Source organism: Coffea eugenioides, chromosome 5, assembly GCF_003713205.1.
Source record: "Coffea eugenioides isolate CCC68of chromosome 5, Ceug_1.0, whole genome shotgun sequence".
NCBI lineage: Eukaryota > Viridiplantae > Streptophyta > Magnoliopsida > Gentianales > Rubiaceae > Coffea > Coffea eugenioides.
The window spans coordinates 38,406,241-38,467,188 of NC_040039.1; the positions used below are offsets into that span (position 1 = coordinate 38,406,241).

General features: G+C 35.1%; 7 protein-coding genes across 7 annotated transcripts; 3 read left to right on the forward strand and 4 right to left on the reverse strand.

Moving 5' to 3' along the window:
• The first annotated feature begins 7,684 nt into the window (after nucleotides 1-7,684).
• On the forward strand, nucleotides 7,685-12,296 carry LOC113772393 (L-ascorbate oxidase homolog). Its single transcript, XM_027316984.1, has 8 exons — nucleotides 7,685-8,125; nucleotides 8,259-8,368; nucleotides 9,614-9,884; nucleotides 10,006-10,108; nucleotides 10,196-10,541; nucleotides 10,846-11,211; nucleotides 11,420-11,498; nucleotides 11,713-12,296. The coding sequence occupies exons 1-8, from the start codon at nucleotides 7,976-7,978 to the stop codon at nucleotides 11,923-11,925; spliced, it is 1,638 nt and encodes a 545-aa protein (XP_027172785.1). The 5' UTR covers nucleotides 7,685-7,975; the 3' UTR covers nucleotides 11,926-12,296.
• A 48-nt stretch (nucleotides 12,297-12,344) lies between these two features.
• Nucleotides 12,345-14,244, reverse strand: LOC113772394 (polyneuridine-aldehyde esterase-like). Its single transcript, XM_027316986.1, has 3 exons — nucleotides 13,829-14,244; nucleotides 12,805-12,942; nucleotides 12,345-12,643 (listed from the first exon to the last, which is right to left on the reverse strand). The coding sequence occupies exons 1-3, from the start codon at nucleotides 14,207-14,209 to the stop codon at nucleotides 12,356-12,358; spliced, it is 807 nt and encodes a 268-aa protein (XP_027172787.1). The 5' UTR covers nucleotides 14,210-14,244; the 3' UTR covers nucleotides 12,345-12,355.
• Nucleotides 14,245-19,424: 5,180 nt separating this feature from the next.
• Nucleotides 19,425-23,888, reverse strand: LOC113771582 (polyneuridine-aldehyde esterase-like). The gene is made up of 2 exons (XM_027316155.1): nucleotides 23,508-23,888; nucleotides 19,425-19,706 (listed from the first exon to the last, which is right to left on the reverse strand). The coding sequence occupies exons 1-2, from the start codon at nucleotides 23,886-23,888 to the stop codon at nucleotides 19,425-19,427; spliced, it is 663 nt and encodes a 220-aa protein (XP_027171956.1).
• Nucleotides 23,889-29,099: 5,211 nt separating this feature from the next.
• LOC113772419 (polyneuridine-aldehyde esterase-like) lies at nucleotides 29,100-30,657 on the reverse strand. Its single transcript, XM_027317011.1, has 3 exons — nucleotides 30,182-30,657; nucleotides 29,837-29,974; nucleotides 29,100-29,397 (listed from the first exon to the last, which is right to left on the reverse strand). The coding sequence occupies exons 1-3, from the start codon at nucleotides 30,560-30,562 to the stop codon at nucleotides 29,116-29,118; spliced, it is 801 nt and encodes a 266-aa protein (XP_027172812.1). The 5' UTR covers nucleotides 30,563-30,657; the 3' UTR covers nucleotides 29,100-29,115.
• A 5,711-nt stretch (nucleotides 30,658-36,368) lies between these two features.
• On the reverse strand, nucleotides 36,369-44,533 carry LOC113771583 (polyneuridine-aldehyde esterase-like). The gene is made up of 3 exons (XM_027316156.1): nucleotides 44,153-44,533; nucleotides 43,456-43,593; nucleotides 36,369-36,650 (listed from the first exon to the last, which is right to left on the reverse strand). Exons 1-3 carry the CDS (start codon nucleotides 44,531-44,533, stop codon nucleotides 36,369-36,371), a joined length of 801 nt encoding a protein of 266 aa, XP_027171957.1.
• A 4,336-nt stretch (nucleotides 44,534-48,869) lies between these two features.
• LOC113770653 (L-ascorbate oxidase homolog) lies at nucleotides 48,870-52,225 on the forward strand. The gene is made up of 8 exons (XM_027315179.1): nucleotides 48,870-49,317; nucleotides 49,453-49,562; nucleotides 49,725-49,995; nucleotides 50,094-50,196; nucleotides 50,286-50,631; nucleotides 51,202-51,567; nucleotides 51,701-51,779; nucleotides 51,902-52,225. Exons 1-8 carry the CDS (start codon nucleotides 49,171-49,173, stop codon nucleotides 52,103-52,105), a joined length of 1,626 nt encoding a protein of 541 aa, XP_027170980.1. The 5' UTR covers nucleotides 48,870-49,170; the 3' UTR covers nucleotides 52,106-52,225.
• A 6,937-nt stretch (nucleotides 52,226-59,162) lies between these two features.
• Nucleotides 59,163-60,384, forward strand: LOC113771584 (glycine-rich cell wall structural protein 1-like). The gene is made up of 3 exons (XM_027316157.1): nucleotides 59,163-59,439; nucleotides 59,608-59,673; nucleotides 59,780-60,384. The coding sequence occupies exons 1-3, from the start codon at nucleotides 59,163-59,165 to the stop codon at nucleotides 60,382-60,384; spliced, it is 948 nt and encodes a 315-aa protein (XP_027171958.1).
• Nucleotides 60,385-60,948: the final 564 nt, after the last annotated feature.

Below are 60,948 nucleotides of genomic sequence, written 5' to 3' on the forward strand. Positions count from 1 at the left end.
CAAACAAGTTTTTAACAAAGAAGTTTAACAAACAGGTCGTGTGGTCGACTCTCGCCTCATCAACAATCTCTGATTCGTTGTGGGGCGGGGCCAGAGTCCAGTGAAGGACTAGTCGGTTGCCAATACAGTCGGATACTCCATTGAACGAAAAAAAAAAAAACAAAGAAGTTTTTACATCTATAGTGTAGAAGATATAAATTCTTGTATTTTTTGTAAAATATGATAAGTGACGTAGAATCCAAACAATAGAATTGGAACAAGGGCTTTGAATTCCAATTCTGTGGAACCAAACACACCCTAAGGATAATTAAGCAAAGCGAATCAAATGCGTCAAAAGTGGAAACATGAAGGGGCCAAATTGAGACGAACATTTTACGAAAGGGACCAAATATATCAGAGTTAAAATACGAGAAACCAAATTGAAACTAGTACAAAACTTGGAGGATATTTTCCCTCATAAAAAAAGTTTTTAAAGACACCCCTTTTTCCTCTTTCTTTTAGAAATTTTTTTTTTTTTTTTTTTTTTAAATACAATAGACCTATTCCTACTCTATATTATGAGGAGGGGATGACCCAATCAGGCCAAGGAGGAAGCCCTGAATTTTTAGAATACATTCTATATTATGGAGAGGGGATGATCCAATGAAACTAAGGAGAAAGTCCTAAATTTTTAGAATACAGGCCAAGAGATTCGATACCTTAACCTACATTCAAGTAGAGTTTAAGACTCTTTTGATGGTCAAGTAATTGATTTTTTAGAAACTTACTACTATCGGATTTTGTTGAGACTAGAAATAATTGACTCCAGCTGTAATTAAACAGGATATAGATTCTGTTGGACCTTTATGCGCGGAAATATATTATTGGCTGTCAAATCCCAGACAAACGCCCCCCCAGAATAGAATAAATTAGTATGACTTAGATCTGCAGCAAACACTTTTGTGCAGACCCAGGTTCTCTGCAATAACACTTTGGATTGCAGAGAACAGTTAATAGTGGGAGATGGATAAATTTAAAATTAGATAATAGGCATTGAATTTGGGGTACAAATTTCAATAAGTGAAAAATTTTATTGTGTTTTTTGTATATTATTATTTGGGTCTGTCTAATGGGTGCACACTGAACACCGTTTAAGTTATATTTTAGATATTATATTTTTTAAAATATAAGATTAATTAAAAAAATTAAATAAATATAAGGGATAGTAGATAAAATTAAATAAAAATGTATATAAATGCAATAAAAAGTAATAATTGTTAGTATGTATATATATACATGATAGATTAGATAAATTTTAGATGTGTTAATAAGCGCTTGATCAACACCCATTAGAAAAATCCTTACTATTTTAGTATTTACATTAATTGTGTTATCATCCACAACAATTAATAGCGGGAGATAAACAAATTTAAAATTAAATGGTAGGGATTGAATTTGGGGTCCAAATTTTAACAAGTAAAAAAAATTTGTTTTTGTTTTTGCATATTACTATTTTAGTATTTACATTTATTGTGTTATGATCTACTTTTGTTATATCAATATCCACATTCCGTGTAAGTAATTGTCACTGATGATTATAGAAGCTCTGAAACCCTTTTATGCTAATGTCACCCCGCCTCATTTAGTTATTTGGTACTTTGGGTATTTTATCAGATTTCGTGTCTTGATGATATCATGATTTGTTCCAAATTAACGATTACGATGTGTCTGTCACATGTTTAAGTTTGCTTTCCTTGATTATTGGCATCTTAAACGTCCAAAAGAATACTTCTTCCAAGAAAAGCTCCTATAAAAAAGAAAAAAAAAGAAAAAAAAACCCAATAAAGGAAAACTGTTTTGACACTATTATCCCTTCTAAACTGTTTTCAGTAGTTATTTGACGGAAAAAAAAAAGAAACTTTACAATAGCATAGAAATTAATAATCTACAAAATTTTCTTACAAAGGGCAAATTTATGTCCGGTACAGTAGAAGCGTTATATTTGAATTCCACATCCCTATATTTTTAAATTTTTTATTTTATTTAGTTATTCTTTTTCTGACCCTAGCAACGTATGAAAAAAAAAGGGAAAAGTGGAAATATTCTGTTGTCTTGCATAAGGTTCAACATATATTTGCTACAAATCTCTTTTTATTTTTTTTTTCAAAATTCTCGACACAATACCCTTCAAAACCAATCTTTCTCCTTGATTTTCAAAGCCATTTTTGGACTAAACAGTAACTAATCGCGATTACGGCAAATGTCGGCACAAGTTGACATTAACAGTAAAATCGTTTCTATAAGTCAGCTAAAACCTAAAAGATTGGGTGCATAAAAGAATATTGCAGTTTAAGGACCAAAGCTTCAGCTACCTACCTGTCAAACCACTTTCCAATTACTATAATTAACAAAGTAACTATAAAATTTATGACGTATTGCCAAAACTAGTCTAAATGCTTCATTCGTTCCCTTAATCTACGGCCTGTGTCACCTTAATGCTGCTTTTTATGTTGGTTGATGTGGACTCACGCCCTCCGGTGGAGTCTCGTCCGGTTCTATTCAACTGTATAAACCGGTACGATTTACACTTAGGCCTTATTTGATAATTCAATTCAACACTTAAATTTAATGGATTCACATCTTAACATATTCAGAACGTTTGATAACCAAAAATTGAGCATTTGAATTAATTAAGTGGCACTGAATTTTTTAGGCAAAACTTGTTCCCAAAATTAAATGATAAGGTTCCATTTGAATAAAACAGAATCTGAATTCCGAATTCTGAAATTTGAATATTAAAACAATTAATTTGCTGAATTTTAAACTCTGAAAAAAAATATATAAATGTCTGAATTTTAATGCTAAACCTATTTATACTGTTTGTTAAATATTTATAACTGAATGCTCAATAAGTTAAATTTGACAATTTTGCCTTTATATCTTTCCATCCAAAAAAGAAATAGAACCTATGATTTAATTAGTTTAAAATTGTTAGGTATGAAAATGCAAATATTTATTTTAAATCAAATTAATATAAAAAGATGAAATATATTATATGAAGAGTATCGAGAAAATGTGAAAGTCATTAAAAATGGAGAAAAGAGAAATAGAAAACCCTTAGATAGAGAATATTAGTTTGTTTAATTATATAATAATTTTGAACATAATTAACAAACAAAGGTAAATTTGGTAGATAAGATAAGATAGTTGAAGGAATTCTATTGATTCTTATCAGAATTAAACATTCAGTTAGAATTCTTGTGCTAAAAAAAATACACACAAGTTCAACAGATGGATTTTAATTTATCAAACACTCAAAACATTTGAATGTCTGAAAAAGTTCAGTTTCAGCACTTTTTTATGTTATTAAACAAATCCTAAGTTATTCATTTATCACTAAATGTGATATGCATTAAATGTATTAGCTTTAATATTTAACAATTTAATAACTTAATGAATTCAAATTTTAGATTTCAGTTTATCAAACGTACCCTTAAATTAATATGCTTTTAGTATAATTGTGAATTTATATCAATTTAATTATAATTCACGTAAAATTGTATCAGTTTATATTGAAATTATTGATTTACACAACTGAAGAGAACTGGAACCGGAGACATCAATTTATATCGAAATTCTATTGATTTACACAACTAAAGAGAACCGGAGCTGGAGACATCAGTTTATATCGAAATTCTATCACTTTACGCAACTAAAGAGATTGGAACTGGAGACAACCCCATTTACGGTTGATGTGATGTTTCATGGACATGAACGTGACATTGATTAGGATCGGATTTGGTGGTGGACCATGAGGATGCTGACACCACGTGGAAGGTCAAAAAGTTCCATTCTCCTTGCCTTTCTTTTCCTTTCTTTTTCACACATTTTTCTGTATTTCTTTATTATTTTCTTTGATACATTAATAAACAAAAAAGAACTTATTGCAGAGCCATGCATTTTCTTTTCTTTTCTTTTCTTTTCTTTTTGGCCATTTTGCGTATAGGATGCACATTAATAAGTGAATAAAGATTAAGAATTCTTACGGCGAAAAGAAAAAAATAATAAGAACCCACAAAAAAAATTGTGGTATAAGTTTAAATTTGTTTCTTTTGAATAAGGTGTATTTGTTTCTACAGGGATAATAGTAGAGCATTCCTGTCATTAGTCCTACAAATGTATATAAAATAGATCTTTAAGAAAAATAGTTTTAATTTGTAAAACATGAAAAAAAAAATGAAAGCATGTATCTAATAAGTCACTACTCATTTTTCAAGTTCTGGAGGGAAAAGCTTAAACACAAAATAAAAAGGAATTAATATAAAAAAAGTTTCTTGATGTAAGAACTTATTAGCATATAAATTATGCAACACACATTTGAGAGGCTAAGCTAACACTCTCTGTATAAAGTCTCGAGCTTGTAACCGACATCAGAATCCTTTTAAAGTTAATCGATAAGCTCTTTTGCAATTGTTCTTTTATCCTTTTCTGCTTTTTGTCAATGCAATGGCAGTCTTTAGACAGTCTTAGAAGATGTATTCCCATTAAGTGTCCAACATCCTTTAGCCCTTTTCTTCCCTTCATCACTTCTTTATTGTTCTCTCTTTTTTTTTTTTTGTCTATTCAAATACTGCTTTGGGGGAGGGATTTACCTGGTGAGGTGAAATCTAGTTAAAATAATTGCATGGATTAATAGTCCTAATGTGCACAGACTGATTATTTGCGCGTGTGTATGTGTGCGCACATATACACATATATACACACATATACGCGGGGCTCCTGTTGTCAATTTCTGACATATTCAGCCGTGTGGGTCTTACACGTCTGAAAAATGGCTACGTGAGATTATTTTTCTACACGTAATATTAATTTTTTATGAATAATAACTATATAAAATTTAATTTATATATATATCATAAATAAAAAATATACTGTCACTGTATATTAAAAGGTCATATGTAAGCGTAAAATAAAACTGCTTTACATCTGGTAGTGTTGCCCCTTGTTTCCTCGAAAAGGGTAAACAGATGACAAAATCTGCAATTTGAGCGTAGTTTAAATTAATTGCAGCGTAGGAACAGACAGAGACAGGGGGACAGGTGATTGATTATATATAATTGTGTAAATTACTTTTGTTGCTTAAAGCATAAGTCCTATACAAATTTGACTCTTGTTTTTCTGACCCAAAAATCGGTGCACCAAGTCAAAAAAGTGTGACCCAGATAGATCACATTCACACGGGTATGGATAAGAGTTTACTTGAATGATTTATTTGAGATAATTATTATAGTATTTTTTATGATATGATGTATATGAAATAAAAAAGTGATTGAAAAAATAAAAAGGTGATTGGAATTTGTGAAGTAAATTTTTTTATTTCAAATTATCTCAATCCAAACACACGTATTATTGTTATGCTATTAGGGCAAAATTGTGGTGTTGGTCCTTTAAGTATTGACAAAATTTTAACCATGTCAAGTACAAAATGAAGTTTTTTTGGGTCTTTGATGTTTCAAAGTTTTGGATAAATTTAAGAACCTAATTAAGGATCCATGCCAGGATTTGTGTGATAATACAAATTCGAGACTATAAGTGGGATCAAATTGCAGCATTCTATACTTGAGGGATCAAATCCGGAACTATACAAAATTTGTATGTAATGATTCTCATGATACCTATAATCGTCGTTTAAAATTCAACTATAAAAGTGTTAGAAGAAGGATTTTTCTATTTTTTATCCTCAAGATAAAACACCTAAAATTATCATATACCCCTTAAATTGCAATCACTTTCTTGGAAAAATTTATATTTATACCCAAAAAATGACTGTAGAGTAGAAGGGCCCTAAGAAAATATCTAGTACATTTATATCAATAAATAATAAAAACACATAAAAAATTCACAACTGCAGGACCATATATACAACATATGCAACTAAGCCATCCCGTCCCCTCTCCCTCAGTTCTATCCCACATCGATAGAGAGAGGTGTGTGTGTTGGATATAAGCTCCTTGACGCAACCCGGAAGTCAGCATATGCCTTTTGGGTTGGATTGTGGGTTCAGTTTATATCCGGTGTGCGTGTGTTTCTTAACTAAGGTATGAAAGGACCATATATACATTGAACATTGATGTTGCCTATTAATTTTCCATGCAGGAGCATAGGTTTTGGTAAGTAATGTGCATTAATACTCTTGCCAGAAGGTGGTACAGAATATCACTTTCCTACCCAAGGATAGCCCTGTGATATAGGGAAAATTGCACTTTCCCTAATAAAATTATCTGGTGGTTGCCTGCCTTTTACCTTCTTATGATTGAAAGCCAAAGGAAGGTTTTTTTTTTTTTTAAAAAAATGTTATTTTAGTGAATTTTCCTCAAAAAAAAAGGAAAAAAGAAATGTAATCTGTAGTGATTTCTCATAATGCCCTCTACTCTAGCATTGTACAGATCAAATTAAATGATGAAATAGAGATATTAAATACTGTTGATTGCATGAACTAATTATCGCCCAGCTCTGTATCTTTGTTTAAGTCCATTAATAAGGCATGCCTCAATCATTAGCTACTGCAAATCTCAACACAGTAACAAAATATATAATCATATTCACCCAAATAAAAAAGGAAAAATGAAATTCATACCACCACTATTAAAAAGTTGAATATAAAAAAGGGATGCTTATTGGGCACTTGTTAAGATGTATTTCATGTATTAAATTTTTGAAAATGTAACACTAATTAGGAAAAATATATAAATAAAAGGGAAGTCAGTAATTATTAGTATGTATAAACTATATATACATGATGAGTTAGGTCGAATTTAGACATATTAATGAATGTCTATTGAACACCCGTTGAAAAAATCCTAAACAAAAAAAGAAAAAAGAAAAAGGTAAGTGGTCTTTAGTAAATCCAAATCCAACTATGTTTAACTTGGCCTAAATTTTCTTTTTGTTAGAAATTAAAAAGATTTATTTAATGAGTGTCCACTCGTCGAAAGATGCCTCGTATTAGTTTTTCAACTAGTTTTTGACCTAATACTTGAACGGATCTGCACATAATTTGTTGAAAGATTTTAGAAAAGGAAAACTATAAGTTGATTGATAAAAGAATTTAGCAAGGTATAAATTGATACAATATATATATATATATATATAAGGTGCAAATAAATAAATTGATTGAAAGTTACTATAAATAAGGAAGTTAATAAAGGAAGGGAATCAATTGTTACAAAAAAAGAGAAAAATAATTAAAAATAAAAAATAAAAAAATTAAAGAAGTCCACATGACTGAAAAATAGATAATCAACCTACCATCTAAGGAACTAATTAACCAAACATTGTTCTATTATATATATATATATATATATTCAATATGTGTATATATATATGATTGAAATTAAATAAAATAAAAAAGCTTAAATGTATGGAGATATAAATGCAAGTGTTTGAAATCACCTAACAAATTTAATGTAAATAAAGTGTACCAAATTAAGTTTAAAAAAGAAGTGTACTAAATTAGACATCCATTAAAAATATTCAAATTAAAAATTAAAAGCAACCGTTCAGATCGAGTTTCTCTGTTTGCGATCCAATCTGAACCGCTATTGTAAACCTGCTGGAAATTCAGAACCTAAAAAGGACAAATAATAAAGTAACCGCGTTTGCACACTGTACAAAAAAGACCGCGGTCACTGAACTCAAGAGAAGTCTGAGAAGAAGAGAACTGCTCTACCTCCAAAAACAGGAGACACTTCGCATATCTTCTACTTGTTCTGCTAAAAACTACCTCCCCACATTTTCTCCATAATCTCTACGCCTGATCCAAAAAAAAAAAACCCAATACTACCACAGTAATAAGGTTCAAGAAAGCAAGAAGAACTAAAGAACTTGCTGGGCTTTTCTTTAAATAGATAAAAATCTCTTCCCATTCATTTATCCCATCAAAGACCCCTCTTTTTCTCCATTTTTGTGGGATTTTTTCGTTTGTTGATTAGTGAAAATGCCAGAAGATATGGGGCTGGGGAGATTGTCAGCAATGGTGGTGGCAGTAGTTTTACTAATGAAATGCATCAATGGAGAAGATCCATATCAGTTCTTTACATGGAACGTGACTTATGGAGATATCTATCCTCTTGGTGTCAAGCAACAGGTAATTTCTTCCTTCTTTCTTCTTCAAGATTCAAGATTTTCATGTTTTCTTGGTTTTTGTGATATATTTTTACTGGGTATATATATATTTTTCTTGTGAGGTTACGTTTATGAATGTATCGGAAATGTTGCAGGGGATATTGATAAATGGGCAGTTTCCAGGACCACAAATTACTTCAGTGACTAATGAGAACTTGATTGTTAGTGTTTTCAACAGCTTGAATGAGCCTTTCCTCTTATCTTGGTCAGTTCTGCTAATGAATATATTACTTATGTTACTGTTTCTTTATTCTCTGATGAAGTTTCCAGTTGAGAAAGTAGGACAATGTTTTTCCATTTTTTTCTTGAATATTATTGCTGTGCCGGATTGGATGTAAAGAATGTCAAAGTTTTCCTTTTTCCTTTTCAATATCTAGAAATTGCTTGAAGATTTTTTTTTTACACCAAGCTGTGATTTGGTTGTTTGCGTTTTTAAATCAGTTTTTACTGGCTTTTGAATTACGCAGCATTGAGACTTAAACATGTGTAAAATGGTAAAGAATGTAACTTTATTTTGATTATGTTTTTCCATTTCAGATCCTTGTAGATTTCTATATATATAGGAACATAAGAAATAATTAACAAGTTCTTTTCCTTATGTTAAACCTTACAATTTTACGTTTGTCCAAAATCTAGTATGGTGGCTAGTTTGGTTTGTATCTTGTGGTTCCAAAGTATTGAATAATAGAAGCTTGCATCTGGATCTGCGTTTCAGATTTTTTGGGAAGTTGGACTAGAAGTTAGCCTTGAAATGATGTGTCTGGCTTGTACAGGCTTTAGAATTTGTTATATTAATGATCTTTTTGTCAATTTTCTTTTAGTCAATTTTCTACTATTTTTGCTGAAATAGTAGATGCTTGTCTAATGAAGAAAGGTACATTAAGTTTTGCTTCAGTGCAACTTGCATCTTAACTACTCCTTACCAAATGCACTCAGAGTTTTGAATGACAATAATAATTGCCCCAACCATGGGTGGGATCTAAGTCCAAGAAACCTGTTTTACTTGGCATTAAATGGTGCTGGCTGCTGACAACAACATTTGCATTATCTTAGTGATTCTCAGAGCAGGCTTTTGTTTTTAATATCCAACTGAAGTGAAGGACCAAAAAAGCCTTTAAAACAATTCCACTACTGTGAATACTTTTCAATTTTCTTCCTCTGGAATGTTATGGGCACGGAGTGATGCTGTTTCTGCATTAGTCTTCTTAAAAGTTGACAAGTGGGGGAAATGTTTTCTTAGGGGAGATGTTCAGTTAGAGTTTGATGGGCTCTTCATGAATCTGCTCCTTTAATTAGCCTCAAATGGTTGTAGTCTAACTTGGCTTTTTAGTCCGTTAATTTTTTTTTGGAGCAGTATCATCCAGAATTTTACTTCAAAATCATTGAGATATTAAGCAGTTCAAGATAAGTAATAAAATCTTTTCTTTCTGTTGGTTTGGAAACTTGGCAGGAATGGCGTGCAGCAGAGAAGGAATTCGTGGCAAGATGGAGTTTATGGAACCAACTGTCCTATCCCTCCAGGAAAGAACTTCACTTATGTCCTTCAAGTGAAGGATCAGATTGGTAGTTTCTTCTACTTTCCCTCCCTCGCCTTCCACAAAGCTGCTGGAGGCTATGGTAGCATCAGAATTTACAGCCGTTCTGTCATTCCTGTTCCTTTCCCACCTCCTGCTGCAGACTATACCATCTTGGCTGGTGATTGGTTCAAGCAAAATCACACAGTAAGATCTTGGGTTTTAAATTGAAGGAATTGTTGATCAGTATTTGTGACTTATGGTTACAAAATTTTGATGAATCATATGCAGAGTGATAACTGATGTGTCCACATTTTAAACCTGTTAGGATCTGAGAGCAATTTTAGATGGTGGACATGACCTTCCCTTTCCTGATGGCATTCTAATAAATGGCCGTGGATCAAATGGTTATACATTCACTGTTGATCAAGGTAATGAAAGAGCAATCCTCCTACTTAGGTCCCGTGTATCTTATCATTCTGTTAATATTCTAAATGAACCAAAACTTTGTTGTCCAGGAAAGACTTATAGGTTCAGGATATCGAATGTGGGGCTTGTGACATCCCTAAATTTCAGAATCCAGGGGCACAAGATGTTGTTAGTTGAGGTTGAAGGGACCCATACATTGCAAAACACCTACGACTCCTTTGATCTCCATCTGGGACAGTCTTGCTCTGTGTTGGTCACTGCTGACCAACCTGCACGAGACTATTATATAGTATTCTCAACACGTTTTACCTCCCAAGTGCTTACAGCAACATCCCTTCTTCATTACAGTAACTCAGCAGTAAGTGTTGCTGGGCCTCCCCCTGGTGGTCCAACAACTCAGATTGATTGGTCTCTCAACCAGGCTCGATCCATCAGGTATGGTTTGAGAATATACTCTTTTGCATTAATAATGTCCTAATGGAACTATAAACGTATCACCTCTACAGCTTTTATGTAACTAGATTTCCTGACATCACCATGAAAAGTTACATTGATTGCTTTCTTTGTCAGTAGGAAGATTTAATATATTGGCTTTAGTTGATAATCACTGGATTTTCATGAAGCTAGTGTTTAATTCATTTAAAAAGTAGCTTGCCTTCAAATGTCAATTAGTATTGTCTACTTCCATTATCAGCCTTTAGAAGATCTCCTGATTAGTCCAATTCTTGCATCAAACCAGGCAAAACTTAACGGCTAGTGGACCAAGACCAAACCCTCAAGGCTCTTATCATTATGGAATGGTGAATACTACACGTACCATTAGACTGGCGAACTCTGCTCCTGTCATCAATGGTAAGAAGAGGTATGCCGTGAACAGTGTGTCATTTGTCCCAGCTGACACGCCACTTAAACTTGCGGACTACTACAACATTCAGGGGGTATTCTCTCTTGGTAGTATGCCTGACAATCCCACTGGTTCGGGTGGTTACCTCCAAACTTCAGTTATGGCCGCTGATTTTAGAGCTTTCTTTGAGGTGGTGTTTGAGAATTCGGAAGACACTGTCCAGTCATGGCACATTGATGGCCATATCTTCTTTGTTGTTGGGTAAGTTGTCTGCCTTGACATCAAGATCTTGTTCATAGATTATGTGGCTTCTGCCCTAATAGCATGACATGTTATCACAAATACAAGGCTTTAGGATGAGTTTTTCCAGTTTGCTATGGAAATAAATTATAGAAGTATTATCTCTGGGAAACTTTGCTGAAGTGTTTAGATTCGCTTATGAAGTTACTTGAGCATGTTTTGTATGCAGGATGGATGGTGGACAGTGGTCACCTGCCAGCAGATCAAACTACAACTTGCGTGATGGAATCTCTCGTTGCACCGTTCAGGTACTTGGTGGTTTTGAATCTTTCTTAAAGTGCATATCTTTTAACTATTATGTACAAGTAAGAAATTCATGCACGACAATTTATAGCAGACCTGATACTTTGCGATCTAAATTGTTTGATGCCTCATTTATTCATGCTCCCTTTAGAATGTGCAGTCCTGCATATTGTGCAATTGAGGTCAAACGTAATTTTCATATCTCTAACTTCTATACAGGTTTATCCAAGGTCATGGACTGCCCTTTACATGCCTCTGGACAATGTTGGGATGTGGAATGTCAGATCAGAGAACTGGGCTTGTCAATACTTGGGACAGCAATTCTATCTTCGCGTATATTCTCCTGCAAATTCATTGAGAGACGAGTATCCTATTCCAAAGAATGCTCTCCTATGTGGTCGAGCATCAGGTCGCAAGACAAGGCCATTTTAGAACTGAAAAAGCAGAAGAACCGTCACGAAGGGGTGACTGGTTTTACTATTTGAGCTATGAAAACAGAGTTCTTACTAGAAGATGCCAGAACTCTACTTGAGGCTTTTATCTTTTATCCTGTCTTCCTGAGAATCTCATTTTCCTTTTATCTGCATTTGTCAACAATTGACATGCAGGAAATGTTTTGTAATTTGCATCCTATTCTGATTGATATTTGTCAGGATTACATGTTAGCACAATTACTTGGCAAGAAAGGACTATTCCTGTGTCAGAAAATAGAATACTGAGCAATTAAGTACTTTCTTATGCAGAAATCAGAATTTTTTGTCTCAAAACATAAAAGGGAAAAAGTTGCAGCATTTTAGTTGTGATTTTACTCTCTTGACTATTTTATTTCTACAATATAAAATACACAAATAATCCTTCTAATTCAGCTTAGATGTACTTTGTTGGCTATATCCAGCAGATATTTACAAAGTTCTTGGGGCTTTGAAAGCATTGCCATGTGGTCTGCTTCTTTTATTTCTCGAACTTCTGTTGCCCCTATATTCTCTACTAGCCAGTGCTGGAAACTTGTTAGAAATGTTCTATCTTGACTGCATATGATATAAGCTCGCTGAACTGAGCCATACTTGTCTGCTGAAAACTTGTTTGCCTTTGGAAAATGTTGATTAAGTGTGTGGGTTGGCCTCACTAACAATTTTGACAATTCAAGGTCCTGGAAAAGGAAATGAATATGATTATTCAATTGCAAGCTCAAATTTTCATGTCAGAACAGAAAAATGAGAAATTTATACGGCATCAAGTCCAGTTGGCATGTAAAATTCTATGCAGAAAGTGTGTAAATCCTCGAGTTCTTGAACAACTGAGTCATCATACCTCCATGGAGCACAGTTGGTATGCATTTATCTCCAAAAACTTTGGCCCAACAGACATTACAGTTCTTGGCTCCTCCGAGCTACCATAGACAAAATATTCGGAATCTAACATATCTTCTGCTGGGAACCGCTCAGCAAACTTTTCAAGAATAGCATCAGGAAAATATCAATGCACAAAGGAAATTAAGTATCTGACTATAAGAGAAAATTACAGAAGTACAGAGTGGAGTAGTGTATTCTGTTTCGTTTATAAATGATAACCAGAAATGCAAGTATAGTTTACATTACATCCAGCATTGGTGGAGATAATCTTGCTGGAGAAAACCATTTAAAACACTTCCAAGAAAATTGTGTTTTCGATATTGTGAGTTTATGCCTGGCTATATGAAAAGCGAAAAAAAGACCTACTACTGCTAATATTAGTTTAGAACATAAGCTAAAAGGAATAATACACATGTTCTTGTATAAACTAACAATTGATGCAGGTTCATAGACACTGAGACCACCAAAATGTATAGGTCACAAAATTGATATAGATTGCAATAGTAATCACCAAAATGTATAGGTTACAAAGTTGACATAAGACGATATCCATGAAAATCAAATTTGTTCATATCATATGTGAATTACATGCTCCAGAAGTAGACCCGTAGATTGTGATACACGTATGAATTTGACATTTCCTGTGTATACCTGAGAATACCTATATATGGCAAATTTGAACCATTTGTGGAGATATGGTAGATGAGATCCCTTGGAGAAAAATATTACACACATGTCAAGAAAACATAGAATTCAATTGAATCAAGCAATGGTTCCATTTTACTGCTTCATCCTGCAACCCTTGATAAAAAGTAGGATGCCAGTCTACCTCACATCTATTCAAATCTTTTTTAGGACTTTTCAGTCTTCAGTTGTCTCCACTCTCCAACAATTCTCATCAGAAATGGTTGAAGCCCAAAATCCCTCATTCTTTTGTTAACAAACAAGGACAAGAAGAATAATGTGAGAGTAGAAAGAGTTACCTGATTTCCAACATATGAAGCATCATGAATAGTATCAGGCATAAAAGCTGCTACAAAAACTGCTATTGAGATCTTCTCTGGGAAGTGTTCCATAGCAAGAGCCAAGCAGTAGCCACCAAAACTATGGCCAACGAGTATGACCTTCTGGTCTGGGGGAACTGCTGCCATAAACTCCATCAGTGGCTCTGCATAGTCATGAAGTGTGTGAATTTCATCCAGGCTTTTTGTGTTGATCCCAGAGGCTGATAGGTCTATTGCTGTGACCCTTTGGCCTGTAGACTCCAGCAGTGGCTTCAGCTTGTACCAACACCATGCTCCATGGCCTGCACCATGTACCAGAACAAAGTGCTTTTGTTTGCTGGAATTGGCAAAAAAATCCATCTTGTCTTGTGTTTTGTTTCTTTACGATGATAACAAGTGATCAAAAAGTATTGAGACGATTCAATTAATCTTATTAGACTTTACACATACACACACACACACGGATAAAAATGAAAATCACTGAGACCAAAATGTTTTTTCCTAAAAAAAAAAAAAATTGTTTTTTCCCTGCACACGAAGAGAGCAACACAGGAAAAAAGCTCAAGGGTACAGTATTCTACGCCTGCATGAAAACTGATAGTAGATCTAAAAGACAATAATTGCCTACTTTGTTGGGAAGATAAACATTTGTCTAGTAGTCCAGAAATGAGTTAATCAAAATTAATATGACCAAAATGTCTATGCCCAAGAAAAAAATGACCATAGCAGACTTTTTAGAAAAGTGGGATTTGAAAAAGATGAGCACGTTACATCTCCTTTCTGGCTTTTCATCTACTGGAGAAAATAAAATGCTCATTTGCTTCCTCCAGACAAACAACTTAATTTCTTTTAGTTAACCTAAGTTCTCTTTCTAATTTTTTCTGGTCGTCTGAAATAAGTCTTTAGTCTTCCTATGTATTAATGCTCATGAGATTTAATAGTTAATTATTATTTGTAGACAGACCAGAAAAATGTGATCGCACCATTTTACTTAAATTCGACGAGATACAGAGAATGTCATATGGCACACATATTTATTTTCTATTGGTTGTACTTAAAGGAAGAGTAAATCTTATATACACTGATAGTGTATACATTATCACCGTTGGATTCATTACACATGTGCAAACGTTAGATTTCAAATTCAAATTTTATATAGTTATCATTCATCCAAAACTAACAGTGTATATACTGTCAGTTTAGGAAAGATTAATCCTTTAAAAAATTATGAATCTTAAAACATACTCCCTCCCTTTTTTTATAACTGATGTTTAAGAAATTTGCTCTAGTGTACTTTTATCTGTAGTTTTATTATCCCCATACAATATTAATTATTTTTTCACAATTTTACCCTTTTATCTCTCTTTTCCAATACATGGTTCTTAATTACTACTCCTAGTAATTATTGCATTGCTTTTGGCCTAGTAAAACAGCACCATTTAGTACTCTAGTGAGAGAAAATATGGGTGAATTGGACAATTAATGAGGGTACAAAAGGAAAGTAGTGTACAGATTTAAGCAATGAAAAACTTTTTTTAATTGGTGTGCAAAACCTTAAACGTCAGTTATAAAAAAAGGGAGGGAGTATCTATATTAAAGCAATGAAAAGCAGACGATTCCCTTATTGGAGTAAAAGAAATGAAAGTTTTTTTTGTTTTGCTTGACGGGATCATCCTAGTCATATTATCCTAAATAATTAATTTCTTCAAGGTATATCGTATATCATTTATTAATTAAGTAAAACTAGATAATGAATATTGTAATAATGTAATAATGTTGGAGCTGCATCCTGCATAAGGCTTCTATACCACCATAGGTGCGCGTTGATTTTTTTGGTAGATGAAAATTTGAATGAATTCGATTTTGATCACCACCACAAGTTAAAAGCATTTCTCCAAAATCATAGGTCGCTGCTGCGATGCAATTCGAACACTTGATTTTCTGTAAGGAAGTAACTAATTTTTACCAATTGAGATAACTTGTGTGCATTGAACATTAAATCAATTATATTGGAGAAAGAGACATAATGCATGAACTAACCAGCCATTTTATACAAAAACTGAAATGGTCTACTTGATTTCTTGGGTCAATTTGAGTTAAAATTTGTATTCCATCTAGTTAACGACTAATTTCATTTTGCATCCCAAACTTATACCTTATTCTCACTTTGTCTAATGAACTTTAATTTCGAAAGTTTGCACCCTAATATCTCAGATTTATCCCAGTTATGTCCGATCAGTAATAGCATTTGCAAAAGCAATGGAATAGAGGACCATGTACATAACATATACCGCAATCACTCTACTAGGTAGTAGTGTATTACCATCATCTCATAACCCCCATATGTCATGTAAAAAAATGGATTTGTTGCGCAATCCTCTATACTGCTAACCGTATTATAGATTGGACTGCCACAGATTGTGGCAAATTTTTGGTGAGAGGCAAGGATTGAACCCTTGACCTCCCACCTTCCCGAGACTTAAAGATGTCTTTGGATTACCTGGCTAGATACAAAGTGTAGTTAGTCCCCTAAGAATGGTACTGTGTTCTAGAAAATCAAATGAAAACCAACTGGTGGAGGTTTCTAAGTAAAGTTGTGCATTGTTTTTTGGTAGGTTATACTCGAATTTTCACTTTGGTACCTGAACTTTAGAATATGACACTTTAGTCCCTAAAGTATAAAATCTGTCTCACTTTTGTCGATGATATTATTGAAATGGGGCAAATTTTGTATTTTAGAGACCAAAGTGATCCAATTTGAAGTTCAACGGCCAAAATACAAATTCTAATAAGTTGAAGAGAACACGTTGGAATTAACTCTTTTTTTTTTTCTTTTGGAAGATGGATGAAACGTTTTGTTTGACCGTAATGAAGTTTTTAACATGTAAAAGAGGTAGCAAGTTAAACAGATCTCTTGAATTAATAACTACGATCATAATTTTTTTTTCAACTATGGTCATATTTGCCAATGCATGTCTACATGGATTCACCATAGTTAATACATTAAAAAAATTTCAAAAAATTTACACCTTTTTTTTTGGCTAAGTTACATTAATCTAGCTCCCTTGGAAATTGTCTAAGTTACAAAATTCTTAAAAGACATGCCATGTACTATTAAGGCATAACATACTTATTCTCTTGACCGTAACAGAATTTCATAACATACTTATATAATTTGGGTTATTGAAAATGCAAATTAGGAAAAGGAATAAAAGGATTTTTGACCGATGAATAAAAAATTAAAAGATAAACACTCGAGGTCATACCTAAGTGGAGCAAAAGTGGATGTTAAGAACTCCGGGCAGAAGACCATAGGTGGAAAATTGTGTGTCCAACATTACGTTATCTGGGGATTGCTCAGAAAACTTTTCCGGAAGATCATCAGTAAATAAAAAATTGGAATAAATGTACAAGCAAAAGTAAAAAGAAAAAAAATAAAAATAAAACAGATACAAACGATTAAGGATGAAAATTCGATGAATTTTCGTAGAAAAATTGGATATATGTAATAATGTTGACAAGTTCAATTTGGCCTGGCCAATGGCGAATATTGTACGAATATGCAACATTGTTCATGACTTTAAAATTCTTTTATTTACCTGAAAATTTTGGAATTTCCACTAAAAGCCTTATGAAATTGACACTTTCGCCCCGTAAAGATTGTAAAAAAAAATATACATTAGCCCCACAAGCATACATCCGTCAATCCGTCATCCATGTAAATCTTCCCTAAGCCACAATTTCTGAGTCTATTCCTGAACTTGGCAATTGCCAAAAAATTGCATTGGTTTGAAAGCAAAATTGAGTTTTGAAATTTGGCTGATTCAAAGCTTTTATAATTTGTCAAATAATAGATTATAATACAATTCAAAATTACTCACCACCGTGACATACAAATCTTGATTTTTTTTTTTACTTTGAAAAGTTGCTAGCTTTTGAATAAGGTGAAAGTAGCACAAGGTGCTACTTTTCTTGGCAAAAACATATCAACTCAAAGCCAATTTCAATATTCTTTTGGTTTTTTTTTCTCTCTCCCTTTTTTTTTTTGGGTTTATTTACGGCTCTCTAGGATACACCCCTACTTTCCTGATTTTGGATTCAGGGCTTCTACAACAGCAAATTCCATAACATAATAGGCCAACTACTGATCAAAATTATACCACAATCTAGGTCACTAATATTATGTTTTACATTTTTGCGAGAAAAATTTATGCAAAAAAAAAAAAGAAGCCTTTCTTATGTACAGATGAGGTGATTACATTTTTGGACTATTGATCACTTCAGTTTATGCGCCAAGTCAGGCTCCGTTTGATAAAACTGAATCTAAATACTGAAACAATTAATTTGCTGAATATTAAGCACTGAAAAGAGATATATGAATATCTGAATCTTAATGCTGAACATATTTATACTGTTTGATAAACATTTATAGCTTAATGCTTAATAAGCTAAATTGTACAATTTTGCCCTTCTATCTGTTAATCCAAAAAGGAAATAGAACCTATGATTTAATTAGCTTAAAATTGTTAGGTATGAAAATGACAATATTTATTTTTAAATCAAAGTACTATAAAAGAAGAAATATATTATGGAAAAGTCCAAATATCGGTGCAAATATATTTTTAAATCAGAGTTTGATAAGAAAAATCCAAATATAAGCAAAAGGAAGCTGCAATAAACAAGTTTTAAATTCACACCAAATTATATAGAAATTTAATTACTTCAATGGAAAAATGTTGACGCAAAACAACAAATAATCAATTGAAAATAATGAATTTGAGATCGGTGAGTATGGTAGCAATAAAAAAAATTGGGAGAAAAAAAATGACAAAATTATGAAAGAGTAGAAAGATGGAAAAAGATAAGGAGTAGACAGATGTGAGGAGCATGGAGAAATTGTAAAAAAGTCATTAAATAGGGAGAAAATAGAAGTAGAAAGCCATTAGACAGAGAATGTCAGGTTATTTAATTAGATAAGGATTTTGGATAGAGAATATTAGGTTGTTTAATTAGATAAGGATTTTGAATGTAATTAACAAATAAGGATAGATTTGGTAGATGAGATAAAGTAGTTGAAGCAAATCTTTTGATTCTTATCAAATTAAGCATTCAATTATGATTCTTGTGCTGAAAAAAATACATATAAATTCAGCACCACTTAATAAGTTCAGCAGAAAAATTTTTATTTATCAAACATTCAAAACATTTGAATGTCTAAATGAATTCAGTTTCAGCATTTTTTTATGTTATCAAACATACACTCAAACAAAAACATAGGACAAAGTTGTTGAACTTGATAAATGGCAACTAATTCGGAAAGGGCCAACCGTCGTAATCAAATACGAAAAATTGAAAGAACTAAGTCGGAGGGCTACAATTAAGTGCACTTTTCAGCTATGTCTAAGAGATTTTGATAAAGTTGAATTTTAAATTCAAATTTTGCATATTTGTCTTTCATTCAACGCTGATAGTGTAAGAAAGATTAATTCAAACAAAAATGGTACAACATTACATGGTTTCCTTGCGTAAAAACTCCCACAATTTATGGTCCTAGAATTAAGGAGGGGGGCTACAATTAAGTGCACTTCTCAGCTATGTCTAAGAGATTTTGACAGAGTTCTTGGGGCTTCGACAACATTACCATGTGGTCTGCATCTTTGATCTCTTTCACTTCTGTCACCTCAATATTTTCAATCAGCGAATGCTGAAAGTCCGATGTAAGTACTTTATCTTCCTTGCATACAATATAAGCTCGTTTGACTGAACCATATTTCTCAGCTGAAAATGGTTTTTCCTTTGCCAAATCTTCTAATAAATGCAAGGTTGGCCTAACCAACAATTTTGCCAGTTCAAGATCCTGACAAGAAAAAATATATATACACTAAACTATACATATTCCAATAGATCCACCAAAGAAATTTCATACATAACCCTGGCAAAAGAGAACTCAAATGTTTGTTTATTTATTTTTCGGTTAGAACATTCAGATGTAGAATAGCTGTGTCACTGTCTGAAAATCAAACTTCAAATCTTTTATCCTACGCTTATTGTTAGCAAATCTCAATGTAACACACACATTTTGTTCATGGATCAAGTGATTAATAAATATTAAAGTTGTTGATATAAATTTTTTTTTAAATAATTAACTTTTAGTAGGTAAAACTTGTGTGTGTGTCAGCATAAAAGAAACATGTCTTTGCTATAAACTTCTATTTATGAAACCATTAGTATTTACATACAAACTCATTTTACTTGTAGCAAATAAATGAAAATTTTAAACATGTATTTGGGACTAGCTAGAATTACCCTTTCACTTAATCCCATTATTGAATGCTAACTAAAATGCGTTCAAGACCTCCCACTTATAAAAATAAAATAAAATGAAGCTCATTTAATTGCATTATTGGTGTTCTCATAGATGCAAAAAACCAACACGGAGGAAAAAGGGTCATTTAGAACTAGTTTCACTACACCTGAGTTGTATACTCTAACTATATGTTACCATTATTTTCACCTTTTATGGATTAACTTGCAATGTTGTTGAGTTGTAAGTCGGTTTTATTGATCTTACAGTTTAGTCGGTTAGTTGTAATCTTATATTGAAAAAGAAAATAGAAGAACCAAAATAAATTAACGTCCAAAAAAACATAAGGGCATATATACCTCAACGGAACAAAGCTGGTAAAGTCTGGTTGACAAATATATAGGGGGCCAAATAACAACGATTTTCTCGCTTTTTCTTGGGTACCATAGGTGGAAACCTCCCTGTCCAGCGAATCCATTTCTGGGGATTGACCAGCCAAATGCTTTGACAAAGGAACATCAGTTAAATCATTAGTTGGAAAAGAGTACCAAAATTATATAAATAATTATGACAATAATTTATTTCAAATTAAAAAAGGCTAGCCGATTGCAAGAAGATAATTTAAAAATTTTTTCATAAAGTCTTACGAGTTGATTCTATCAAAACAAAGAAAATCTTACAAGTTGATTAAGGTTCAACCCTATATTTGCAAACCAGGCCAGATTGGCCGTGTCATTGGTCTGATTCATTATTATACCCAAAAAGTTAATTAAATCTTCTGAAGAACTAGTTGAACCGGTTATACCAGACTTTTGAACCCATTCCCCTTAAAATTTTCTTTTCATTGTTATGTTAAAATATTATCTGAGGTATATAGTAATATAATATATAAAAATTAAAATCTTTGAACCGGGATTGAATCGAAACTCGTCCATTTATTTACCTGTCTGAGTTTAAAAACATTGGTTCAACACTTCAACCTTCTTTCTTTTGTCAGATGGAGTACTTGTTATGACAAATAACTAGAAATTACTCATCCATCAGTGTGAAAACAAACTATTTGAAACCATAAATCTGGAATATTCTGCACATACAAAAGCTACTGGTTAGTTTTCCAACATTCAACGTTAAATAGGGGCCATTTGCTCTAACGACTATCTCATTACTTGTTGGAAAACGTTTAGCAGCTTCAACTACCTTTCTTTCCAATTTTATACCTCAAGCCTCATCCTTTGTTCCTCCTTTACTATAGGCCATTGAGAAATATTAAATAGACTTGCAATTTCTCTCTTTTTTTTCCATGACAGTAAGATAATTGTAAATCTAACCATAAAATGGGCTCAGAGGCACTTGAGAACTAGCTAGATGGTTTCACAAATGCTACACATACATCAGAAAAAGGAATGCAATTCCTGCATTTCATAGTCCTAAGTAGAGGTGTCAAAATGGGTGACTTGGGCGGGTTTGGGTTGGGTAAAATGGGTAATGGGTATAAGTGAGTCAACCCATTTATACCCATTTAATTAGATGGGTATAAATGGGTAAGTCAAAAAATGAATTGGGTAACCCAATTACCCATTTATAACCCATTTATTTTAATTTTTTGTAAATTCATTTAAATTCATTTTTGCAAACTAAGTTATCAATTTATACCGCTCTTTGTACCCATCATTAGTTTTAAATATTTACTTATAATGTTCAATAAGCCTAATTACCAAATTTTTTTCATTTATACTCTATTTCACAAAATTACATATTATTTAATAATTGAATAATAAGAATATAAAAATTTGAACTAAGTACTATAAAAGTTAATATAAAAATTTAATCCAAAAATTTTTAGCCCCTAACATTTTTTCCATATATAAATTTAAAATTTCATTTTAGAAAGATAAGAAAAGAGGCTCAAATTTATCATAAATTGGTAATGCCGAAAAATGAGCAAGTTAACAAACTAAGAGAAAACAAAATAATAAAATAAAACCAACAAATAATAATAATAATGAAACAAAATTAGTTAACATCATGACAAAATGAAAAATTTGAAAAAAAAAATGGGTGGGGGAAAAGAAGAGATTTAGGGGAAGAGAATTTTAAATGGGTTAATTGGGTTTGATGGGTTACCCAATAATACCCATTTAATAAATGGGTATTATTGGGTAACCCATTTATACCCATATACAAAAATTTAAGATACCTATACCCATCTATTCATGGACGGGTATGGGTAAATTTAGTTAAGTGGGTTGATTTGCCACCTCTCCTAAGCAATGTTTTAAAGAGCGAAAGTGTAAGGTGAAATATTTTATCCTCGTTCAGACCGAGCAAAAGCCCAAGACACTGCACAAACTTTGGTTTTTTAATATTTAAAAGTATAAAAAAAAAACCAAAAAGACTATTATAAAAAATATGAAAAATATTATTAAAGATATGCAAACATTAAGAAAATTTTATTAAAGATATATTGTTATGGGATATGGAACTAACAAAATAGAAAAATATGGTAAAAAATTGCTAAATTACATAGACATACTGAAATGGTTACGGTGAACTTTGATTTTTATATTCTTAATGGTCAAATTATAAAGAAACTATGTTTTGGATTAAATAAGACATAAACATAACATGTGAGCTTAATTTTACGAGGTTAGTCAAAACACAAGGACTTAATAGGTAATATTAGATGCTTTTGTAAATGGAGCCCTGCATCACTAAACCCAGGTGCCGCCAATATTTGCAAATCGTCCAGCATCACTAAATCTCTTATTTCATTGCCCTTTTTCTGTTTTCATCCATTGCTCCATATCTTCTCCCCTCCATCACTAATGCTAGGTACCGATCAGGAATAAAGAATAAGGTTTTATTCCCTATTCTCCTTCACTTTGTTCCATGAATTTTGCTGTCTGTTGGGGCATATGGAGCGTCGGGACGTTCGCCTGGGCACGCCTCCATCTTGGAGGCGACCTCCACGCATTTGCCCCATAACACTTACACCACATCACCTTGCCCCCTGGACTTTTCAGGTTTCCCTCGCCCTGGGGGTCACTCCGAAGCTCTCCCCAACTTTGCCTTTAAAACCATGGTCCTAAGTCATTTATTTTTTTAAATTTTTTTAGAAGAAGAGGAGTGAAATTTAAGAAACGAAACGGAAGCAAGGACATTATAATCCAGAACTTCTAATTCTTGGGGCATTAACCTTAATCACTAGATCAAGGCTACCTCCGCAGTTTCGTTTACTTCAATTAAAATGAATATCGGATTTTTATTGCCCACGTTCCTCCATCCTTTTTATAAAACACACAAAAAAGAAAGCTATAAGGAAAAAAAAAAGCATTACAACCGTTATCTAATTACCTGTTCCAGAGGATAGGATCGTGGATGAAGAATATCAGGCATATAGGCTGTGACAAAAATAGCAATTGAGATCTTTTCAGGGTAATTTTCCATGGCAAGGGCCAAGTTAAAGCCACCATAACTATGGCCAACTAGAACAACCTTCTCAGCAGGAGGAATTGAAGCCATGAGCTCCAACAGTGGCAAGCTGTAATCCTCAAGTGTGTAAACCTCATCTAACCTTTTTGGATTGATCCCTGCAGCGGACAGATCTATGGCTGTGACCCTTTGTCCAGCAGACTCCAGCAGAGGCTTGAGCTTGTACCAGCACCAAGCCCCATGGCATGCACCATGTACAAGTACAAAATGCTTTTGTTGCTTAACATTAATGGCAACATCCATTTGTGTCTTGTCTTGAATTCTTTTGGAAAAATCCACTCCTTGGTTTCCTTGATAGCAGATATATGTTTTAAGGAGCAAAGAGCACAGTCAAGTATCAATTCGTGTCATTTCCATATTTTTTCTTGCTAAAAATAATTTTTTAAATTTTGTAGGGCCCTCTACCCACTATGTCTGGCCCCGAGTTTTGGCTTATTTGACATTGATTCCTGTGATATTTTAAAACACAAACATTTTCAGTTTGTAAGGTTACATCTAATTAGAGCTTAATACAAGTTGAACCGCCGGCGAGTTACTCGTGAGTAATTTAAGTCAAAACTCGAGTTCGGTGTTGATCAATCTTGAGTCGAATTCGAACTAATCAAGTCGAGATCGAATTCAAATTTGAATTAAAAAAATACTCAACTCGTTAGTTTACGAGTTCGCTTGATTATATATATATATATATTATTTTTTATTTTAATAGTATTTTATTATTTATTAAGAAAGATTACTATTTTATTCATTTTAAAAAAATAAAATAATTATTTTTAATCTTTCTAAACTCGAGTTCAAATTTGAACTTTACATTGAGAACTCATCGAACTCAAGTTCGAGGTTGAGCTTGCTAAAATTAAATCGATACTCGATTCGACTAGGTCAAAACTTAACTTGATTAGAGTCGACTCCTTTGCAACCTATACGTAACTCATAATAAATGACTAATAACTTAACAATATGACACGCCAACTCAGAATGTCTAGAACGACTACTAACATATAGTTGGACTAACTACTCAATATTACGAGACACAAATTCAAAACTTCTAAGTTCTGAGTCGCCAACCTTGATTATTAGATCAAGATGTTATTGGCTAAACCAGATTAATAATTAGGTGCCACTTGTAGTGCTGAAATTGGAGACAGCGACCCATGAACTGGAATGGAAGCAACACCTTGCGGATCCCATGTGATACTACACTATTATTCGAATAATTCATTTCCATAAAACAATGGCTAATTACTTAGATTATTGGTGAAAAAATAATAAATCGGAAGAATGTTGTTCTGATAGGAAGTAAGTACGAAACAAAAAAATATATTTTTCTATTTAAAAAAAAATGACTAGCAGCCGGGCTGACATAGCCCAGCAGCATATGCAAAAAGTTAAAAAAAAAAAACTCGTGTTTTGAGTAACTCGTTTTGAACGGCTTGAATAATTCGCTTGAGTAATTCGCCCAAGAGATGGCGTCTGACGGTGCCGTTTCTCTCTCTTTATTCTTGTCGCTCTTTTATACATACTAGTTTTTTGCCCTGACGCTGTGCGTCAGGTAGCTGGGATTTCTTAATTTACTATAATGGGTATTAGTCTGGAAAATTGGAGTGTGAGAGGAGTAATTAATTTACTACAATAGGATTTGTTAGATATAGTGTTTTTGTATGTGCATGGGGAATGGACATATCGATGAATAGATTTAATGAGAATTTTAATTATGATTTAAAGGTTTTAATACAAACAAAAAGAATGTTAAAATGATGGAGTCACTTGAGAAGTGGCATCGCGAGAATTTTAATACGAGTGTTAATTATTTTCCAGTTTTACAATTTTTGTCGTAAGGCGTAGGAGCACAGGATAAAAAGATATATTTATAAAGGAAATAGATAAATTATCACCTGATAAAATGATAGATGTAGTAGAACATTTCTAAACAAGAACGGCCAAAATGAGAGGAAATTGTTTTGCATGACAATATGGACAACTTGGAACATCAGGCAATAGAGCAGGTTCTGTAGCTATTGTAGTTAATGGATCAGTCACAGCTCGTTTTCTAGACCGACGTTGCCTACGCAATGATGGTTCACCAGCATCTAAATTTGTTGATGGAACCTCGTTAGCACCATCAGCAATAGACGCAGATACATTTTGTTCATTTTCCTGCAAACCAGCCAAAGCATACTTAAGGACCATGAATTCAGTGTGGCAGAATCAGTCAATCTGAATTGTAATAGACAAAAACTAATATCTCACCCACTGGTTAGTCTAGCCATAGTACATGCCTAGATAAAACCACCGGTAATATAAGTAGTCTAACATTTATTGCAAGGGGTCTAAACAACAATCTTATTGCATGAAATATGCTCAAAATAAGCACAAACATGCGGTTGGAAATTGCTCTGCATCACTAAGCAATACTGCAGGCTCTGTAATTATTGTGGTCAATGGATTAGTCACAGAGCGTCTTGTACGCCGACGTCGCCTATGCAAAGATGATTCACCAGCATCTGAATTAGTCGTTGGAACCTCGCTAGCACCATTACCAGCAGACCTAGATACATCTCCTTGATTTTCCTTTAAAACAACCAAAGCATAGTTAAAGATTGTGAGTTTAGTATGCTTAACTAAGTCAAACTCGTTTGTCTTACCAAAGTACATGCTTAGGCTTAACCACTGTTAACATAAATAATTTAACATTTATTCCAAAAGATTTAAACAACAATTTATATTGCATGAGACATGCTCAAAATAAGCACAGACATACAGCTCGAAAGTGCTCTGCATTGTTCTCTGCAAATGACAATACTGAGCCCGAACCTAATGAAGATTCAACGACACCCATATTTGGCTGATTCACAGCATTTCGGTCATGTATATTAAAAGCTGTGACAGCTAATGTACACACTCCTAATGGCGCATCATTCTTTGTCCCACGCCGAGCAGCAGCACGTTGCTCGCGGCTCCTTCGATTTTTCTCAGCACGAGCCTCTTCCAAACTTCCATATACTCTATTTCGACCCATTCTCAAAGCATATTATACACAGCTGAAGCGGAAACCAAACAACGCCTAAAATGAACTATACAAAGAACCACAGCAACAAAAAAAAATTTCCAGCGAAGCCAATCAAACAGTGAAGTACTTCAAAACCAAAAGAAACTTTCTCAAGTTATTTCCGAAGCTACCAAAAAAAACCAAAAAGAAGAGTGAAAGCTAAAAAAAAAGATCCTGCTGACCGCATAAATTGTTCAAGTTATTTCCGAAGCTGCGAAAGAAAACTAAGAAAAAAAATCAGAGCCAAAAAGAGATTGAGCTCACGGCCTAAGTTTGCTGAACAGTAAAGCACTTCAAAACCAAAAGAAACTTTCTCAAGTTATATTTGCTGAACAGCTGAGAACACAAGCAAGAAAACAATGAGAGCAAATTGGTGACCGAGAACGAGCAAAAGAGAATAAGAGCCATGCGGACCCACAAACCGCTTCGGACAGCAACGACCAACCACGCGTGTAAATTAAAAGAGAGCCACCTGGACATAAGTGGGAATGTACAACGAAACCACTGCCACCCATCATCAAAGGACCAAAAGGCCCCTCAAAGCCAGACAAATCACGGCATAACCGGCTCATCTGCACTGTTCACAAGGCGTTGGACGCTTTATATATGTAAGATATAAGTATTACATGTCCTTTTTGTTAGAAATTTTGCTTAACATAGTTTCGAATAGACTTGCTTTGCTCGGTACTTGACTGTATTTAGCTTCGTATGTAGTAATATTTCTTTAGATGTTTAAAGTATTTTGGAATAATTTGATTGGAAAAATTTATTTGGTTAGATACAAATATTGTATTGGCTTTGAAATTATTGTGTTAATTGCAGTGTTGGGTAACGGAAATCAGACGGAAGAGAACAGCTACTTTTTTTTTTTGTGGTTTCGAAACTTATTTGTAGTTTAAAATTGTAATTATTATTATTGTAATTATTTTAAGTGTCTCTCTTATGCTACAAAGTTATTCATTCCAAGCTAGTTTAGTTTCTCTGTTTGAATGTGTTCGAGCTGCGAACTTTTTTTTTTTTGGTGCAATAGAGCTGCGAACTTGATGCAGAATTGTTTTTGGTAGTATAATTTTTTAACTAGATATATAATGTGCCAAACTGGAGATTATTCATTTAAAATTGAGTTACGATTTAAATAAAGAACATACTTATTCAGATTGAAAAGCTTCAGGGTCGGAGCATTTTTTTTTTAACATTTTGTAGATGCTGCCGGGCTGACACACTGGGCTGCCAGTCATTTTTTTAAAAAAATATTTTTTTGCTACCGGGCTTAATCAGTCTGGCAGCAATAGTTTCGTACCTACCCTCCTGTCAGAACAACATTCTTCCGATTTATTATTTTTTCATCAATAATCTAAGTAATTAGCCTAAAACAATGAGGTAAAAATTCTCAAGAGTATAGGGCCTAGCTTCAATGGCTCTTTGGTTGTTCATGGGATACTTTCAACTAATAAGATATGAGGGATCTTTTTTTTTTGGCTGACGAGGGAACTCGCAGTCGCTATCAGAGAGTATGCATTAGAAAAAAAAAAAAAATAGCGGTTGCGGATTCCCTTGTCAATAAAAAAAAGAAAAAAAAAAGAAAATTCCTCATATTTCTTTGAATATTGACACATGCAGTTGGATGCTAAATTAGTGGAACCAAATTTGCTTTTTTTTTTTTTGAGTATTTTATTGATTGCCTAATTTGTTTTCTGAGTGTCCACAGTCTCTCTTTATGGGATTCAATTTATATACTGGAGATATACAAAAGCAATGTGGTCAATGGTTATGTTGATTGAAACTATATATACGTCTTCTAATGAGGGTAATCTCTAACACACATAATATCATGTTCAGACAAAATTGACTTCATAAAATCTTTCAATGATATTTTCTTTGATTCAAAAAAGATATACACTTTCAGGGTTCATTGCACGTTGGGCGTCATTGCTGATGTTTCAGCAAACCACATTCTTGAGTTTTCAACTTTTGCAATCTATGGTCAACCTGAGAAAACCCAACCGCCCAAGTTAACAAGACTTTTAGGTATTCATGTCTATTTTGAGTACTAATCCCATATGGACATCAAGTGAACGGCAACCAAATTCATATTGAGTACCTAAAAGTTTTGTATGTGCGTGCGATCTAGCCACTACTGCTAGAAGAACTGCTTGATTGAACTATATTGAATTAATGCAATTTAAAGTTAGTTTTGCTTTTCAAAAAGAAAAAAAATATATAGTGAACAGCACAGACAATGCATTTCTAGCCAAGGGTATAATATCATTGAATCATTTTCAAATTATAATTATAGTGAGGAAGAGGGAAGAAACATTTAACACATAGGAAAAACAAAATTCAAAATGGTACAACACAACATGGTTTCCTCACGTAGAAAAGTCCCACAATTTATGGTCCAAGAATCAAGTAGGAGGGGTACAATTAAGTGTACTTCTGAGTTATCTCAAGGAGATTTTGACAAAGTTCTTGGGGCTTCGACAACATTACCATGTGGCCTGCATCTTTGATCTCTTTCACTTCTGTCATCCCAATATTTTCAATTTGCGAACGCTGAATGTCTAAAGAAATTGTTTTATCTTCCTTGCATAAGATATAAGCTCGTTTGACTGAACCATATTTCTCAGCTGAAAATGGTTTTTCCTTTCCCAAATCATCTACCAAAAGCAAGGTTGGCCTAGCCAACGACTTTGCCAATTCAAGATCCTGGCAAGAAAAAATATATACACTAAACTATAGACAGATATTCCAATAGATCCATATAAGAAATTTCATACATAATCCTGGCAAAAGAAAATTCAAATGTTTGTTTATGTATTTATTGGTAAGAGCATTCAAATGTAGAATAGCTGTGTTGCTGTTTGCAAAAAGATAGATTTCAAACAATTGGGCTGACATTCTACACTAATTGATCAATAATAAGTCAATGAAAATCAAACTTCAAATCTTTTATCCCACGTTTAATGTTAGGAAAAAAAAAAGAACCAAAATAAAGTCAATAATAAGTTACTTTATTTATCGATCTTACGGTTTTGCCGGTTAGTAGTAGTCTTATTAAACCAAAAAAAAAAAAAAGAACCAAAATAAAGCAACTTCCAAAAAACATAAGGGAATTAACATCCAAAAAATGTAAGGGCATATATACCTCGACGGAACAAAGCTCGTAAAGTCTGGTTGACAAATATATGGGGCCAAAATGCAACGATTTTCCCCCCTTTTCTGGGGCACCATAGGGGGAAACCTCCCTGTCCAGTTCCATTTCTGGAGTTTCACCAGCAAAAAACTTTGCCAAAGGAACATCAGTTAAATCGTTAGTTGGATAATAGTTGCCAAATTATATAAATAATAATAACAATAATTTCTTTCAAATTTATAAAAATGCTAACCGATTGCAAGAAGATTATTTTTAGAAAAAGTTTTGCCTTATCTATGAAAGGATTAATTAAGTCTTACGAGTTGATTCTATCAAAACAAGGAAAGTCTTAAGTACCTGTTCCAGAGGATAGGATAGTGGACGAACAATATCAGGCACAAGGGCCGTGACAAAAATAGCAACTGAGATCTTTTCAGGGTAATTTTCCATGGCAAGAGCCAAGTTCATACCACCATAACTATGGCCAACTAGAACAACCTTCTCATTAGGAGGAATTGAAGCCATGAGCTCCAACAGTGGCGAGCTGTAATCCTCAAGAGTGTAAACCTCTTCTAACCTTTTTGGATTGATCCCGGCCGCTGACAGATCTATGGCTGTGACCCTTTGTCCAGCAGACTCCAGCAGTGGCTTGAGCTTGTACCAGCACCAAGCTCCATGGCATGCACCATGTACAAGAACAAAATGCTTCTGTTGCTTAACATTAATGGCGACATCCATTTGTGTCTTGTCTTGAATTCTTTTGGAAAACTCCACTCCTTTGTATCCTCAATAGCAGATATATATTTAAGGAGCAAAGGGTATAGTCAACTATCAATTCAAGTCAGTTCCAATTCTTTTTTTCTTGCTGATAAACATAATGCTTTTAAATTTTGTAAGGCCAGCTACCCACTACGCCAGGCCATGAATTTTGGTTTACATGACTTTGATTCCTGTGATATTTTAAACCACATAAATATTTTCTTTTGATAAGGTTTCCCCGAACTCACAATAAATGAGTAATAACTTAACAATATTACATGCCAACAATATTATTGGAATGGAAGGAATACCTTGCGGATCACTATTATTCGAATAATTTATTTTCATAAAACAATGAGGTAAATTTTCTCGGAGTATTGCTTGTCTTAAAATGAAATTTCTTTAATATTGACACATGCAGTTGGAAGTAGAATTAGTGGAACCAAATTTTGTTGTATATATATATTTTTAGTATTTTATTGATTGTCGGCAGTCAGTTTTTGTTGGATTTAATTTATATACTGGAGATTTACAAAAGCAATCTGGTCAATGGTTATGTTCATTGAAACTATACATACGTCTTCTAATGAGGGTAGATGTTATATATATATATATATATATATATCAATGTTTTAAAAATCGGACCGTTAATTGAACTGGTGAAGTGAAAGGGTCGAGATTCAACCGGTCGGACCGGTTCAACTCTGGTTCAATGAATTATTTAAAAATAATTTATATAAATATATATATGCACAAAATACGACATGTAATGGACTAATTTAATACTTTATATGATGAAAAGTTTACAATTTTTTAATAAGTTGGATTTTTAAAAATAAATTTTTTAAATTATAAGTTAAAACAAATAAATTTCATCTCAATTTCAATTATATCTAAATCCAACCCAAAAATATCACAATATTTTGAAGTTATACAAAATTCACGTCTTTGAGAATTTAGATATTGTGAACTTAAATTTTAATTTACGTTTTGAGATTTAGAGATTGCAATTTAAAAAAGGAAGTTTGGAGTTCGAAGGAAGTCAAGAGAATCGAAAATAGAAATGTAAACTTGATAAGAAACAAAAATGAGACAAAAGTGAGTGGTTGTGGCATTAAATAATTTGGGTTAAAGAAAAATAATTCTTTTTTAACTTTTTTCAATTTAATGGACAAAAACAAAATTAAAAGATGGAAGAAAACATCAATAAATTAAAAATAAAGAGGTTTGATTAAAAAGGAAGTGACAAAAGAAAAGAGGATAGAGAGAGAGAGAGTTGAAAATTAAAAACAAAGAGCCATGAGAGGATAAGATTTTATAAGAAAAATGGAAAAAAGAAATATGAGTGTTTGTTTTATACAAATAAGTTATCAAAATAAACTAATAAGATGTGATGGTGTAACGGTTAATACATTGGTTTTCTATTATAAAGGTCTTGAGTTTGAATCTTGATAGCTGTATTTTGCAAAACTTTAAAAAGGTCTTGAGTTTGAATCTTGATAACTGCATTTTGCAAAACTTTAAAAAGGGGGGGGGAAGAAAGTTGAAAACCGGAAACCACCGGTTCAATCCAGTTCGGCGGTTTTCACAGTTTCGACTGATTTCCTGACAAAATCAACTATGACATAGAATCAGACCGGTGCCATGGCCGGTTCACAGTTCAACTGGTCAAACTGGCCGGTCCGGTCCGGTTTTCAAAATAGTGATATATATATCTTAAATGAAAAGGGACGTTTGTGTCCTTTATGGCAACAACGGAGACAAAATGACTAAAGGAAAATAAACTAATCATTTCTTTTAGCAGCCGGCTTCTTCTATCCCTTCAGCAGAAACAAAATAGAAGTCCTTTCTAACAATCGACATTAGTAAAGTAATTATTAGATTTCTAATTCGAATATCAAGTTCTTTTCTTTTTCAATTTTTTTTAGAGTCTTCCTTTGAAAAATAAAAAAACTTTTTAACCACCATGGCCTTTTCATTGTCAGTTTGGTCGGTTCAAAGCCTAAGAAAAGCAAATGAATAATATACATGGCATGATGTTTTTTTTTTGTGGGGGGGGGGGGGGGGCGTGGGGGATGGATTTTGGAGAGTACAACAAAGGTAACTGGGGAGCATATTGGTAAAGATTTCAGAACAACTTTTTCAAGAAGTACATAACAAACAATAGTACCAATTTCTTTGGAAGGATAAAATCTTCTCAAGGGAAGCTCGTGCTATTGTAACAATGACACACAAAATGGCATTAGTTAGGTGCTTCATGACTTCACGTATTAAATTGTTAGAACATTTAAGTACATTTTTTTTATATTAATTACTATTAAATCATAGATGTGCACCAATATGGTGTTTCTTATCTCATGCACACCTACCCAAATTCAAGGAGTTCACCATTGAACAAGCAAAGTTCGCATGCCAGTCAAAGTAGCCAGCCAATGACAGAATGGACAACCAAAAAATATACATTAATTAGCTCACAAATATACATTCATTCAAGTCTTCCCTAAGTTTGGACAGGAGATTATTTGTCCAAATATATTTGCTTACATCACCATTACAATTTTCAATACACTTTTTTATCTTTTTAATTACCTTTTTATCTCACGTACATCACATCACAAAAAATGCTACAGTAAAAATATCTCAAATAATTTACAATCCAAACACACTTTTGTCAGTGCACTCCTGAATTTCGCAATTGCAAAAGAATGCATTCTGACAGGTTGTCGAGCCTGTGCAATAATAAAAATTAGAACCTAACTACCACTAAAAACAGTCAATAATTAATCTTAGGTACTGGAGCAGGGACTTTAGGTGTGCAATGGATTACTTGATTCACCCTGTTCCCGAAGAGTTTGCTTAATCCGATATACCATAATTAATTAGTTAACAAAAATTACTAAATAGTAGATAGTGGCAAGCAGGGTCATCTCCTTAGGGATTGGGGATATTTGTCTCTTTGAAATTTCAATTGGTAAAGGGGGATTTTATCGGAATGAAACTAAAAATAATTAAGCAATTCAACTAAAAATAAATAATTAACTAGCACGAATATAACAGGAATTAAATCAACTATAAATAAATTCTAGCCAAGGATACAACTACTCAGACACAGTCCACTTACCCGATCATTGATGCAAGGGAGGTTCACTTAATTTATTAATAGGCTAGTTATAGTCGCCGACACGCTCTGACGACCAAATTTTTCTTAATTTATTGATAACCAAGGTACAACCATTGATTACCCCTAACCAGGAAATACTCCTAGGTACAACCGTAGGAATTAATTTTTCAATTGCATTAAGATCTAGAAAAACCTAACCCCAACCAATAACATGCTACGAGGGTTATTTAAATTAGATTGCACATTTCCCTAGTGTGTAAACACGCCAGTTACCACTAAAATTAATCAATCAAACAATTACGGGTTTAATTGACTAATTTGGCAGGAGATTAATAAGTCACATTGAACATCGGGCCCTTGACCTCCAATTAACAAAATAATCCCATAGAAATTCAAATAGGCAACGTGCAAATATTAACAAATTAAGAAACGCGTGAAAACTAATTAGATTTCATAGATATTTGGGACTGTGCCGTCGAATTGATCCTTGACTAGATGAAAGGCTTAGCCACGCCGCATAAATAAATCTCCACGCAAATTAATTGAACTCATGAGCGTCAAACCGTTTTTCACTAATTAATCAAGGAATAAAAGGTGTTTCTCCGTTGGAATTTTGTCAAACAGTCGGCGCGCACGAAAGGAAAAGGGAAGAAAACTAAACTATCGCTAAAAGCTACCTATCACTAGCCTCTGTACGTTTGTCCCTTAAAAGCCAAAAGAAAAATGACTCCGTGCTATCCAGTGGTCCTGCCGAAATTCAAAATCAAAGTACCAAAAGGCAAGGCCCCTTGATGTTTCCTCTTTTCTCGTTTTTCATTGCTCCTAGGATTCCTAGGATTCCTAGTACTCAAGACACTCCTAATCAGCAAAAGAAATGCAATCCGTCTGTATCACCATGTGAGCTAGGTCGGTGGCTTGTTTGAAGTCTCAATTATTTCCAGAAAGTCCCTCTTTTTTCTATAATTTTCTGCTCCACTCCCTGAAATTGAGTCCAAATACTAAATATAAGTAAATATTAATAATTAAAACAATATTTGACAAAGACAAATGGAAAAATTAACAATAAAATTACTAACAATTAACACCCTATCACATTCCTTACAGCTTATAAAGGAAACTGAGTTTTGAAATTTGACCGATTCAAAATTTTTAAGTTTTTTTTTTAAATAATGACTTATAATACAATTCGAAATTACTCACCATCCTAACATACAAGTCTCGCCTTTTTTTCACTTCAAAAAGTTGGTAACTCCTGAATAAATTGAACATCGCACTTTGTACTACTCTTCTTGTGAAAATACATCCACTCAAAACCAAAATCAATATTCTTTTGGTCCGTCCCCCACCCCCTCTTCTGTAGGACTTTTTAGGATATACCCCTACTTCCCTGATTTTGGCGGTGACCCTATGTCCGGGAGAATCCAGCAGTGGCTTGAGCTTGTACCAACACCAAGCTCCATGGCCTGCGGCATGGACTAAGATCAAATGCTTTTGTTGCTTAACATTGGCAACATTTACATGTGCCATGATTTGTGTGATGATGGAAGAGGAATAGAGGGTTTTCTATGAGAGACTAGGGAGTGGAAGTCAAGCAAGAAACCACTCTTGATTTATGTGAATTTTAGATTTGATTATGAATTCAGGGTCATAATAATATTTTGTTTTGTTATGTTTTAATATTTGTGCTTTGGAAACTAGAATAATTTTTCTGGTATAAAATGACAACCCGTTTGGAGCATTGCTCACTTCTATGCGCCAAGTCAGACAAACACAAAGGACGAAGGTGTTGAACTTGATAGATGGGAACAAATTCGGAAAAGGGCCAATAGTCATAATCAAATACGAAAATCTTAAAGAGCATTAATCTGTACTTAAGGTAGGCAAGACCATGCATATCGGATTTATTAGACCATTATGGCCAATGATTTTTTTGTCAAGTTGATTACAAAACAAAGACAGAAAATAAGGGACACTGAGGCTTTGCTCATCAGACAGCAGTGTTTTGAGTGTGGGAGTAGTGATTTACTTCTTCACGTTACCGACTTTAGCACTATAGAAGGATTCCATAACTATGTAAGACAAACAGTGTATTTGATAAAATTAAAATCTAAAATTTGAATTTGTTAAATTGCTGAATTGTTAAATGTTGAAATATTAACATTTGAACATATTTTGCATTACGTGATTAGTGAAAAATTATCACTCATTTTTTGGATAAAGATTTGCCTAACCAATTCAGAGTCACTTGATTAAGTAAAATGTTCTATTTTTTGTTATCAAACACGTTTGAACATATTAAAATCTAAATCTATTAAATTGAATTACTAAACAAGGTTCGAAATGAGTAATTTACAAGCTGTGACTTATTAATGCTAGCCATTATAATACTTATCCATGTATAGTTGCACGGCTGATCGCCCATTGGGCCTCATTGTTAGGCAATGCACTAATTTTCAAAGCACTTTTGTTTTTCAACATTCCAATATGCACCTAAGAAACCCAATGCAAAATCAAGTGAACGATACAGATAATCCAATTCTAGCCTAAATTCTACTATCATTCTCCACGTAAAGTAGCAATAAAAAAGAGGATGTAGATTCCCTCTCAGGGAAATGAAGAATCCCACACATTATTACCCTCTATGAATTAAGCAAGACGCCATAACTAAATGTAGTTACTAGCTATCTCTAAGAGATTTTGACAGAGTTCTTGGGGCTTCGACAACATTACCATGTGGTCTGCATCTTTGATCTCTTTCACTTCTGTCACCTCAATATTTTGAATTAACCAACGTTGAAAGTCTAATGGACGTATTTTATCTTCCTTGCATACAATATAAGCTCGCTTAACCGAACCATATCTTTCGGGTGAAAACGGTTTGGCCTTCGCCAAATCTTCTAGGAAATTCGGGGCTGGCCTAGCCAACATTTTTGCCAATTCAAGATCCTGACAAAAGAAATATTGGATTATGCAGATACCCACCTAAAAAGCCTTCATATATTAATTATACTGGAAAAAGAAAGAAATATTTAAATGTAGAATGCCCTGTCCCGGTTAGAAGAATAACACGGTTTTGAAGGTAGACAACCTACATTAAATTATCAACAATAAGCCACTAAAAGCCAATTTTCAAATCCATCATTTTTCACTTAGCAAAAATCAAAGTTGTTGATAATTTTTTTTTTAAATGATTAATACGGAGTAGGGAAATGTTAGCCATGAGCCATCACAAAAGAAATTAGAAACTGCAAATGGTTTTTATATATGATTAGTAGGCTATTACGTATTAGATTTAGCAAATAAATACATGATTAAACACGTAACTGGAACTAGCTAGAAATCCTTTCACATAAATATACGTATGACATGAATCTTATTACAGACAATTAGTACAAATAGAAGCTCATTTAATTGCATTGTTAGTGTTCCCATGCATATAGCAACCAACGAGGAAGTAAAAGGGCCATTTAGAAACTGCAAGAACCACAATACATTAATTCGTATGGATTAGATTTTTTTTGGATTTTTTTAAAGATTTCACTGTAGCATTACATGTAAAAAAATTTTTTTTTACTATAGCATTATATTGAGGTGGTTTTAAAATTTAAAAATTTTTCAGAATATTTTAAAGAATTTTAAAAATTATCCCCTCTCTTCTTCCCTTACCTCCCTCTTCCTCCCTCCACCACCTTTCCATGCAACCCCCTCCTTTTCCTTCCCCAACACCATCTTGTAATGACCCTAGATATTTTCACTAGATATTTCTGAGCAGAAATGTATCTGCCATGCTTTCCTTTTCAGGAAGTTAGTTAGCATTTCAGATAGTTAGTTAGTCAGCTAGCTGTTAAAAGGCATGCATGCATGCATGCTCATTCTGTTAAGAGATTGGTTAGTCGCAGAAGGATCTAGAGGGAACATTTTGTATAAATAAAGCCTAAGGGGGACGTAAAGGGCATGCTATCAGATACAACAAATTCAGTTTCCTTCCTTGTTGCACTATCTTATCTCTCTTCCCTCTCACACTTCTCTTCTTTCCCTACTTTCTCTCTGCTACACTCCTCTACCTTCTTAGCTTATTCAGATCATAACTAGTAGTACCATTACAAGTGGTATCAGAGCTTCCGGTCCTTGGACTAGGAAGCTTAGATCGACATATCACCATGGCGGATGGAACAAGGATGAAGACGATGGAGGAACAGCTTCGCAGGCAAGAAAGCAAGATTCAAGGAATTCTGGAATCCTTGACAGCAGACAAGCAAAGCATGGGGGATAGGTTGGATGCAGTGAGTGTTGAGCTGAGCAATAAGCTAGATGCGTTCATGTCAGCCATCTCTCAGCAGCTCTCCATTTTGAACCGTGGAAATCAAGAGAAAGGAATATTAGGCTCTCCAGAGGGAAGTCACTCCAGAAGCTCAGACCTGGGGAGTAGAGAACAAGGAGAAAGGAATGCTAGGAGTGCCTTCTTCACTAGCGCGCCTAAATTGGAAATTCCAGCATTTAGGGGGGACAATCTGAGGGAATGGTCAGGAAACTTCAGAAATATTGCCAACTTCTACACATTCCCAAGGAGCAGTGGATGGAGTTGGCAGAATTCCACTTGGAGGAGAAAGCGGCAGTGTGGTATCAAGGATTCAGATCTACTAGGGGTAACAAGGTGGATTGGATGGAGTTTTCTGGAGAACTGTGTAAGAGGTTTGGAACCTTGGGACAAATGGATCCAGTGGAAGAATTCAACAAGTTGCAACTCTCTTCCACAGTCCTAGCATATCAAAAAAAATTTGAGGAGCTGTTATCAGAGGTAATGGTTCGAGCCCCACACCTTCCAGAAAATTATTATATTTCCTGTTTTTTGAGTGGACTGCTAGATGAATTGAGGTTAATGGTGAAAACTCACGATCCTAAGACATTGTCCAAAGCCTTTGAGTTGGCCAGACTACAGGAAAATGCCTTTGAAGCCTATCACAGGAAGCACAAACCATATCAGAGGGCCATGGCTTGGGGAAACACCACACAGACTGATGCTCAACACACTGTGGCACCTACCAAACCTGTCATTGCCAATGTTGTCAAAAAAACACCTCAACACTTCAAGAAAATCACACCAGAAGAACTACAGTACAGAAGGGAACACCATCTTTGCTACAAGTGTGGGGAAAAGTTTGGTCCAGGTCACCAGTGCAGGCAGAAGGAGATCCATCTGATTGTAGCAGTAGAAGATAGGCCTGAGGATTTGGAGGAAGGAGAGGTAATTGAGTACCAAGGGGCACAGTCGGCCAAAGGAGTGGAGATGGCAATACATGCACTGACGGGAAAGATGACTTACAATACCATCAAACTGCAGGGGCTGTTCAAAGGAACCCCCCTATCAATCCTGGTGGATGGGGGAAGTACTCACAGCTTTGTCAAAAATACTGTGGCTCTACTCTTTCCAGGGATGGTTCAGTCTATCAAACCCTTCAAGGTCAAGGTGGCTAATGGGGAGTACTTGACCTGTAGTAAGATGATTTCAAACATGAATTGGGAAATGCAAGGTAAACAATTCACTCATGACATGTTTATCATTAACCTAGTGCCTTATGATATGATCATAGGAGTGGATTGGATGGCTGCACACAGCCCCATCACCTTTGACTTCAGGCAGTTGAACATGACGTTTGATAAGGAAGGGGAAAGGATCTTGCTACAAGGGGAGTCTAAGGAGGCTGTCCTCAAATTTCCTAGAGATAATGCTGAGAAAGAGGGACTAAGCACCAGAATTTGGAAGCATGCCTGCGGGCTGAGGATGAGTGGAACTTAGGTACACACTGCAACTCAGTTGGATATTCATGTTCAACAGTCCCTAGATGCTCTAATTGCAGGCTACAAGGATGTATTTGGAGAGCCAAAATCCCTTCCCCCTTCCAGAGACTGTGACCACCAAATTCCTTTAGTACCAATGCCAAGCCATTCAAGTTAGCACCTTATAGGTACCCTCACAACCAGAAAAATGAAATAGAAAAACAGGTAAAAGACATGCTTAGTAGTGGCATTATTCAGCTCAGCCATAGTCTGTTTCCATCTCCGGTTCTAGTAGTTAAAAAGAAAGATGGAACTTGGAGATTTTGTGTTGATTACAGACAACTAAATGACCTGACTATCAAGGATAAATTTCCAATACCAATCATTGATGATTTACTCGATGAGCTATATGGTGCTAAGCTCTTCACTAAGATTGATCTAAGAGCTGGGTACCATCAGATCAGAATGTACCTTGCTGACATTCCAAAAACAGCCTTTAAAACTCACCTTGGACTGTATGAATTCACAGTCATGCCATTTGGCCTTACCAATGCACCAGCAACCTTTCAGAGCCTGATGAACCATGTATTCGAACCTTACTTGAGAAAATTTGTGCTAGTATTTTTTGATGACATCCTTGTGTACAGTCCGGACCCAAACACTCACCTTTTACACCTCAAGACTGTCCTAGAAACACTCAGATCTCACTCCCTACTTGCCAAGCTCTCCAAATGCATCTTTGGACAGTCTCAAGTGGAGTATTTGGGACACATTATCAGTGGTGATGGAGTACAGACAGACCCCTCAAAAGTCAAAAGCATGATGGACTGGCCTACACCTACATCAGTGAAGGCTTTGAGAGGATTTTTGGGACTTACAGGCTACTACAGAAGGTTCGTGAGAGGTTATGGACTCATTGCCAAGCCACTTACGGAGTTGCTGAAGAAAGAAAATTTCCACTGGAGTGAACATACTGAGCTAGCCTTCCAAAAGCTTAAACAACTGATGAGTAGCACACCGGTCCTCACACTTCCTAATTTTTCCTTACCATTTGTTCTAGAAACAGATGCTAGTCATAAGGCTATAGGGGCTGTACTCATGCAGCAAGGAAGGCCTATTGCCTATCTCAGTCAAGCCTTGGGGCCTAAGAATTTGGGGTTATCAATATATGAGAAGGAGCTGTTATCCCTTATCACAGCTGTATCTAAGTGGAGGCATTACTTGCTGGGAAATCATTTCATTATCAAAATAGATCACCAGAGTTTAAAATACCTACTGGAGCAGAAGATAACTACCCCCCTTCAGCAAAAGTGGCTTACTAAATTGTTAGGATTGGATTATGAAATACAGTACAAGAAAGGGAAAGAAAATCTTGTGGCTGATGCACTGTCCAGAAGAGACTATGAAGAAGACAGTTCTACACACAGTCTCTCAGTCATGAAACCTGCATGGCTGTCTGAAGTCCTGGAAAGCTACCAAGGGGATGGTGCAGTGACTAAGCTAATTGAAGTCTTGACTATTACACCAGATTCTCTCCCAAATTACTCTTTTGTTGGGGTATTACTCAGGTATAAGGGCAGGGTGTACATTGGAGCGTCAGGGAACTTGAGACAGAAACTGATAGCCTGCTTCCATGACTCTCACCTTAGGGGTCATTCAAGAAATCTGGGAACCTATCAGAGGTTGAAGGGACCATTCTTCTGGCCGGGGATGAAGAGGAAGATAGAAGAGTGGGTGCAGCAATGTGATGTCTGTAAAAGGAGCAAGGTAGAAAACTGCAAGGCACCAGGCCTACTACAACCCCTTCCTGTCCCTGAGCAAGCATGGCAACATATTTCAATGGACTTCATAGAAGGGTTACCCAAATCTCAAGGATATGAAGGGATACTGGTGGTCATCGACAGGTTCACCAAGTATTGTCATCTCGTAGCACTACCCTCTAAGTATACAGCACAGTCAATAGCTAACACATATTTTGATAACATCTACAAATTGCACGGATTACCTCTGAGCATTGTATCAGACAGGGACAGGCTATTTACTAGCATCTTCTGGCAGGAGTTGTTTGGGAAGCTAAGTACTGAGCTGCACTATTCCACTGCCTACCACCCTCAGACAGACGGGCAGACAGAAAGGCTGAATAAATGTATAGAGACATATTTGAGGTGTTTGTGTTTCCAACAACCTCACAAATGGAAGTTCTTACTAGCAGCTGCTGAATGGTGGTACAACACCAACCATCACACAGCCTTGAAGATGACTCATTTTGAAGCTCTGTATGGTTATCCACCCTCTCAATTAGGCCTCAATGGCTTAGAGACTCCTGTAGCTGCTGTGGAACAATGGCTAGGGGATAGAAGGAAATGGAATGAACTGTTGAAGGGTAATCTAATCAAGACTCAGAACCGAATGAAGCAGTTTGCTGACAAGGACAGAATTGAAAGGAGTTTTCAGGTAGGAGACTGGGTCTATTTGAAATTGCAGCCTTACAGACAAACTTCAGTAGCAGTCCGGAGAAATCTGAAGTTATCTTCCAAGTATTATGGCCCTTACAAGGTCCTACAGAAGGTGGGGAATGCGGCCTACAGACTAGAATTACCTGCTGGTTCTTTGATACATCCTACCTTCCATGTTTCCCTGCTTAAACCATCTGCAAAGAATCATGTTGTGACTCAGGAGTTACCCTTGACGACTACGGATGGACAGATTAAAATTGCCCCTGAAAGGGTGATTGCTACTCGTGAAATCATAAGGAAAAGGCAAAAGGTGACTCAAGTGTTGATCAAATGGGTGAACCTAAGCACTGAAGATTCAACTTGGGAGAATGTCACGGTGATACAATCACAGTTTCCAAATTTCCAGCTCAATCCTAGTGACTAGGATTTTTAAGGGGGAGGTGTTGTAATGACCCTAGATATTTTCACTAGATATTTTTGAGCAGAAATGTATCTGCCATGCTTTCCTTTTCAGGAAGTTAGTTAGCATTTCAGATAGTTAGTTAGTCAGCTAGCTGTTAAAAGGCATGCATGCATGCATGCTCATTCTGTTAAGAGATTGGTTAGTCGCAGAAGGATCTAGAGGGAACATTTTGTATAAATAAAGCCTAAGGGGGACGTAAAGGGCATGCTATCAGATACAACAAATTCAGTTTCCTTCCCTATTGCACTATCTTATCTCTCTTCCCTCTCACACTTCTCTTCTTTCCCTACTTTCTCTCTGCTACACTCCTCTACCTTCTTAGCTTATTCAGATCATAACTAGTAGTACCATTACACATCTCCCCTCCCTCTCTAGCCTCCCCTATACTCCCTTTGTCATCTCTCCCTCTAAGTTTTCACTCGCTACCCTCATTTTCTCTCTAGTTCCCCTGCACCCTCGTCCTCTCTGCTCTCAAATTTGGTCACATGACCAGATTGTATGCGACTAGGTCTGTGGGAAGGAAGGGCGAGGGGTACGAGGGAACCAAAGAGATGGCCGGAGGAGGGTGGCAAGGGAAGAATTGGAGAAGAGAGAGGAAGGGCAGAGGGGGTGGGTGAAAGGTGGTGAGAGAGATGGTAGGGGGAAATTGGAGTTGGTTGGAGAAGGAAGAAGTGGGGGTGGTAGTGGCGAGAGGTGAGAGGTGAGGTATGGTGATGATATTTTTTTTGAATTAATTTTTTACATACTGACACTATTTCCATTAAATGTACGACAATCAGTCTGAATTTGATTTTAAAATTCAAATTATATATATGTATCATGCATCTAATTATGATAATAAATACATTATCAGTATATATAAATTAACTATATGAATAAGAGTTATATATATATATAAGAGTTATTTTTCTAGTGTTTTTGATAGGCGTATTTGGAGTTATTTTTTGGAGTGTTTTTTGCAATGTGTTGCTATAGCATTATGTATGAAAAATTAGTATATTAAAAAACAACCAATTCAAACAGGTTCAAGAATATTAAAGACATAAGGGCACACCTCAGCGGAGCAAAGCTGGTAAAGTTTGGTGGACAAAAATATGGGGCCAAAATGCATGGATTTCCGTGGTTTTTCTGGGGTACCATAGGATGAAATCTCCGTGTCCAGCAACAAATCTTCTGGGTATTGAGCAGAAAACTTTTCCAAAAGAACATCAGTAAAATCATGATCAGTTAAAAAAGAGTTGCAATATTGCATCTTACACGACAAAGTTTGGATACAAAAATACATCAAGATGAACTATCAATTAATTTAGTATGCTGTGAAAAAGTACCAGTGATAATGTCAATAATTCCTTTGCAAAATTAAATATCTAAGTGATCGGACGCCAGAAAAAAAGAAGAAGAAAAACTTACACTTTGTTAGCTATGAAAACATTTGTCTTAAAAATTGAGTGAGGTGCAATTTTCTTTAGTTTGTCAAATACTACGTATGCCATATGATTCGAACTTACTCATCAATCTTAACAATAGGTAAAATGTAATAGTTATAATTGAAATTTCTGGACTTACAACTTACAAGGGGCAATTAGCCAGTTTACCATGAGGAGGAACTTGAGAAATTAATGTTCTATAATTTTTGCAATTTCTTGTTTCTTGACAGGAAGATATGCACTACAATTTTCAAGGTTATTGCCTATGAGAGATAGAAGGAGCCCACTGATCTCCTTACGGTATATACAAGTTCTGCAGGATACCTGTTCTGCAGGATAAGATGGTGGATGAATAGCATCAGGCATGGAGGCTGTGACAAAAATAGCAATTGAGATCTTTTCAGGGTAATTTTCCATGGCAAGAGCCAAGTTAAAGCCACCATAACTATGCCCAACTAGAACAACCTTCTCAGTAGGAGGAATTGAAGCCATGAGCTCCAACAACGGCAAGCTGTAATCCTCAAGTGTGTAAAGCTCGTCTAACCTTTTTGGATTGATCCCCGCCGCTGATAGATCTATGGCTGTGACCCTTTGTCCAGCAGACTCCAGCAGCGGCTTGAGCTTGTACCAGCACCAAGCTCCATGGCCGGCACCATGTACAAGTATAAAATGCATTTGTTGCTTGACATTGACGGCAATATCCATCTGAGTCTTTACTTAATTTGTGTTAACAATTTGGTCCTTTTAGGGGACGAACATATTTAAAGTAAAATTATATAGCGTGTAGTACTGATTTAGACCATATTATATCGAAATTAAAGGAGGGTCCCTCCCACTCCCATTATGTATGGCCTGAATTTTGACGTGTTTAATACCCGCTAAGCATATAGGGACCACTGATGTTGAAACTTGAAAATGGAGGAAAGAGAACGATTATTCGTAATGGAAACAAAATATAGTGACAACATGGTTGGACCAATTTAATTTTGTTTGATTGGTTCGGTTGGCAAAATTTTGCAAGATTTAGTGTAACGTTAAGAGAGAATTGCAATTTTGATCTCTGTTTTATGACCTATGCACGTGTGTAGTTCCAAAAGCTTTGGCTTCGCAAATTTGGTCAGTAATATCTTGATTTTTGCTGGAATTTAGGACAAATGATGAGAATTTTGAGCACCTAATGATCAAAATTAAATGGTGTTAGTCAAAACTTTTGACTTTGTACTTTTGTGCCTAATATTTGAAATTTTGAGCATGTGGTCCCGCAATATTCAAATAGTGATATTAAAGATTTTAAGATGAAACGAGTTGTCATATAGATCAAATTTGCATTAGGTATATACAAAGGTATTCTATTTATATTAGATTTAGAAAACGCAAATTAAATTTATTTTTCTTCTTTTTTGTTTAAAGAAGCAAAAAGAATAAGAAATTAGGAAATTTTATTCATACAAGAAAAATAAAAAAAGCTTCTTTTTGAGCAAAATAAAAAGATATAAAAGAAGAAAAATAAATTTAAGAAAAGGAAATAAAGAAATTTATTTGCATTTATTTTATTTTATTTTTTCGGTTGGAGGTTTTGGAGAAGGAGAAAGTGGAGGATTTACGAATCGAATCAGTAACTTTTCTTTAATCATTTGACCATTGTTTTTAGGGTAAATATTATATACACTGACAGTATATACACTATCACCATTAGATTTATGATATATGTGCAAAACTTAAATTTTAAATTTAAATTTTATATATTTATCATTTATCATTGTCACTATAAGAAAAATTAATCCTTGTTTTTATGTGGCATGGGTTGACGTGTTGGGCGTTTTAGGACTTGCAATGTGTGCTTAGTTATGCTTTGCTGTAAATGAGCCTCTTCTATTGAGCCCTTATTATCTGACCCAATATTGATCTTGGATCGGGCCTAAATATTAGAGCAGCATGGATCGGGCCTAAATGTGGCCTAAATATTTGACCCATCATAAGCTCTTTGTATACATAAATACGCCATTAGTTGCAAAAGCAAAAGCTGAATAATTTATGAAGAACAAATTATATCATTCCCCTCCTAATAAACTTTTGACTGACTAAAAAAGGTTAAAAATCAACCCAAAAAAAAAAAAAAACAGAAGAGGAACAAAATCGTCGGTGGGTAGATTTTGGGCTTTAATTCAGCATTGAAAATTTGATTATAAATTTCGGAAACCCATTATCAATGTACAATGGACGCTCGCTCCTTTTTTGGATACTAAAAGCAAATATTATTACGGCAACAAGAGAGAGCCCATGAAGCAGAGCCCATGAAAAGGAAAAGAGAAGAGAAAATGTAGGTCAGTTCTTCTCACTATTCATAATAGATGCAACAGTTGCTTTAAGAAAAGCAAAAGAGAATCTCATTTTTCTTTTGCTTTTAAATTAAATTAAAAAAATTGTATACAATTGGTCCTTAAAGTTTGGATCTCTTCTCAAGCCACTTAAAAAGTTATCATGTGAACATGTGTAGCCCTTCCTTTTGTACAATTGTCCCATCAAAGAAGAATTGTTCATTGAATAAATTAAAGAAACATAAAATGTGTAATTAGGCTTTTGTTGTTTAGCTTGTCATGAATATTCTGATCAAGGTAAGTCTAAATGTTGTTTTCTCTTATGATGGAAAACAAAATTATACTTTACCCAGTTTACCTTTATTTTTTTCTTTTTCTTAAAGTTGTCTTTTTTTTTTTGTGTGTTGAGGAGACCTTAATCTAATGTCTGAAATTGAGATTTCAGAAATTTAAAAGTTGTATGTTTTGATCCCTCCTATTTCTTAAATTCCAATCCTCTCCTACTAGAATTTTTTTAAAAAAAAAAATCTCTAATTGTTTTTCATTCTTAGAAATCTTTTCTTTGGTTTTATCTTTTTGGGAATAGCAACTCTTTTTTTTTTCTTTTCCTTTTTGTCTTTTTTATTTGAACGAATGTCAAATCTTCTAATATTTGTCAAAATGTCACTTGTCCTTTGTATTGATACCATAATCAGCTTTGCATAACATTTACAAAAAGAAAAAAAAGGGTATCTATCCCATCATTCTTCTGCTCCTTTCTTCGCTAATCAATTTGATGGCAAATCTTGCCAAACTGGCACTATCGCCATCACTATTATCACATAGCCTTTGCATGCAGAAAGAAACTGGCATCTCCCTGTAGTTGCCAAATGTCCATAATTATTATTATAGACAAAAACGATTCATCCTGATATTTATTCTATCTACTAGTCTCCGACAGTCTGAACAAATCACTACCGACACGGAAATGGGGCAGGACGGTCTGAGCAGTTAATGGCCATGATTTGATCAAAAAATTTTATGCGATTCAGATAATAAATTATGCAACATTATGGGTGGAATTCGTAAAATTTTATACTAAAATTACACGTTGTGTAAACAAAATTACGTTGTATGTAATTAAAGTTACGCACTATTAAAAATGACCAAAACCGTTGGAGACGATTGTACCTGCAACTGTCTGTGCCCCTTGTCCCTACCGACACCACCTTTGCCCTATTTCTAATACAATCTTTTTTATTTTAAACCATCGGCATTTATTTACTCTAGACTACTTTTACCATAGCCTATTCTAATACAATCTTTTCTTTATTTTAATACAATCGTCACTATAGCCTAGTCTCTACAGTCTGAACAAATCACTACCGAGGCCACTTTTTCTCTATTCCTAACACAATCAATTTTTTTTTTACAATCGATATTTATCTATTTTATACTTATTTTTACTCTAATTTATTTTTGAGGAAAAAAATCGATGAAAACTGAATCACAATCAAATTAGATAAATGCACTATATATCTGCATAAATTTAAATAATTTAAAATGATAAATCACATATATTAATAATTAATGAAAAATAAAATTTAAATCCTGATCTGCAATCCCACCAAAATTACCGTGGTGGCCTTTAACACAATCTTCTTGGATTGCCCATTTTTTTATCTCTTTGATGAGTTCCATGCAGTCAAGAATGGTTAGCGGTGCCATCAGCCGGAATTAAGACTGCCAATCCCGATGTACCCGTCATCATCATAACCAGTATCCTATGAATAGCAAGTCCAGAAGGACACTAAATGACTCGCAACTGACTGAAGATGCAGAACAGCTCGTACACGGACTCGGGGCAGGGACGGTTGCAGGTGCAACCGTCCCTGCCAATTTTAGCTCATTTCAACTGTGCGTAACATTGGTTCAACTGCGCGTAACTTTTTTTTCACAGGATGTATTTTCACAACAGATAGTGGTGGGCCCCACACTTGCACGCGGATTTCGAGTTACATGGTGTTATTTCAGCCGCACAAAATTTTGAGGGCCAATTTTCAGCCGCACAAATTTTTAACCGTGCAGGGACGGTCATACTGATGACCGTCCCTGCCCCAAATCCGCTCGTACACACCATAATGTCCATCACATCATCATGGTTAACTGGCTACTCTTAAAGCCCTATTTTTTTACACATATGGATTGACAAAAACAAGTCAAAAAATGGTCTCAAGTCATGCTGCAGTTTTTTTTTTTTTTGAAATAGTGTTTTGCAAATGTTACATCTGGTATACAACAAGGAAAATATCAAGATTGTAGATGATGTGACTTTGAGAGTTACAGAAGTTTATACAAATCATTGGTAGTGTTCTAATATAAATTAATGTCTCAGTTTAATCCTGACTTTATTTCTAAATTTTAGATATACCCACTCCTGAAAAGTGAATATTCTTGCAGCTTCTTAAAATTCGAGCTGTTTACCTCATGTTTGGGATTTTGTAAACTACACAGCGTCTCATACAGCTATTTCCCATGCAATAAAACCCATGTTCGACAAGAAAATGCAATCAAACCCTTGAGCCTTTAATGTTGGTTCCACTTGTCAAGAGAGTTTTGTACTGAAAACTTTCTAAGAACAGAGATACAGCAAACGTGTATCATTACAGATATCAATAATGAGTTAAGAAGGAGACAACGTCTGAACAATGGACACATGGCTTTGTGAACACAACTATCAAATTCAAGTGTCGCATTTGGAAAACAACTCTACCAAAATAGCTCTTTGTATGCATTTACTACGCTTGATTCATCTTCAATGAGATACCTTGGCATCTTTGCTAAGCTTCAATCTTTGATCACCGACACTCTTTAAGTTAAAGAAACCATTATTATAAGCCCGCAGCAAAGCAAAAGGAAGGAAATGTAACAAAGGAAAGAAGGAAGAGAGGAAGGGGAAGAAAAAGGGTAACTGTGCTTTTCTGTCAGCAGTGCAGAGAAACAAAAAAGAGTGTGGCAACTGGGGAAGGGAATTGGAGACTGGAAATGAAGACCGGGAGGTGGTTCGCGGTGGCTTTGGTGATGCTGCTAGTTTTGTTACTAGGGGACTGCATTATTGCAGAAGATCCATACAGATTCTTTACATGGAATGTAACATATGGTGATATTTATCCTCTAGGTGTCAAGCAACAGGTACCCTGTTTTTACTTCTTTCTGGTTTCTCTGTCTTCTTATCATGAAAGTTTTACAATTTGAATAAAGCTCAAGAAATTTGTATTCTTGATTGATTAGTTGATGTACATATGATTAATGGGTAGTATATGGCAGGGTATACTGATAAATGGGCAGTTTCCAGGGCCAGCAATTGAGTCAGTGACCAATGACAACTTGATAATCAATGTCTTCAACAATCTGGATGAACCCTTTCTCATTTCTTGGTTAGTGAACTCTATTTATCTTTTAGTTTCACCTTTAATCCTAGAATATCTTATCCCTGATCAGTAAATCTTTTGTACTTTCCAAATATTTAGAGAGTGATGAAATTTTTGCCCAATATAGAGAGGATTTCAATGGTTAACTGGATAGTGCTTGTTATTTAGGAATGGTTTAGAGCAGAGGAGGAATTCATGGCAAGATGGAGTCTGGGGCACAAATTGTCCCATTCCACCAGGCAAGAATTACACTTATGCTCTGCAAGTCAAGGATCAGATTGGTAGCTACTTCTACTTTCCCTCCCTTGCTTTCCACAAGGCTGCAGGAGGATTTGGTGGCATCAAAATCGCCAGCCGTTCTGTAATCCCCCTTCCTTTTGCTCCCCCTGCTGGAGACTACACTATACTTGCAGGAGATTGGTTCAACCAAAGCCACAATGTGAGTATTAATGGTATCAGATGATACTGATTTTCTGTTCATTGTATGCATTGAACATTTTGACTAATTTAATGGCTTTCTGATCTTTTTACATAAAGGATTTGAAAGCCATTCTGGATAGTGGCCATAATCTTCCCTTTCCTAATGGGCTTCTCATCAATGGACGTGGTACTAATGGTTATGTGTTCACAGTGGAACATGGTAACTAGCTGAATCACGATGATTAGTCTTCGTTACGATTATTGAATGGTGATTTTGCAATACCGTAATTTGATAAACTTTTGATTCAGGGAAGACCTACAGGTTTAGGATATCCAATGTTGGACTTACTACTTCCATAAACTTCAGAATCCAGGGGCACAAAATGGTTCTAGTTGAGGTAGAAGGCACTCATACATTGCAAAATACTTATGATTCCCTTGATATTCATCTTGGCCAGTCTTACTCTGTGCTGGTCACAGCTGATCAGCCTATACAAGATTACTACATTGCTGCCTCAACGCGTTTCACACCCCAAGTGCTCACAGCTACATCTGTCCTTCGGTACAGCAACTCGCAGAGAAGTGTTTCTGGTCCTCCTCCTGGTGGACCAACAATTGAGGTGAACTGGTCTTTAAATCAGGCCAGATCACTGAGGTACATCTGTTAAAATTCAATTTCTCTAGATACAATAGTAGGATATATAAATATATAACTATCTTGGTATCATAATGATGAAATGCTTACAGTAAAATATACAGATATCTGCCATATATAGAATATTCCTAGCTGTTCTCTGATCTTTCGATTATCCAACACAAATTTGTAAGATTGACATAATACAGAAGACAGCATAAAGAAAGAGGGATTAGTGGCAAGACGTAGGGAGGAATTCGAAAAGAGTGATGGCTATATTAGTACCAAATGTTGATGAATTCATTAGCAACGTGGTTAAAAGCTTGTAATTTATTAGGAGCAAAGAGCAAGGTAATGTATACAGTTTCTTGACACCAAGGTGGAAATAAAAGTCTTATGATCGCTTCTTGGATAGAATAGATGGTTGACAGCATTAGTCCATGGTAATGAAATAAGGTTATCTCCTCAGAGAACCTACATTTCTTCATAGGAGATCTTCACTTTACAGCTTTGGGTGTCTAAGATCTTCTGATTAAGGTCAGAATATCTTCTTCCTAATCATATCAAGATTCATGTCATATTTCTCATCAGGCGGAACTTAACAGCTAGCGGACCAAGACCAAATCCCCAGGGCTCTTACCACTATGGATTGATCAACACAACGCGTACAATCAGACTTGCAAACTCTGCCCCAATCATCAATGGGAAACAGAGATATGCCGTTAATAGTGTCTCCTTCATTCCAGCAGACACACCGGTTAAACTAGCTGACTATTTCAACATTCCAGGGGTCTTCGGCCAGAGCAATATCCCTCAGAACCCCACTGGAGGTGGTGCTTATCTCCAGACATCCGTGATGGCTGCTGAATACCGCGGTTATGCTGAGATTGTATTTGAGAATTCTGAAGACACTCTTCAGTCTTGGCATATTGATGGCCATCACTTCTTTGTTGTGGGGTAAAACCTTCACTATAGCTTTTATCTCTAAAATGCTAAAAAATTGACATGAATCTTCTTGTCATCTGTGGATAATAACACTCTTCTTGGAATTGAGTTTGACATAATCTAACATACTGATGGAATTCAATAGGATGGACGGAGGGGAGTGGACGCCTGCAAGCAGATTTGTTTACAACCTTAGAGACACGGTATCTCGGTCCACTGTTCAGGTAAACAGGCAAACATATTTATTAGAGCTTCCTTATCAATCAATCTACAACATGACTTCTAAACTACACCAATGTTAGATCAAATCATACATTGGAATATCAGCTAATGACACATATTGCAGGTATATCCCAAATCTTGGACTGCAGTTTACATGCCTCTGGACAATGCAGGAATGTGGAATGTAAGATCTCAAGACTGGGCTCGTCAGTACTTGGGACAACAATTCTACCTTCGAATATTTTCTCCTGCAAATTCTTGGAGAGACGAAAATCCAATCCCAACTAATGCTCTCCTTTGTGGTCGGGCAGTAGGCCATAAAGCTTAGCAATTAGCACGCACAAAGGGATTATTTTGGTTAATTTTTCTAAAGGATTAGTTTCATGGTTTGCCTTTATCACACCTCTTTCTGCAGAACATATTTGTGAAGCTCCACTTGAGCTTCCCTCTAAGTTTTTTTTTTTTTTTTTTTTTTAGCTTTTTCGTTGTTTGCTTATCGTTTTTCTTTGGGAGAATTATTAAAAATTTCTCTTCTATCATTAATAGTTTTTCCTCTTCAAATATGTAAATTACCAATTCTAGAGTATGTTCCCATGTATGAGTTTGCTTGATGGCATTATTTTCAGTGACAGATCATAGAATGGAAAGTTTTTGGTATAATGAGTGTTGAGATTTGAGCGTCGTCGTTTGGCTCATTTGATATTAAAGGGTAAAGAAACTCTCATGTCTTTTGGATTGATCTAGCTCTTGAAATTTGGGAAATGGTATGATATTTGACCTCCAAATATCCCTAATATGCATGGAAAATGCAATATTTCGGTTGCCAAATGCAAAAAATCACCATTGAGCAATTGAGGGACAAATATTGGAAATTGACAACTATAAAGTTGATCATGCTGTTTGAGTTTCGTGTATTTGCGTTTCTAACCAAAATATTTAACAGCATTCAAGAATGGACCGGAGTACCTTGGAAGATTCACGTTTAATTATAATTATAAGCCAATTGGGACCTGCAAAATGGTTTGCTTAGATTGTGATTGGTACCTACAATCACTTATATTTACAAATATAATAAATTTAGATAATGAACGGAGTTTCAAACGCTGAATCTCTTATTTATACTCTTCCTTCGTACCTCTCTCGATATAAATGGATAATATGAATCTATGTAAAGTAGAATCGAGTTTGGACAGCAAAGCAAGAAAGCATCTTAGTTGGAAGTCTTTGGATTGGATTGCATTGGTTAGTGAAAATTGAAGACACACAAAAAAAAAAAAAAAAAAAAAGGAAGAAGCTGGTAAACCCCAGGTAACGTTCGCCATTTTTTGTGTTGCTTGTTTCTTTTTCTTCTGTGCGCTTTATGGAGTAATGCCTTTTGTCTTTTTCCATTTTGTTCGCCTCTAATTTTTGTGCGAGACACCCATTTCTAAGGATATATGCTTTGTCTATAAAAGCAAACATAAATGTGTCTCCGTTAGTTATATGTGTCAATTACAGTTCAATTATGTTAATTTGCCTAATAATAAATAAATTTGGATATGTAATGAACTTTGATTGAGTTTATATGAATGATTCAATTAAACTTATTTAATTGGTGAGTAATGGATTAACTCGCATTACCCGTTCATATCTATTTAAAAAATAATTACACATTTAAACTAAATTTTTGGTGAATATTAAGTGGATAAATCTGAATTTTGTACCAACACAATAACAATAAGATATCATTATTTCTTATTAAACAAAATCCAAAAAAAAAAGCAAATAGAATTTCAAACGAGTAAAAAATAAGTAATTGAGCTTACTCATATCTATTTATTAAATGCATATAAATGAGTTGACTCATTTATTAAATAGATATAAATAAGTTAATTCAATTATACTTTTTACTTATTTATGACCCGATTAAACCCGTCTAGATCACCAACAACACTTCTGTCAGCATCTATCATTTTATATACCGTAATTTTTAGATAATATATACCTCAATAATATTTTGTTTGATTATGTAAAAATATCTCAAGATTTCACTTGTTCAATTGCACAAATTGACATGGAACAGGTGCAATTTTTGGGCTTCAAATATAGGGTTGGAATCGTCTCAGAGAGCCCTAGAGCACCAGAATGGACAAAAGTTCATTGAGCCTACTTCCACGGCCAATTTTGACCACTTTCGACTACATACCGCCCTATTCCCCCCCGGGCCCCGCCCCACCCCCCTCCCTAGCAACAGAAAATAAGGTGTTACTTGTTCCTTGTTGAGGCAACATTAGAAGAGTTTTTTTTTTCCTTTTTTTTTTAAAGGTGAAACTGTGTATTTTTATTGATATCAAGAATGAAAATCTTTACAAGAGAAAGACTCAAACACATAATACAATGGATTAACTTTTTACGCACCAATATTGTACTGAATTTTTTTACACTGGTAAATTTGAATGTATGTCATATGTGTATGATTTGAATTTCAAATTTAAATTCATATTATGAAACGTGATCTAAATCTGCTTATGTAAAAAAAATTATTATACTGACCATGTACAAAAAGGTTAACCCAATATAATTTCTATCTATGTACAGTGTTCAAGCTACCGAAAGCAACGGAAAGACAAACCCCATTTCAATGCAAAATTTTAAGTTTCATAATATTTTGTAATTTTTTCCCAAGCTAGCACAACACATGCATGCCGGACCTCATCAACAATAGCACCCATTATACTGACAGATCACAAGATTTATGTGTGTGTGCTTGAAAGTTTGTTTTAATTTTTGAGTTGACAGAGTTCTAGTGTTCTTCTGTACCAACTATCTGAGATATGATAATTTCTAAATTTTGAAATCCTTCGATTTTCAACAGATTTTAAAATCAATTTCCTATTCTCTGATATTCCATAAGAGCATATCTTTACGTTTTTTACCCTATTGCAATGTATTATTATTTTGGTAACTTCCACGTTTGGCCTTTGATTGACTAGAACAATGAATTTACAGTCCTTAACCTCTTTATTTATTTTATTTTTTTTTTTGAAGTTTCAATTCCTCCCGATTTGAAATTTTCAGAATCGTGTTTTGCCATCAATGCGTCACATAATGGCTACCGGCTACTGGTACCGTTCTCAAAAGTCGACATGGGCCATTAGTTGACTTTCCTAACCAATGGTCGGAAGATTTTGTCATTTCCAGTAGTTAATGACAAGAGATTGACTTGGTCTAATGACCATACCCCTGTCCGTGTACTGAATGCTGTCTTGAGCCGTTCTGCTGTAGGTTTGACCTGTTCAAGTCGGAAAGCTCGCGCATAGATGTAAGAGATACTGCTTCGGGGTGTTCACGGGCGGTATTCGAGAATTCGGTAAAAGAAATTTTGGGAATTCAGGAATCGATTTTTTAAGATCAATATTTCATAACTGTCCAAATTTTAATTTGATAAATTGAATATTGATAATTGGATTTTGGTTGAAAGATCAGTAGTTCGGTTATATCCAAAATCCGAAATGTCAATAACAAACCAAAATATTTTAATTTTCTCTAAAAAAAATTATTTCATCAAAATATTATCCCATATATATTTTCCAATAAAATTCAATCAATTTAGGTAGTAATATTTTACTTGACTACTAGTTAGTAGTTAGTAGTTAACTAATTAGTCATCACTAATTAGAATTTAGTAATATGTATACATATATACATAACTAATATATATATACCATTATATTATAAAAGTTTCAAAAATTTGGTAGGTAATCGATAATTCTGTAATGTATTCTTCGTATCCGTTCCCAAACTGCTTTACCAAAAATTATAACTGGATATATTTTGATTTTACCGAATTCCATTTTACTAAAATCCGGAATCTAATCTAGATTGGATTGGACGATTTTTTGGTTTTTTTCCAAAGTTTGAACAAAATGCTCAAAGCTCACCAATTTCCACCACCCCTTCTTCTTACGTTCCTCGACTTCCACACCCATCCGAGATAGAAATGCATTGCTCTACTAGCAACTTAAATTTCTTGCCATTTGATCTCCTTAAATCACCTATCCTTTAACCTCTGTAAACATACCTTGAAAACCAGACACGAAGTTCATCCTTCTATCTTCCCATTAACTCTAATCACCTAATTTCCCCTTCAAAACATCACAAACACCATCTCCATTACCTTATTCCTTACATGAAAAATTCATTCAAGAGGGTCTTTTTTGAGAAAGAAGTGGTGACGGTGGTAAAGAATGGAAAATAATGGCAATGTTGGGAGAAGGATATGACGGTGGAGCTATTTGGGTCATAGAATAGGTGCTAGGATTAAGAAGGGATTTGAGGTAATTTGGATAAAATTGTCTTCTTATTTTTCCTAAATATTTTTGTTACTATTTTGTAAATTCAAATTAGAGTCCATTACTTGCATTAACACAAAAATGTTCGACTCATTACCTAAATGTGGTTATTCTTGTCATTTTGAAGCATGAGGGGAGGTAAATGTAATATTTCAAACCTAGAGGGTACTGTCTCTAATTGTCATGAACGTTAGGGGAGGAATTCCGAATTATCCCTTTATCTATTGATCCACAGTGTACACTGGCGATTGAAGATAAGTTCAACTGACCAGATACTGTACTCGCTTATTTGTTCGAGATGACAGCTTATGATTCATATATTTATACAGGCGGTTGGGAGGTGCACATATTTGTATTTAAAAAAATATATATGTGATTTGTTTTTATTTTTGTTTTGCGAGGATGTCATTGATGAAGTTGTTTCTAGATTTACAGGAGGGAAGAACTTCGCGCGACTCGGCTCGTTGAATATTAAGGATCATTGATTATCATCCAAAAACCAATGGACTAAATCATCTGTATTATAATTTTTAGGAACTAATATAGCAATATGTTCTATGTTTCGACTGCCTTCCAATAAAAATAGTAAAGAACCAAGATACATCTTCCTCGAAATTGCAAATGACCTTTTTTATTAGGTTATATCCGATACACTCAAGTTTCTTCATCTCAATTGGTCATGTTTGAATGTATGACATATTAATCAATATTTCAAAACTTTCTTTTAAAAAATCAAAATCGATAAGGTGCTTTGATGGTAATTTTTTTTGATAAGTGAGAAGTCTTGAATTCAAGATCTATTACTTATAATTCCTCTCACCTCAACACTGGTTTAATCAACTATATTTCTGCAAGATGGCTTTAATGAGTACGGTACTTAATCATATAAACTTTGCAAATAATAGACCATCTGAATATGTTTAAAATGATAGAAAATGAACTTAAGTAAAAATAGTAGATTACATATAGAGGAAACTTTCTCGACAACCTCTAAATTATTGCCTTTGTATGGTTTCTCATCTATAAATTATCACAAATAAACCTTTAAACAAAAAAAAATGCTTAGTTTAAGGACTTTAGTCAATTTTAGCTGTTAGAGATGAAGGAATTAGAGGCAAAATTGACCACACAAAAAGAAACCCAAGAAAACAATCTAAAAGGTCTCTTGACTGATTATTTCATCAAATTAGGGCTAAAGAAGGTGGAAGATGAAAGAAGAGGAAGAAACATCAAATTCCATGTTATTAGTTGATTTTTAATTAAATCACTTGCTGATTTTTCTGTTTGATCGATTTTGCCCCTAATTCCATTACATTTAATGCCCAAAATTGACAAAAGTCAATAAACTAAGCATTTTTTTTTTTTAAATCTAAGGGTTTATTTGTGACAATTTAAATCGTGCAAAGTGAATAGTAGTGAATAGCTTAGGGCGTGTCAAAGTTTCCTCTCACAAATATGGACAAAAATATGGTAACTAGCAAATGAAACTGACCTTCTGTTTCACAGTTTTACACAGACTGAAAATTTTTGATTTTTTTTTTCTCACATACTACCAACCATAGTATGGCTTAAAATTTTACTTTGGATCCTTAAATTATATATGCATTGTCACTTTAGTTCTTAATTTTTAATCTTGGACACTTTGAACCCCTGTAATAAAAAATTCATCAATTTTAATTCTTAAAGTTCAATTTGGACACTATCCTTTAAAGTATGAAATCCCATGAGCCCCTAAATTTTAATCATTTGTAAATGTAACCCATCTTGTCATAACAATTTAATATTTTCAAAACCAACTTTTATTTACCCCAAATCCCCAACTTATCTCTTTAATTTTGCAAATATGAATGTTCCGGTCTCCATAATTGGTCTTCGAAAAATTAAAAATGTTTACAATGGCCCCATCAGAAGAGCTATATGATTGAACGTATTCAAATAAGGTATTTTATCCTAAGCAAATTCACAAAAGCATCTAATATAAGAAGTAATTCGAAGCTGAAGCAACTCATCAGACGTGTCATCTTGGAGATCATAAGGTTTACTAAAAATAAGAAACAAATATATACAATAACGTAACTGCGTTTGCTAGGACTCCATGAGACAAAATTTTCGTCAGAATAAAAAAAAAAACTATGGTCATTAGACAAGTGAAAAGTAAAACATAAGAATAAGAACAAGGCTGATCAGTGGTATTTTTTTTCCCCTTGGATCAGTGGGTGTTAGCCAGACAAAGATGTGCGTGTTGACTTATTCTTTAACGATCGAAATTTTTTGCAGTCGACTAATCCTATCTAAGCTGAAAAATGATAGCTCCAAGATAGGTCAATAATTGTTCTTCACCATTATTCCTTTTTATTTTTTTTGAGGGTTCAAAAACCACCACTATTCCTCACAAACGTGTAAACTGTCTAAGTCCTTTTCAGTTCAATTTTGTCCCAAATGGCAATCAGATCATAACACAAGAAAGTTGTTCAATGGTCACTCATGCACTAGCAGTGTCTCATAAGAAATTATGTCGGTTTATCATAAATATATGAAGAAAGAAAACTAACATTGTCAACCATCATGGCTCAAAAAACATTCATTTTTTTAAATCCATTCTTCAATCATATATGCATGAAAAAGATCTCTTCCAGAAGCAATTTACATGTCAAAGCGCTAAAGAACTCCCCCCACAAGATAGAAACTGACCAGAAGCAGAAAAACAAATAACAAAAGAAAAGAGTGGATAATTACGTAAAGAACGGGCATGGGAGCAAATTGGAGGCCATTTGTCCATTGGAATAAATGGCATAGTTATCAATGTCGGTAGAGTTGACCACAAGCTTCAATAGTCTACATGCAATTCAATTGAGTCAAATTGACTTTGAATATTTATATCGTATTATTGTCATTTAATGTTCCCGCCACATCTCCCCAACGGTTCAAACGCGCTGCATTACCATGCATTTTGCTACCAAGTCTTCCAGAAAGATGAATGCTATATAAAGGCAGGCAGTCCAAGAGTGTTGCAGAGCAAATCAAAGTGAAGTTTCATAGATAGTGTTTAGCAATATGGGTTCTTCTCAAAAACGATTTTGTGTATTTCTTCTTCTCTTCAGCGTTGTTTTTGACTTAAATATAACTGCTCTAGGGGATGGCAAGCTTGAGAAAGAGAGGTGGGGTGATGATGATTGTGGATTTGGCAGGAGGGGCTGCTTTGGTAGGCGTGATAGATGGGGAAGAAGATGGGGTGGTGGAGGGTTTGGTGGAGGTGCAGGTGCTGGAGGAGGTATTGGAGGAGGACCTGGAGGTGGAGTAGGTGGAGGAGGAGGTTTTGGAGGGGGTGGAGGTGGAGGTCTAGGTGGTGGTGCTGGGCAAGGCGGAGGGCTTGGAGCAGGAGGTGGCGTTGGTGGGGGTGCTGGTGGCGGTGTTGGTGGAGGCGGAGGATTTGGTGGTGGCGGAGGTGGTGGTGTTGGAGGTGGGTTGGGTCATGGTGGAGGTTTTGGAGCTGGGGTAGGTGCAGGTGGAGGTGCAGGAGGAGGACTTGGTGGTGGTGGTGGTGGTGGTGGAGGAGGAGGAGAAGGTGGAGGTGGTGGCATTGGAGGTGGCCTTGGTGGCGGATCAGGTCATGGAGGCGGTTTTGGAGCTGGTGGAGGAATAGGTGGGGTGTGCAGGGGGTATTGGAGCAGGAGGAGGGGGTGGAGGTGGTGGTGGTGGTGGAGGCGGAGGAGGCATTGGCGGCGGTTCAGGTCATGGTGGAGGATTCGGAGCTGGAGGTGGCGTAAGTGGCGGACTTGGCGGAGTAGGTGGAGGTGGAGGTGGAGGTGGTGGTGGTGGAGGAGGAGGGGGTGTTGGGGGTGGTTCCGGACAGGGAGGAGGATTTGGCGCAGGTGGTGGAATAGGTGGTGGCCTTGGAGGAGGAGCAGGTGGAGGTGGCGGGGGAGGAGGAGGAGGTGGTGGAGGCATTGGAGGAGGATCTGGCCAAGGTGGTGGATTTGGTGCAGGAGGTGGGGCCGGTGGAGGTGTTGGAGGTGGTGGAGGATTCGGAGGAGGCGGTGGTGGAGGAGTAGGAGGTGGATCAGGGCACGGTGGTGGTTTTGGTGCCGGGGGTGGCATAGGAGGTGGAGCTGGAGGAGGTTTAGGTGGTGGAGCAGGTGGAGGTTTAGGAGGTGGCCATGGTGGAGGATTTGGTATTGGCGTAGGGGTTGGTGTTGGCATTGGCATTGGTACTGGTAGTGGCAGTGCAGTTGGAGTGGGCAGTGGTTCTGGTACCGGAGGCGGCGGTGGACGATGAAGAAGTTTTCCACGGCAGTTATGCTACCAAAATGAGTTTTACTATTACTCTATCCTGCATGCATGACGCATCAAGTCTCGCGCAGTGCTCTTTTACTTGTGTCAGGAACATTTTGTTTTCTTTTCTTCTTCGGACATTTTTCAGTTTATGCCACAGCAAATGTAAAATGTTCATGCTTGTTCAGTGGAAACACATCTCATTTGATTGTCTTTCTTTTCTTTGAATTCATTCTCTGCCGAAAGAAATTGGAGATAAAAGTTGTTGTTTTCTTGAATGTTGTTGCATGATCATCTAAACTTAATTCTGAAACACATTTGTCTTCCTTCTTGAACCAGTCAAGAAATGGAGCTGCTGCCGGAGTTTGGATTTGTAATGGTCATAGCTGCCGTAGAATGACAAAATCCTGAGCTGATTTAAAAGCAAGAAAATATGTTTTGTGACAGTATTAAGAACTTATTATATATCTTCCAGATTCAGTAATTCTCTTCTCCTTGCTTAAGTTTTAGGCCCTCAATCTAGCAACTTATTCATTTTTCTTCTTCTCTCAAATGTTCCTGCTCATCC

Coding starts and splice junctions, on each gene's coding strand:
- LOC113771584 (XM_027316157.1), top strand. CDS start 59,163: ATGGGTTCTTCTCAAAAACGATTTTGTGTATTTCTTCTTCTCTTCAGC. Junction 59,440..59,607: donor AGGTTTTGGAGGGGGTGGAG/GTGGAGGTCTAG, acceptor GAGCTGGGGTAG/GTGCAGGTGGAGGTGCAGGA. Junction 59,674..59,779: donor TGGTGGAGGAGGAGGAGAAG/GTGGAGGTGGTG, acceptor GTATTGGAGCAG/GAGGAGGGGGTGGAGGTGGT.
- LOC113772393 (XM_027316984.1), top strand. CDS start 7,976: ATGCCAGAAGATATGGGGCTGGGGAGATTGTCAGCAATGGTGGTGGCA. Junction 8,369..9,613: donor GAGCCTTTCCTCTTATCTTG/GTCAGTTCTGCT, acceptor GAAACTTGGCAG/GAATGGCGTGCAGCAGAGAA. Junction 10,542..10,845: donor AACCAGGCTCGATCCATCAG/GTATGGTTTGAG, acceptor GCATCAAACCAG/GCAAAACTTAACGGCTAGTG.
- LOC113771583 (XM_027316156.1), bottom strand. CDS start 44,533: ATGGATATTGCCGTCAATGTCAAGCAACAAATGCATTTTATACTTGTA. Junction 43,594..44,152: donor CATCTTATCCTGCAGAACAG/GTATCCTGCAGA, acceptor CTTTTGGAAAAG/TTTTCTGCTCAATACCCAGA. Junction 36,651..43,455: donor ACCAGCTTTGCTCCGCTGAG/GTGTGCCCTTAT, acceptor TTCTTTTGTCAG/GATCTTGAATTGGCAAAAAT.
- LOC113772394 (XM_027316986.1), bottom strand. CDS start 14,209: ATGGATTTTTTTGCCAATTCCAGCAAACAAAAGCACTTTGTTCTGGTA. Junction 12,943..13,828: donor CTTCATATGTTGGAAATCAG/GTAACTCTTTCT, acceptor ATTCTTGAAAAG/TTTGCTGAGCGGTTCCCAGC. Junction 12,644..12,804: donor ACCAACTGTGCTCCATGGAG/GTATGATGACTC, acceptor TTCCTTTTCCAG/GACCTTGAATTGTCAAAATT.
- LOC113772419 (XM_027317011.1), bottom strand. CDS start 30,562: ATGGATGTCGCCATTAATGTTAAGCAACAGAAGCATTTTGTTCTTGTA. Junction 29,975..30,181: donor TATCCTATCCTCTGGAACAG/GTACTTAAGACT, acceptor CCTTTGGCAAAG/TTTTTTGCTGGTGAAACTCC. Junction 29,398..29,836: donor ACGAGCTTTGTTCCGTCGAG/GTATATATGCCC, acceptor TTTTCTTGCCAG/GATCTTGAATTGGCAAAGTC.
- LOC113770653 (XM_027315179.1), top strand. CDS start 49,171: ATGAAGACCGGGAGGTGGTTCGCGGTGGCTTTGGTGATGCTGCTAGTT. Junction 49,318..49,452: donor CTCTAGGTGTCAAGCAACAG/GTACCCTGTTTT, acceptor AGTATATGGCAG/GGTATACTGATAAATGGGCA. Junction 51,780..51,901: donor TATCTCGGTCCACTGTTCAG/GTAAACAGGCAA, acceptor CACATATTGCAG/GTATATCCCAAATCTTGGAC.
- LOC113771582 (XM_027316155.1), bottom strand. CDS start 23,888: ATGGATGTTGCCATTAATGTTAAGCAACAAAAGCATTTTGTACTTGTA. Junction 19,707..23,507: donor GATCCTATCCTCTGGAACAG/GTAATTAGATAA, acceptor TTTTCTTGTCAG/GATCTTGAACTGGCAAAATT.